This window comes from Homo sapiens, chromosome 5 (genome assembly GCF_000001405.40).
Source record: "Homo sapiens chromosome 5, GRCh38.p14 Primary Assembly".
Taxonomy (NCBI): domain Eukaryota; kingdom Metazoa; phylum Chordata; class Mammalia; order Primates; family Hominidae; genus Homo; species Homo sapiens.
This window is the reverse complement of record NC_000005.10, coordinates 91,592,551-91,664,639: the sequence shown is the minus strand read 5'-3', so window position 1 is coordinate 91,664,639 and position 72,089 is coordinate 91,592,551. Positions and strand designations below refer to the sequence as shown.

The 72,089-nt window shown below is 34.8% G+C and overlaps 1 long non-coding RNA gene across 2 annotated transcripts, besides 1 other annotated feature; it reads right to left on the bottom strand.

Moving 5' to 3' along the window:
* Window positions 31,231-31,845: an enhancer, noted in NCBI's record as "VISTA enhancer hs269". NCBI's record gives its function as "enhancer in: hindbrain (rhombencephalon)[10/12] | midbrain (mesencephalon)[10/12] | forebrain[10/12]" and the evidence as "EXISTENCE:transgenic organism evidence [ECO:0001131][PMID:17130149]".
* Window positions 45,042-59,934, bottom strand: LOC107986434 (uncharacterized). Of its 2 annotated transcripts, XR_001742804.2 has the most exons (3): window positions 56,895-59,934; window positions 53,814-53,943; window positions 45,042-51,368 (listed from the first exon to the last, which is right to left on the bottom strand). It is a non-coding gene; the product is annotated as an uncharacterized LOC107986434 (long non-coding RNA). The 2 variants fall into 2 exon arrangements; XR_007058864.1 differs by having other exon boundaries at window positions 53,814-59,934.
* Window positions 59,935-72,089: the final 12,155 nt, after the last annotated feature.

The following is a 72,089-nucleotide window of genomic DNA, read 5'->3' as shown; positions in this document are numbered from 1 at the left end:
ATGAGGTTAAAGCTTCTATTCTTTCTGAGTGGACATGTTATGTTAATTACACACATGCCAAATATTCAGATACATAAAACTCAGTAAAAATTCTAACAATCTTTCACATGAACAGTCATAGAAAATATAACATTTTTAAGCAACATAAGACATGATTTGCCCCAAAATTTATATTTGTGTTATAGAATGTAAATATACCAGATTAAGCTCAAGTTTAATATTCTTAACTTCATTCACTCAGAGCAGATGAATATTTACCGTGTTCCTACTTGTAAGCAATGATTTTCATTCATTAAGCAGCAAAAGCACTTCTTTCTGCAAGAATGTAGTGAGCCAGAAACAACAGAAATGAGTATTTGTATTATTATGTACATAAACATATTGACTTTGAAAAAATTAACTTGTGGATCAATAAGGGAGAAATTCATTACACCAATCAACCCCAAGTAACTAGAACTAAACAAGATGCATCAGTCTAAGTTGAAGCAGAATTAACTTCAGTACTGCCATAGCCTAAAACAAACCATAAAATGAAATCATCACATTGTACCAGGAAATTTTGCATAAACAAATCTGATAGATTTGAGTATGTTAGGGCTGCATGTATACCAGCTTCTCAGCCATATGAAAAATGTTGAGATCAATGGATGCTGATGAGCAATATTTAAATGAATTTCTAAATGACTATAATAAAAAATTTAGTTGACTCAACCCCTGCTGTTCTGGGCTGTAAAGTTATGAGCTCTATTTACCTGAAAGCATGTATGCCTATTAGACTTGGCAGGAGTTTCTCAACCTTGGTATTAAGTAGAATATCTATTTAAAATGAACCAAGCGTCAGGCTGTATCAAGTCTGTTACTTCAGGCTGAGATAAAGCAGCATGCTTACCTCATGTACATGAATGCAAAGAGCAGGAGAGAATAAATCTTTGTAGCTTTTCTTAATCTTCTTTGTGAGCTAAAACTTTTTATAAAATGTGGCTGACATCAGAAGAATATAGCAAGTTTACTTTCACAGGTATCAACTATAAAATGTCTAAATGAAAAGTGACACAACAAAGAGCTGGATGAATTAAAAGTATATAAATTGAAGAGTTTATTTGTTGGGGGGAGAAGCTGAAACCAGAAGGGAGCACCTTCTTAAACAGGAAGTTACTGCAAAGGGGTATAATCTGTATGAGAAGAAAAAAATGAAGGTAGAATATTGGGATGGGAAAGAGATTTAGCACTCAATATCATCAGATGTAATATACCAACAATAGGTGGAAAACAAGTTGATTAATACTCAAGAGTAGGACCAAATCATACAAATGAGCAGAACTGAAGGCAGGAGAGAATCACAGAGAAATGAGAAGCAGGATGTGGAGCAATGGGGATGACAAGGATTTAATAATAGAGACTAGGCCTGAGTTTGTCTTCTATTGGCACCAGAGGATATTGAAAGTACAAATGTTTATCAGGTTACGATAAAGGCAATATTAGTCCATAATTGGCAATATAAAAAGGGACAAATATTCTTGAAAAAAGAAAAAAATACAAGCAGTAAGTAGAAATGACTGTACCAAAATCCAATATAGCAAAAAGTGGGCTTATAGGCTAAGTCATTTTTGCAACATTAAAGTAATTATCTATTACAAACAGTATAAATCTAAATGGATGTGAAGTATAGTATTTCCAGTGTATCAGAGTACAAATCTGCATTAAAAAATACATCTTTCAAAAAGCTTCCACACCTTTCTGGAGGCCAAGAAAAATCTGTGGAGCTAATTGAAGAAGGAGTGAAATCTGTAAGACATTAGTCTCATATTTATCATCAACAGAAATCAAACCAGGGTAGAAAAAGAATTTGAAAATGATATGAAATACGGCTAAAGAGAATGGTTGATAGTGAACTCAAAGACAAGGGCCGAAAATACAATGAAATGATGTATATTAAGGTGATTTGTAAACTATATAGTATATGCTAATACTAAGCATTTTTTTCCTAAATAGACCAGCAAATAGTGAGAAGAAACAAAAAATAAATAACTCTCAAATGGAGTTTATCCTTCTACTTCTAGTAATAAAATATTAATTTGGAGATCAAAAAAATATGTAGATGCTTTTGTTTTTGCAGAAAATGTAAAAGAAAGTTCCAATGAATGTTCGAAAATAGCAAAACTAGAAGTAAAAAATTGATATCAGAGCACCAATCTGTCAACATGTATTTATGGATTTTTCTCTGTGAACCCTGTACTCTGCTTTGTGATGTGAAAAGTATTATAAAACTCCTTCTGGCAAAAGAAGGGTCAAGTATGGCTGAGCACCACTTCCGATGAGTCACTTGAGAACTGTGGAGATAGCAGTAACTTTGTTAGACCAGATAGATAGGACTGGCCATTTGATCAATCCATGTGAGAGCTAACTAATTTCTAGGAAAAAAAATAGCACCACACAAGTAGAGAGAATAATAAGATTAGAGGACTTATACTCTGCACTCTCTCCAAGTAACTGTGTCCCTCTGCCAGTCACAGCTCCTGTTGGACCACAACTCTTTATCTGGGTTTGGGGAACAACTTCCTCTACCTGTCCCAACAGGCCTAGCATATGGTACTGAACTCCTTTGTTATTAGCCCTAGGATGCAGCAGCATCCCTTAGGCTTCCTTGCCCATACCTTTACAAAAAGACTCTTCAATAAAGTCTCTTAAAATTTTGCAATGTGAGTGGCTGACTGTTTCTGTCCAGAACCCTGACTGATACAGTATTTAACAACTTTTGTTGTCAAGGAGTTTATGATCCTGAGAAAGCAGAAATCACTTCTATAAAATAGTGAGAAAGCAATGTAAGACTTCTGTAATAAAGTCCTATGTGATGTAGCAGAGACTAAATTCTGAGAAGAGAAGTAAGTGTGAACCAAATAGTTACAGAAGCTTTAGGGAGGATTTCTTATTCTTGAAAATTAGCATGAATTTCAAAAGAGAGAGAGAAAAGATAAAAAGAATGAATTCCAAGCTAGAAGAAAAATCACTCAGTGAAAAAAGTTCAGTCCTTGCAGGACTATAAATTGTTATAATTTATAATACATATACCTGTGTACATTATGGAATTATTAAATCAGGCCAATTATCATATGATTCTCTGCAAAATAATGCAGAGATAAATAACTACAGAAATAAAAACAGAGAGAGAATCATAGATTGAAAATTAGGGTAGCCATATATCCAGGTTGTTCAACACAACGCCATTTCTTAATTATTTCCCCAGTATAATTTATTAACGGTTATAATTATATAGTAATGCTTTTGAGTGCTCTCTCTGTCTCTCTCTGTCTCTCTCTCTCCTCTCTTTCTCTCTCTCTGTATATATGTATAAAGTTATTTTGAATTCCTGAACAAAGCATTATGATAAAAGAAATATTTTACCAAGATTCCTTTGGCAATGGAATGCAATCTGGACTTCAGATAGGAAGTTCAGAGAATAATGTAGTTTAAAAAGAGAACAATTTGAGGCCTGGCACGGTGGCCAACACCTGTAATCCCAGCTCTTTGGGAGGCCGAGATGGGCAGGTCGCTTGAGCTCAGGAATTCGAGGCCAGACTGGGAAACATGGAAAAACCCCGTCTCTACTAAAAATACAAAAAATTAGCCAGGTGTGGTGGCACATGCCTGTGGTCCCAGCTACTCAGGAGGCTGAGGTGGAAGGACCACTTGAGCCTGGGAGGCAGACGTTGCAGTGAGCTGAGATAGTACCACTGCACTCCAGCCTGGGTGACAGAGTGAAACCCTGACTCAGAAAAAAGAGAACAATTTGATTAAACTGAGTATACTGTGAATGAAAGGAGAAATGTTAAGAAAAACAAATGGTTTTCATAATAAAATTCTATGCACATTCAAAATACAACCAATGGTACTTTGTAACCTCAATTCTATACTAAATTTCATGCCAAAAAAGTCTTACAAGCTAAAGAATTTAAAAGAAATTAAATATTTATTTTATTTATTTATTTATCTACTTAGCTTATTCTTTTCCCCGTTAAGCAGTCTGTTACCCTTTACAATGAATTTCTATTCTCATTTCCCATATTCCCTCTCAGAGACTCGAAGAATCTTGTCTTCCCTTAGTCTTTTCTTTGCTTCAATTCCAACATCCTTTTGGTTTAAATATGCTTTCAAAATGAAAAGTTTTTAACTTTTTTTTTAAGTGTTCACATCAGAAAGATGTGATGTCTTCAGATGATATTTTAATAAATGTCTTTAAATTGTTATTAAAGTAACATCTGCACAAATAATCAGAGCTTATATGGAAAAGCAGATTTCTCCTACTTTATTTCCTCCTCTTAATCCTCAAATTTCACCTTGCAGAGAAAACCTTTCTAATTGTTTTTGTTTTTAATTCCTCATATGGCTACCTTGTGACTTTAAATGATATGCTTAAGCTGTTATCTTATTTTATTAACATCATGTACTATTTACTGAATTCCTCATATGAAATATAAGGATTGAATACACTAATAATATTCTCAGTTTTCTTCCTCTTGTCCTAAAAATATTTGATAGAAGAAAGATTATCTTTAGTTTTTTTTAATTTAGTTAACTTGGTAAATTTAATAATGAATTTAGAATTTTTAAAAATTCCATTGTTGTTTGACTGCTTACCACATCAGATGAGAATGTACTACTTCAATCCTTCTTCCCCACATTTCACCATAGTTCCTGCTTTCTGTAAGTTATACTTTTACTTTTGACTTTTAAATTATCAAGGTTGTTTGTATTTACATTAAATTTTAAACCATGATGGATTTTCATCAAGCTTTGGCTATAGGTTAATAAAATTCTAAAACCAATAAACTAGATCTAATATAATTTTTGTTTACTATAAGGCCTCATGGCTTGTACACATTGTCTTTTGTTCTCTACGTATGAAATATCAGTCTTGGCCTGATATTGAAGGAGAATTCTCCTAGCAACAATGATAAATAAATGTCCTGTTCTTGCATTTCTCCAAGTGACTAAAATCATGCCATATATTAGTTTACTGTATTTTGAACTATGACTTCATTGCAAAGACAGAATATTTGATTGTGATATATTGTTTTTCCATGGAGAAATTAAGATATCTTTAATAAATGCTCAAGATTATTCAGACTCTCAATATACCATTTCTCACATGGGAACTTATTTTTTCTAAAGACTACTCTCCTCTAGCATATATATGGTTGCCAATAAGGCCTCAGGAAATTACAGATTAGAACACTGAGTTAAGTCAATTCCATCATGCATTTCTTGCCAACCCACTTACATTGAGTTCCTTTTTCAGTTTCTACACATTGTTACTCTGCTGAAAGAAATACTCAAACATCAGATTAAAGATGATACAAACAATATAGTCTTAAAAATTCATATATATATATATGCATACACTAGAAATTATATTTTTACTAGAAAATCACCAAATATTTAGAAATAAAGAAACACACTTCCAAAAAAGATCCTTATGTCAAAGAAGAAATCTCAATGTAAATTTTAAAATTTGTAAGTGAATAATAATGGGGGCCGGCATGTAGAAAAAACAAAATAAAGAGAGAGAGTACTTATGTATTAACAAACCCTAAAACATTCCCTAGTGGGCACAAATTGCCAGCCTGTATACCAGTGCTATACATGCTGATTAACCTAAAATGGATAACATACACACATTTGGGCTCTACAAGCAGAGACTTACTTTAATCTCAGCATATCTAGGGTAGAGCAAAGACTCAGTGCTTCTTAAATTCTCAAGCAATTCTGATATGTTATGTTTTAGAACCACTGGATTGGAGTAACATTACCCAAATTGTGTAGCATAGACCATTGAAAGTTATTGCCAAGTGCTATAAAAAAAAAAAAAAAACTATTGTCTAGGCACTAAAGAAATAAATGTCTTGCAAAAAATTTTGAAATATTTTTAAATGCGTTACTGAATTGACAGTGGGCTTTACCCCAGCCCCCAACAATCAAAAACTAAAACTATTCCTTTTTTCAATTGAAAGTGAACTGAACTGAAAAGCTTACAAATTACTATCTACAACAACTATTTCAAAGATTCAGGAAATTTGTTTACTCTTTTTTTTAGGGGGTACATGTGCAAGTTTGTTACATGAGTATAATAATTGTTAATGGTTTGTTACATGGGTATATGGGTATATATAATGGTTATCGGGGAAACCAGCCCCCAATATTTCAACATATGTTCTATTTTCCCTAGGTGTCAGTCAGTCTGAGAAATAAAAAGAAAGAGTACAAAGAGAGGAATTTTACAGCTGGGCCTCCAGGAGTGACATCACATATCAGTAGGTCTGTGATGTCCGCTTGAGCCACAAAACCAGCAGGTTTTTATTAAGGACTTTAAAAGGGGATGGGGTGTACGAACAGGGATTAGGTCACAAAGACCACATGCTTTAAAGGGCAATAAAGATCACAAGGCAAAGGGCAAAATTAGAATTACTGATGAGGGTCTATGTTCAGCTGTGCACATATTGTCTTGATAAACATCTTTAACAACAGAAAACATGGTTCAATAGCAGAGAACAGGTCTGACCTCGAATTTACCAGGGCAGGATATTTTTCCCAACCCTAATAAGCCTGAGGGTACTGCAGGAGACCAGGGTGTATTTCAGCTCTTATCTCATCTGCATAAGACACACACTCCCAGAGCGGCCGTTTATAGACCTCCCCCCAGGAAGGCATTCCTTCCCCAAGGTATTAATTATTAATATTCCTTGCTGGGAAAAGAATTCAGCAATATCTCTCCTACTTGCATGTCCATTTATAGGCGCTCTGTGAGAAGAAAAATATGGCTCTATTATTCCCGACCCCACAGGCAGTCAGACCTTTAGTTGTCTTCCCTTGTTCCCTAAAATCACTGTTATTCTATTCATTTTCAAGGTGCACTGATTTCATATTGTTCAAACACCCATGTTTTACAATCAGATTTCATATTGTTCAAACACACATGTTCTTCAATCAATTTGTACAATAGTGGTCCTTAGGTGACGTACATTCTCAGCTGACGAAGATAACAGGATTAAGAGATTAAAGTAAAGACAGGCATAAGAAATTATAAGAGTATTATTTGGGAACTGATAAATGTCCATGAAATCTTCACAATTTATATTCGGAGATTGAAGTAAAGACAGGCATAAGAAATTATAAAAGTATTAATTTTGGGAACTGATAAATGTCCATTAAATCTTCACAATTTATGTTCCTCTGCCACGGCTCCAGCTGGTTCCTCCATTCAGGGTCCCTGACTTCCCGCAACAATGGTGAAGTCTGCACTTTTCATGTAACCATAACCCAAATACTGTACATTATACAAGTTAGGTAATCTCTCAACTCTAATCCCTCTCCCATGGCTCCTACCTTTCCAAATCTTTAATGCTACTATTCCACTCTTTGTTTCCATGTGTATACATTAGTTAGCTCTCACTTATATGTGAGACCATGCCATGCAGTATTTGACTGTTTCTGAGTCATTTCACTTAAGATAATGATGCCCCGTTCCATCCATGTTGCTGCAAAAGACATGATGTCATTCTTTCTTATGGCTAAGTAATATTCCATGCTGTATATACACCACATTTTCTTTATCCAGTCCTCCATTGATAGACACATAGGTTGATTCCATATCTTTGCTATTGTGAATAGTGCTGTAGTAAACATATGAGTGCAGGTATATTTTTAATGTAACAATTTCCTTTTTGAGGGAAGTAGATACCCAGCATTAGGATTGATGGGTCAAATTGTAGTTTATTTTTAGTTATTTGAGAAATCTCCATACAGTTTTATATAGGAGTTGTACTAATTTACAGTCCCATCAACAGAATAGAATTCCCTTTTCTCCTCATCCTCACCAACATCTCTGTTAATTTTGACTTTTTAACAATAACCATTCTGACTCATGTAAGGTGGTATCTCATTGTGATTTAATGTACATTTCTTCGATGATAGCGATGGTGACATTTTTTATGATTGTTGGACTTTCATATGTCTTCTTTTGAAAAATGTCTGTTCATGATTTTTTCCCACTTTTAATGATGTTATTTTTTTCTGTTGAATTGTGTGAGTCCTTGTAAATTCCAGATATTAATTATTTTCATTATTATTATTTTTTGAGATGGAGTCTCACTCTGTCACCCAGGCTGGAGTGCAGTGGCATGCTCTCAGCTCACTGCAACCCCTGCCACAGGTTCAAGCGATTGTCATGCCTCAGCCTCCTCTGAGTAGCTGGGATTAGAGGTGTGCACCACCACGCCTGGCAAACTTTTGTATTTTTAGTAGAGACACAGTTTCATCATGTTGCATGTTGGTCAGGCTGGTCTCAAACTCCTGGCCTTAAGCAATCTGCCTGCCTTGGCCTCCCAAAGTGCTGGGATTACAGGTGTGAGCCAACACTCCCAGCCAGGATATTAATTCTTTGTCACATGCAGTTTAGAAATATTTTCTCTCACTCAGTAGATTGTCCATTTTTCACTCTGTTGATTATGTCTTTTGCTGTGCAGAAGCTTTTTAGTTTAATTAAGTCCATTTGTCTATTTTTGGTTTCGTTGCATTTGCTTTTGAAGTCTCAGTCATGAATTTTTTTCCTAGATCAATGTCCAGAGGAGTTTTCCCTATATTTTCTTCTAGAATATTTATTTCAGGTCTTACATTTAAATCATTAATCCACCTGAAGTTAATTTTTGTATCTGGTGAGATATATGGGTCCAGTTTAATTCTGTGTATGGTTATCCAATTTTCACACTACTACTTATTGAATAGAGTACCCTTTCCTCATTGTAAGTTTTTGTCAACTTTGTCAACAATCAGTTGCCTGTAGGTATTTGACTTTATTTCTGGGTTCTCTATTCTGTTCCATTCGTCTATGTGTCTGTTTTTGTTTTAGTACCATGCTGTTTTGGCTACTATATTTTAAGTCAGGTAATGTGATGCTTCCAGCTTTGTTCTTGTGGCTTAGAATTGCTCTGGATATTTGGGTTATTTTTGGTTCCATATGAATTTTAGAATTGCTTTTTCTAATTCCCTAAAAATTGATCTTGTTACTTTGATAGGAATTTCCTTGAATTTGTAGACTGCTTTAGGTAATTTTAACAGTATTGATTCTCCCAATCCATGAGTATGGGATGTTTTTCCATTTATTTCTGTCTTCTACAATTTCTCTCATCAGTGTTGTGTAGTTTTTCTTATAGAGATCTTTCACTTCATTGGTTAGATGTATCCTAGGTGATTTATTTATTCATTTTTTTTTATTTATTTGTAGCTATCTTATATGGGATTGACTTCTTGATTTGGTTCTCAGTTTGATCATTATTGCTGTACAGAAGTGATACTAATTTTTGCATGTTGATTTTGTATCCTGAAACTTTTCCGAATTCGTTTATCAAATCTAGAGACTTTTGGAGGAGTCTTTTGAGTTTTCTAGGTACAAGATAATATTGTCAGCAAACAGACATAATTTGACTTCCTTTTTTCCAATTTGCATGTCTTTGACTTCTTTCTCTTGCCTGAATGATCTCGCTAGGAATTCCAGTACTATGTTGAATAAGAGTGGTGAAAGTGGATATGCTTGTCTCCTTCCAGTTCTTAGGGAAATGCTTTCAGCTTTTCTCCATTCAGTATGAAACTGGCTGTGCATCTGTCATATAGGGCTGGGTTTTATTATTTTGACATATGCTCCTTCTATGCCTAGTTTGTGGAGGGTTTTCATCAGGAGAGATGCTGACTTTTGTCAAATGCCTTGGTTGCATCTATTGAGATTATCATATGGTTTTTGTTTTAGTTATCTTTATGTGGTGAATCACATTTATTGATGTGCATACATTGAAACATTCTTGCATCTCTGGAATAAAACTCACACGATCATGGTGTATTATCTTTTGATGTGGTGTTGGATTTGGTTTGCTAGTATTTTGTTGAGGATTTTTGCACCTATGTTCATCAGGAACATTGGTCTTTAACTTTTGTGAGTGTGTGTGTTCTTGCCTGGCTTTGGTACCAGGGTGATACTAGCTTCATAGGAGTTAGGGAGGATTTCCTCCTTTTCAGTTTTTTGGAACAGTTTCAATAGGATTTGTACCGGTTTTTCCTTGTATATCTGGTATAATTCAGCTGTGAATCCTTCTTGCTACTCCCGCTCATTTTTGATTGCTTGTGGGGAATATCCTTCAGTCTACAGGAGTTTTGCCAGTTAGGTGGGTTTCTTTCTTTTAATCAGCATGTGATTATATTACGTTTTTTTCTCTATCCACTAATCTATATCTTTTAAGTGGAGCAGTTAATCCATTTACATTTAAAATTAATATTGATATGTCAGGTTTTGTTCCTGTCATAATCACAATGTTACCTAGTTTCTTTACCCTCTCATTTGTGTAATTGTTTTTATAAGATCCATGAGTTTTACACTTTCGTGTGTTTTTACCATGGTGAGTATCAATCTTTTGTTTCCATGTTTAGAATTCTCTCGAGCTTTATTGTAGGACCAATCTAGTGGTAATGAATTTCCTCAGCATTTGTTTGTCTGGGAAAGACTTTGTTTCTCCTTCATTTATGAAGCTTATTCTGGCAAAATACAAAATTTGAGATTGTCCTTTTTTTTCCTTTAAGCACCTTGAAGATAGAATAGAATACAAATCTCTTCTGATTTATTGTAAGATTTCTGCTAAGAAGTGTGCTGTGTCCGATGAAGTTTTCTTTATAGATGACTACTTGCTTTTCTCTTGCTGATTTTAGGATATTTTTCTTTCAGATGAACCTTGGACAATCTGATGACTATATAACATGGTGAGGTCCTTCTTGCAATGTATTTCCCTGGAGTCTCTGAGCCTCTTGTATTTGTGTGTAAATCTATTGCTAAACTATGGAAGTTTTCCTCATTTATATCCTCAAATAGGTGTCCCAGACTATTTCTTTCTCTTCTCCCTCAGGAATACCTATAATTTGTGGGTTTGGATGTTTAAAGTAGTCCCATGGTTCTAGAAGACTTTGCTTATTTTTTAAAATTCTTTTTTTTTTTCTGTATGTCCAGTTGAATTAATTCCAAAGACCTTGTTCAAGTTCTTAGATTCTTTCTTCTGCTTGGTGTAGTTTATTGTTGAAGCTTTCAACTGTATTTGTAATTCCTTCAATAAATTCTTTATTTCTCAATGTTCTAATTTTTTTTAAGAGACAGGGTCTCATTCCGTTGAGTTCAGTATCTGGAGTGCAGTAATGCAATGATAGCTCACTACAGCCTCAGTCTCCTAGGCTCAAGGGATAGAACTGCCTCAGCCTCCCAAGAAGCTGGGACTAGAGGCACACCATCATGCCTGGATACTTGTTAACATTTTTGAAGAGCCAGAATCTCATTATGTTGCCTAGGTTGATCTCCCACTCCTGGCCTCAAGCGAGTCTTCTGTCTCAGCCTCCCAAAGTGTTGGGATTACAGGCATGAGCTATCATGCCAAGCTTAGCTATTTTTAAAATATCTATGTTTTTTGGTAAATTTCTTGCTCATATCCTGGATTGATTTTCTGATTTCTTTGTATTGGTTTTAAACTTTCTCATGGGTCTCATTAAGCTTCTTTAAAATCAATATTTTGAATTTTTTATTTGGTATTTCAAAGATTTCAACTTTGTTAAGTTATACTGCTGGAGAGTTAGTGTGATCCTTTGAGAGTGTCATAACACCCTGTCCTTTCATATTTCCAGAACTGTTACACTATTTCTTCTCATCTGCAGAGGTCTCAGATGCTTATTTCTTTCTGGAGTACTGTTCCCTGTGTCAGCAATTTTTGTATTGGGTTGTATATTTTGACCTCCAAGTCAATAGGTGGTGCTAGTATGTAAGAGCCTCCTGTGGGAGTAACAGAATGGTTTATGCTTGATCTTTGTTTACCAGGAGAAACTCTCCTGTGCTTCAGGCAGTGAGCTAATCTGTGGGATTCCTAGTGGCCTAGGCTTGACAGAGCATTGGCTAAGTTGAGCAGAGCTAGACTAGGCAGGGCTGCCCTGGGTCTCCCAATAGCAGGCACAAGCACCAGCCCTGACAGGGGTGGCAGAGGAATGGCACAGACTCTGTAAGATTTCCTTTGTTATAAATAGCCTTAGTGTGGTGGCTTTCTCAAATGCCAGCTGTGGTAGTAATGTACTGGGTGGGTGAGCAGGCTCAGGGCCTCCTGAGTAGCTGGGGTGTTACGGAGGATTGTGGTAGTTAAGGTGGTGAGAAGTTAGTCTCCTACCCACTTGCTGTGCAACTGCAATCAGAAGTTGTAATGGGCTGTGCAGGTTGACCTCCCAGCCAATATGTGGTGCTTGCAGGACTGAGGCAGCTGAGGTGTTGGCAGTGGGATTTATGGTTGGCCTTTGTAAACCAGAAGCACTTGAATTCCTGGGCAATGGGCAGAGTCATGGAATCTCAGGTCACTCCCAGAGATTCCTGTCTGGTGTTTGACCACCAAGGTGGTAGGGGTAATGAAGTCCAACACAGCTTGGCTGGACAAGCCCAAGATCAGGCTTCCCCAAGGTCACTAACTGACAGAGGTTGAGGGCAGCCCTCAGGCCACTGGGGCAATGTTCCAGGGAGGGGCAAGGGGGGCTCTACCTGGCCAAAGGGCCTGCATGGGGGGGAGGGGACAGCCCAGGATCCACAGCCCAGCAGGCAGTAGTGGGAGCCACCTACTTCCCAAACCCTTAACCCAGCAGGTATCCCACTGGTGGCCTGTTGCTGGCAGCAGGCCAGAACTGCCAGCCAAGTCTCAAGCAGTCAATGTTCAGATTGTGAAATTGCCTCAGGTCACAAGACTCCCTGCCTGGAACAGAAGCCACAGCTCCCAGGTCACATCCCTCCTGGTCCAGTCCAGTGAATCAACTCCTGTACTGGCAGCAGAACCTACACCACACTCTCCTTTCTGTTCTGACTATGAGGGCTCCTCCCTCATCCTAGATCAGATGGCAAATCCCAGTTCAAAGCCTCATCCAGCTTGTGACCGCTATGCCCACTGACTGGCAGATTTTTGCACAGTCCCTGTGAGCTAGGATCAGGAATGATCTCCCTCTATGAACACCGTGTCTGGAGCATGCACAAAGCACCTCCCAATGCCATTCCTTCTCACAAATTCTCACCGCTCCCCAAATCATTTCTTGTCCTTGGTGGGGTCCAGGAGCTCCATGAGGATTGCCTGGCTCCTCAGTGGGAAGCATAAAGACAGTCTTTCCCCGTCTCTTGCTCTGGTAACATAGTTTTCCACCCAATCCTCAGCATGGGCTGCTGCCCTCCACACCTCCAAGTAGTCAAAGTATCCAAACAACTTTTATTTATTTACTTATTTTGACCTGTGGTGTTTCTTCTTGGATCCTTCTTGGATAAAAGTTCCCAGTGTGAATATTACACCCTGTTTTGCTATTTCCAAGTGGGTGAGGTGAGCTAACAAAGCCTCTGATCCACTATCTTGGGGGAAAAGAAAACTGTTCGCTTTTATTACGACTTCCAGTTTGCCCATTTCACAAATTAAATCTTTTGTCCTTATTATTGACTGATTGCAAAATTGTTATATTTTAAAAGGGATACAAAGTAAGAAATCTGTATAGTATTAATTTTAGGGGAAATTATTTTTAAATTATAGAAAAAATTAAAAATGAAAAATTTATTAGTTACATTTTGGAGATGCTTTTTGACATTTCGGGGTGTTTCTCCAATTCATCTTATCTACTTTCACAATCTACTTAGGTGAATGTCGACTTTGGAACCATTTTTAAAGCATGAGTACGGAATGGCTAGAATTTGTAAAGTCACAAATTGTTACATATTTATATATTAAGTCAGCATTATACAAAATTTAAGCAAATGTTAGCCTCCTACAAGCAATTTATTATCTAGAAATACATATAAAGATTAATTAAATTCTGCATGTTTAAATTGAACCTGATTTAATTCACAATTCCTTAATACTGAACATTCTAACTTGGGCATACATAAAATTTATGGATTGAAAACTCTTCAGTAACCATGATTATAATGGGTAATCTCTTACACACAGTATCAACATTTGGAAGGGTAGTCAGATATAGTGCATCATCAATGAAAGAAGAAGCTTATGAAAATATTATGAATATGCATGGGGTTTAGAAGACAATTCAACATTGTTTTCATTTACCCTTAACTAGTTACTATTAAGTTTTAGTTTCCCCCAAGGCAGAGTTTAGGATGAGAGTTAGAATACAAGTAGTTTGTTTGGGATATAATCCCAGGAAACACAATGAGAGAATGAGGGACTGAGACTAGGAAGAGAAGACAATAAAGAGTGTGTTGATGTGGTCCTCATGGGAACCTGGGGCGCCATCCTGCAGTGTACCTTCTGAGTGACAATCTGGGGCATGGCATGGATCTATCCCACTGAAGGGAGAACATGGTGTTTATCCATCATCTCCCACTCTTCATTCTGAACTCCTTGGCATTTTCCACCTGCTCAATGCCCAAGCTAAGCATACTCCTTAGGCAAGAAAGTGTCTTCAGGTAGAAAGATTCTGGAAGCCTTGGAGATGGATAGAACCTGTCTGCAGGTGATTTCTTGGGTGGGCAGAGGGGATTTGAGCAGGGAAGTGTTAGCAGTGGCAAATTCATACGGATCTGCACCAACCTCAATTCTTGCCTCCTCATAAGAAAGAATTCGACCAAGGGGGCATAAGGCAGAGCGGGAGACAGAAGAAAGTTTTAGAGCAGGAGTAAAAGTTTATTAACGATTTTAGAGCAGGAACTAAAGAAAGCAAAATATACTTGGAAGAGGGCGAAATGAGTGACTTGACAGATCCAAGTGCATGGTTTGACCTTTGACATGGGGTTTTATACATTGGCATGCTTCCGGGTATTTTGTTTTTTCTCCCCCGATTCTCCCCTGGGATGGGCTGTCTGCATGTGCAGTGACCTGCCAACACTTGGGAGGGGCTACATGCACAGTGTGTTTTCTGAAGTTGTATGCATTCTCACTTGCGGCGTTTTACCCTTACCAGTCGAGTGTTCCTAGAGGAAGGTCATATACCTGTTAAACTGTGCCATTTTGCCTCTTACTCCACGTGCTTGAGCCAACTCGCCCAGCTTCTGAGATCTTATTGGGAAGTGCTGATTACAAGTTTCAGGTGTTTTCTATCGGGAGATGGACTTTCCCTGGCGCTGACTGCAACCAGTTATTATTTTAGATAGTATAACAACCACCTAACCATCATCTGATGATTACCTGACATTCCTGGTTGGGAAGGAGTGGCCTCTCCTGCACTGCTCATGTCTGCCTAACTACCTACTCTAACAGAACTACCATTCTTTTGATGCTGAGTCTGTCCACCTCAGCTGGGCAACCATCAGTCCCTCTTCTCTATGATCTCCACTTTTCTCACAGCACAAGCCATCTTTCCTATCCCTCTCTCCTCTCCCAGTGAGCGCAAAAAGATAAGAAAAGTACTTAGGCATTCTAACATGCACTTTTATTGACCTGAGAGTCTTTTAACAATTCTGATTTTTTTTTTTTGTTTTGAGAGGGAGTCTTGCTCTGTCACCCAGGCTGGAGTGCAGTGGCACGATCTCTGCTCACTGTAAGCTCCGCCTCCCGGGTTCATGCCATTCTCCTGCCTCAGCCTCTCAAGTAGCTGGGATTACAAGCACATGCCACCACGCCCAGCTAATTTTTTGTATTTTTAGTAGAGACAGGGTTTCACCATGTTAGCCAGGATGGTCTTGATCTCCTGACCTTTTGAGCTACCCGGCCTCCCAAAGTGCTGGGATTACAGGTGTGAGCCACCATGCCCGGCCTCTGAGTGATTTTATGATTATGTTTACAACTATTCACTGTAAGGGACTACCAGGGAATGCAAGAAAGCATAAGCAGCATTAGTATAAGTGTATCAGTGTCAGAAACAACCCGATAATTTCTATCTTTCACGATATGCTTCCGCCAATCATTGAGTCATCTTTACATAAATACAGTCACTGTGCTGAAACCCACCTACAAGAATTGCTTTTTTACTTGTTCTTGACCAGATCCCTTATTTTATCCACAGACATCTGTCAACTTAATTGTCCATGCCCTTGGCATATAACAGGTGTAAGGCTGTTCACTAAAACAGAGTATTTCAGTCAAGTTTATATTATTTTCTTCTAGTTGCTTGTTCCAAACCAGACCTCTCTATCTCCTGGAATTCAGACATTTACCTATCCAGACCACAACTGTCAAACTTTGACTTCTTACTTATCAACCTAGGTTTCTGCTCTCCCAGTTCTTCCTGATCTTGGCAATTATATACACTTCCACTCTTCTATTGCCTGTCTAGAGTCTGTTCTCTTAAAACTATCTCAGTATATTGCCCAGTTCTGGCATTCTTGTCCTGATTACTGTTCCACTGGCACCCATGGAACTGCTGTCTATGAATTCAGTCAGTAAGCACTCATTCCATTGTAAGTATTAATCTAATCATTAAGTATTAATTCAGTTTTTGAGAACTTACCATGTGATCTGTTGTAGGAGTTGAAACACAGCAATGAATAAAACAGACCAAGTCCCAGCCCTGAAGGAACTTAATTATCAAGGGGTGACTGGTCAGGGCAAATATTTTGTTAAAATATGTTTACAACAAATATCCAGTTTGAACTGTGGCTTCAGTTCAAATTATTTCCTCAGAACCACCACAACAACTGACCATAATTAGACAGAAATACATGTCATTTAACACGGGAAAAAGCAACTAGAAAGTAATTTGCCACATTTGAAATCTAAGGTGGAGTCTGAAAAATATGCTTTAATTTTTAGGGTATTTCAAAATAACCTTTGCCCCAAATATTTTTGAAACAAAAGAAATTGAGAAAAATATTTGGCCTGTCTGTGGTTGATACATTTTTTATTTGAAAACCATTGTCAAATGCTCTAATTTGTTTTGTGTCTACCCTAATTTTTTTAAGTCTGAAATAGAGTAATTAATTTATTCACTCATTTAGTCATTCAACGCATATATTTTGAATGTCTATTGTGTGTCGGAACAGAGCTAATTCTCCAAGGGGACGAACGTAGACTAAGTAGGCAGTCAAATAATGTATGACAGTGCATATAAGGAAATAACCTGTATACACTGATACAGGGGGTATGGGGGAAGGTTTGGGCGAAGGGAAACTTTTTAGATAAACAGAGAATGCTTGAGACGTTAGGAGTGAGACTGAGACTTTTTTTTGATGTGGAAAGCAAATATAATGTGACTGAAACAGTCTCATATGCATTAAAATGATTGTAACACATCTGCCCTTTATTTATCACTGTTTCCCAAAATGTTCACCTTTGTTCTGAAAATGCGACTAAAATTCCAAAAGTTAAAAGCAAGAGAAAGTTTGGGTGTGAAACAAGGACTTACAATATAATTGCTCTTTCAACACTTAATTACACTGTATATTTTGAGAAGCTATAATCAAGAATTGAAAGTTGCTTTTTGTCTCAGGTTCAAAAATCATGAAGCAACAATTTACACAATGAATGTATCTTTGTAAGAAATTCTGAAACAGAAAACAATGAGTTGGTTACCATTTCCTAAGTGAAAATGAGTCCAGACAAGGGATACTGCCTCTCAGCAATTTTGGGGGTTTATTTTGTGGATGCTTTTTGAGTGGGAATGGGAGGTTATGAGGGCAAATAGAAGAAGACTCAATAATAGAAGCATTTAGCATAAATACATTTTAAAGACACTTTTGAGAAATCAAATATGGCTAGTTTTACACAATAAATTTTAAAGCATGTGAACAAAAAATTGTTGGCCAAGACAATTTTCCAAAACCTCATTTTGTTCTTATGCACAAAATTGTAAATAAACTATCTATTGCTACCTCTGTAAGCCCTATCAATATAATTATATGTTGTTATTACTTGGTTTCATCCTAGTATTAATACATTTTAAAAATAATCATATTCATCTTTTTATTCCCATTTAATGGAAATAATGTCTTAAGCATCTACTGTAGGAATATTATGACTTATGTATTAATATTCAGACACAGGCAAATATTTAATTCTAGTTATGTAAATTTATATAAAATTACCTTGAAAAATTAAGTTCATATTTAATTATTATTATATTTACTTTAAAAACTGTAAAAATAGCATGTTTTTCTAATAAATTATTATTACTATTTTATTCTCAATTCCTTTTTGTCTGATAAAACAATATAATTCCTATAGATGTAAAATAACATCTAGTTGAATCATTCATGATTTATCTGATTTTATGACCACAGAGTAATAAGAAATGGAGGAAGAGGAAGTAGAGTCATGCACCCCATAACAATATTTTGGTCATTGATAGACTATATATGTGATGGTCTCAGTTATCTATCAGATCATAAAACATAATATATATAGGGTTGGTACTATCCACAGTTTTAGGTACCCACAGGGGGTCTTGGAATGTATCCTCCTTGGATAAGGGGGGACTACTGTACTGCATATACTGTCCATGACATTTTTTCTTTTTAATTCAATCTATGTAACTTAGACAGTTTTCATTTCAGTACATATATGTAGTTTGACACAATTTTCAGTGATTGCATAATTCCATTTTTTAAATAATAATTTTATTGTTTCTACAAAAGATACATGCTTTTTCTAAACTATACTCAAAAAGAAAAATACAAAGAAGAAAGCCTCAAATGATTCCATCACCAGATATCATTGACATTCACTGTACAGCACTCCAAGCATCTCCCCAAGCCCGAATAACTCAGGATATTGCTAGATATATAAATGCCTTGCAAGAACAGGGATCATGTCACACATACCACAGCTCTTTTTTAATTTCTTCAGTTCCTGTTTATTAAGTACAAACCATTCTTTTTGTCATTCGCCAAAAAGAAGTAGCAGCAAAACAAGCCTCAAAGATTTCAGGAAATATGAAATTTAAAACTTTGTCCGGAGAAAACTCTATCCATTAGTTGGTTCTTGCAGACAACTGAGAAGCCTACACAGTGATCTGGAGCACTGTGTCTCATAGAGCAGGTGGCCAAACTCCCCTCCAAGCATGGACACCTGCTGAGGTACAGAGCTCTGCAGCAGCCGCGGGTAGGCCTGGGGTCCCTCAGACTAGTGGCGACCTCCTGTTGCTCTAGTGCTGCTCCTAGAGCCAAGCTTGAGAATCTGCTGCTGATGTGTTTTACAACCTGGGAGGTGTCTGTGGTAGGCAGACCAATGTCCCCCAAAACACTCATGTCCTAGTCCCTGGAACCTGTGAACATAGTACCTTATATGGCAAAAGGGACTTTGCAGATGGGATTGAGTTAAGGATCTTGAGATAGAGAATGATCCTGGATGACCTGAGATTCGGGGGAGCCATGTAGTCCTGAAGATCCTTGTAAGAGGGAGGCAGGAGTGCCAGAGTCAGAGAGAGATGTAAGCACAGAAGCAGAGGTCAGAGAGGGCTGTGTTTCCTATCACTGTTCTAACAAATTACAGCAAACCTGATGGCTTAAAGCAACACAAACATATGACCGTTCTGGAGCTCAGAATCTAAAATGGGTCCACAGGGTTGCATTCCCTCAGGAGACTCTGAGAATAATCTGTTTCTTGGCCTTGTCCAGCTTCTAGAGGCCTCCTCATCCCCTGGCTGGGGGTCCTTTCCTCCATCCTCAAGCCAACAGTGTAGCATCTTCAAATTCCTCTCTAATTCCACTTTCTTATTAGGTACTTAGAAGTATAAAAAAGTAGAGGCACCATCTAGAAGATGGTAAGAAAAGAAAACATAATCACAACTGCTAATCAGCATACACACACACACACACACACACACAGAGACACACAGTCTCTGCTGTTGTTGGCTAACGTAATATTTCAGGTGGATGCTCAGTATTTACAGAGGGCCTAAAAGATGCACAGTGCTAGTTAAATAGATAGACAAAGTGCTGAAATGGATATTGCCTTCCTTTTATTCAAGAAAATGCAATGTTTTGTCTGCCAAGAATTTGACATTTTGCTTAAGGGTAAGATGAGAAAATATTTAGGTAGGCATTAAAGGAAAACAGAGAAATTTAAGTAATAGCAAAATGCCAGTAAAACACACACACACACACAGATTAGCCACAGTCCTTTAGGTAAAGGTCAGAAAAGTATAGAATAGGCCTATAAGAAATAATGGTTACACACATACACACACAGACAGAGGCACACACATGTATAACATAAGACAGAAAACTTTTTGTCTATAACTATTCACAGCCAAAATACGCCTGGCTGTAGAAGAGGCTGATGAAAAATTATCAGGTGGGAAAAATATTCGAGCAGGTGATACATGTTAAAGAACAGGCAAATCAACAATTCATCCTTTAATGCTGTCTAAAAACGTAAAGCAGGGTTGGTACAATTTAGTAAATGCCATCCATCCACAAAGCCCATACCAAGCCAATTTCCAACAGCCAACATTTTCCATCTTATTTTCTCTATAATATTTAGCTCTTTGCTTTAATTACACTTGATATTTGTAAAGAGAAAGCTGGCGTTGTAATAATTGGATAGCTTTTTTATCTATGTTGGCAGAAACAGAATTTTCTCTTATATTTGAAGAGCAATACAAAAGCAAAGTCTCCTTTTCTCACAAACTCAATGCCAAAACTATCCTCTGAGTCACACAGTTTCTTTAAATCATGTTGTTCTGAAAGTTGAGATGTGCTATCTTAAAGCTGCTGCCAGGATCACACTGTTCCTAAGCTAGAACCAAAAAACTAGCAATGTCAATCCGTCAAAGTGTATAGACCTCTCCAAGACATTATTTTTCTCCTCTTTTATTCTCTTCTTCCTTCTGACATTCCCACTTTTTTCTTTCCTTCCTCTTATCCTTCTTTCTTTCCTATTTTATGCTTCTTTTCTTCCTTTTTTCCTTCCTTTTTTGTCCTTCTTTCCCCTCTTCCCCCTCCCCATCTCTCACTCTTTCTGTCTCTCTCTCTCATACACACACACACACACACATTGAGGATGCAAGAGAAAGCAAAGTAATGACAACCTTTTAAAATTACAGATCCGAAAGAAACTTGGGAGGTCCTAATATAGCAAGAAAATCCTCTGCTCACCACATTTTTTCTAGAAAAAAATAATTCCAGACTGAGCTGCAGAGTTTCAGAATCTCAGCACAATACCTTCAGCTTTAAAGGAAAAACTGAATCTTCTAATGGAAAAAAATTCCGTGTTGAATTAATTACTTTTAATATCTATACAACATTTTAACTGTTGGGGATAATGTTTTATTTATCATTAATATCAATCAAATATAAATATATTCTTAAAATTTTTTCATCATCAAATAAGTATTTTAAATTGCATTATGAAATCTAGGAAAGGTGTGCTCTTTAATATGTACTAATGACATTGTGAGTTGACTGTCTGTGCAAAATTCAAATATAATCCTGTAGACTTTTGTTAAAAAGCAGGTTTCCTAAGTTCTCATTCTCATAAGTTATTCTTAGCTATTTTAAAATACCAGAAACACTTCTTAAAAATTTTAAATTCACTTTGCAAGCAAAATAGATAACTCTACATGCGCACAACTACCAAAATTTTCATTTATGTATTCAAAATACCTGTTTTGAAAGGACATTTACCTGTTTTCAGTCACAACTTAGGTGTAAATCTCTAAAATTTTAGCTGACAGGTTTTACTATGTAATAAAACATGTCAAATTCAAACTGACAAGTGGATTTCATTTTTGGAGGGTTTTTCCTCACACCTTTTTCCATTATAATACAAGTACTACTTAGCCATATGATTTTCTGCAAAACTTAACGAAAATGTAAAACATAATGCATGTCTCAACATCTTAACACTTACATAGAGCGTTCTGGGGGAAAAGAAGAGTCTTGCTAAATTCAGAAAATTGTGCTGTCTGTAAATGAAGAGGCTGCCAGCTTTCATCTGTTCTCTTTCTCTAGGTACTTGCATGCCTGCCTTCTAAACCTAGAACGAGGACAGTAATTCCATCCTTGTTGCATCTCTGAAATTCTTCAATTACTCAATTTGTGGAATTAGAATACCGCATTGTCCGGCCACATTTGTTCTAAGCAGATGATCTGGACATAGAGAGATGTCAGCCAATGAGCAGAATAACCACTGTATTTGCAGCTTATCTTTTAATGGAGATCTGGAGAGATGTAAAATGCAACCATCCCATTAAGTGTGCATATGCACCACTCGTTTAATCAACCTGGAAATTACGAGATAATGTATTATATTAATTTATTTTAAGCCACAATTAATATTGGAAATAAATACTAATATGACAAGCTATATAAATTGTAAAGCACTTTTATTGTGGGTGCTGACTCCAGCTTGGTGAGTGGTGAGAGACTAAACTATAGTTCACTGAAATTGTGTGTGTGTGTGTGTGTGTTATAGAATTAATCTATTCTATAACTATCATTATTAGCATGAACATTAAGCAATAAGAACTGGTGCTCTAGTTTAGCTACAGCAGGACATCTTAATTTTGAGCTACATGCTTAGATGAAAAGAGACATAAGATTATATTTGCATAAAAACTTTTAATTATTTAACTTTTAACCTAACAATAGATACTTACAATCTTAATTTTTTGTACAAATGCCTCAACATTAAATAGAAAGTGATATTTATTTATTATCAAATGTCATATAACAAAAGAAACGCTAGCTGTTATTAAAAATGGACCACTACTGCCCCCTTCTGGTATAAAAAAGGAAGAAAAATTATTCTTCTCAGGACTTGAAAAGACACTCCCACTAATCCCCTAAACAGCTGTTTCAAGTCAGATTTACGCCAATTCTTTTCTGACTTAGTAATAAATCTTTCATTCTTCACCTAAAATGCTGAATATTCTGATGTTTTACTGTTGTGAGTTACCTTTCTAGGAAACATTACAAAGTCAGGGAATCCTGTTATTTCTTAAATATAATAAAATGGCTTTATGCAAATTGAGCTTTAAAATAAATTCGGGAAATCATCATTTAAAAAATATTTGAAGTTTTATCATCATTGGTTTTACATTCGATTGTGTGAAAGCTAATACACTTGAATCTATATCTGGCTTAATCACATGAAATGTCATGTTGCTGCGGTTTTCACCAAATTCAAGCTGATACTCACAGACACACTCATTCATTACACTCCTTTCTGACATAACATAAAGGGCAAAAGGCAGCATGATAGATTAAAAAGATATTACGGTACAATATTAATTACAGTATCAGCACCTTTTTCTAGCTCAGACTGCATATAAACGTCTATTTTCATTTTTACATTCAGAATATACTTTGAGGGAGAATGAATTTATTGTATAGTGAATGGGAATTTTGGTCAGATATTTTAATGTCAGGATGGCACCAAGTGTGAGCATATTAGAAAATTTGGAATTTCTGTCTTTAACCCAATTTGGATTTTTGCACGATTATTGTAAGAATGTAAGATTGAGGGAGATTATACAAATCATCACGTATGTAACCAGATAAAACAAAACAGAAACACTTAATTTAAAAATTATACTCTATGAAACTGTAAGCCAAAAAAAATTACCTTTTTCTCCAAAGAATTTTAGAAAAGTATAACAAAACATTCATTTTCAGAAGTGAAATATTAAAATAAATGGTACTGCATTCTTAAATTATAATAATGTCTCCTAGTGTTGGGCATATTACATTAATTTATGAAATCTTCCATTAGTAAAATTACCCACAAATCAATAACTTTTACTACTGTTTAAATACATCAAAATAAAAATATTCAGTATTTCTAACATATCTCATCAAAATATGGATCTATAAACAAGATCAACCTCAGAAAAAAAAATCATCCTCAACCAGCAATGTCATATTGAACTTCCAAATAAGCTTGCTAAACGCCTCTGTTACCTGACTAGGCTCAATTCATATTTTACTCCTAAAGTACCATTATTCCATGTCATTATTACTCATATCTCATTCCAGAATGATTTTGTTTTCTGAAAAATATGTGGCTGTATTTTTTTTTAGTCTTTCCTGCTACCCACTTCAGGGTGTGTGTCTTTTCTACTGAGGCAGTTTAACTTTCACACATTGAAAATGACAACCAGCTCAATTTGATGATGCAGAAGAACTAAATACATCAGGAATAATGGGACCTAATGAGATGTTTGTGTTATACTATATTTCAAATGAAGAAGTGCTGCTCTGTGAAAGTATGAAGAACCCAGGAAGTAGCACCAGAGGGATGATTTCTGAATGGGTGTTTTTACCTATCAAATTTGTGACTCTCCTACAGCTTATCCCTTTGACCAGGAGTAACAGTAGGATGAAACATGCTGACTTTGCTAACTATTCTGTCCTGAGACTCTCTGACATAATCCACTTATAGTTTCTAAAATTCTGTGGTGTGATCCAGATGTTTCTATTCCAACTTTCTCTTCAGATTTTCAAAAATATACAAAGGAATCCCTCTATATAGAGAATAATAAATCAAATGAGGAAACAATTTAAATTATTATTTTTAAGCAGTAATAGTGATTGTATTGTATCACAGGAAAACTAAAACGTATTTGATTTCTAGTTTTAACTCTTTGACTGCATTTAATTATGGTCCTCATTTATTATCACTACCAACAAGGATATGGAGGGCACTTTTCAATACATTCCCTCTGACACTCAGAGGCCAATTCTCTCTGAATGCAAACCACACATGGTACAGCTGCGGAGTGCTGATGCTGGTATGCAGACACTATAGATATGCAACTGTCACTAGGTGAAACCGCATTAATAAATACCCACCTCAAAGAAGAGGGAGGTGTTAAGGCTTTTAAGCCACATTATACATTATATTCAGAAATCTCTGAGTTGCTTGTTGCAGTTCAGAAGGAAGAGGACCCAGAATATTTTAGGTATATATGAAACATTAATATTATATATAATACAGTGCTACTATAATCAAAAGGACAGCCAAAGAAAAACCAAATATGATCTATGTACATTGGAGGAAAATCAACTGTATGAAGACTAAAAAATTTAGATCCAAATTCTAATTTTTTAATTCATATGTGCCAGTTATCCAAATGTTTTAAATATTTGGGAAAATAAAGGCTTTTCCATGTATGCAAATATTTATAGCATTTGTATACATAACAGTTTTCCCAGTTTTAGCATATCTTATGTAACATATATTCTAAACTTGGTAGATCTGTGTACTAATTATGAGAATCATAAAATTATGTTTCAACAGAAAAGAAAAATGTAAGAGAGAAAAAAGTGCTTCAAAAAAAAAGCAACTAAAGCTGTTTAACTATTAATGATGATTTCCAACTATTAGGTAAAGATTTTTTTCCTAGGTAGATCGTGGGAGTTCGTGATAACTATAGGTATGATCAAGGCTTATTTCAATGCTTTGAAATGTCAAATGAGTAATTTTATTCTCTTTTATTTTTAAACTATTTGCAGAGACAACACACAATTATATAATGTTACATTTATTTTAACCTACACTTCTTCCTTCATAAGGTTACTTGTCTAAACATTTCACTAACATTGTGCAATTTTAAACTGAGAAAAAGAACAAAGTTACAAGTGTGACAATTTATCAGGAATAGATTAAGTGACAGCTGTAACTAGAATCAGAATTAGTAGATTATTTTAATAGTTCCAGGAAGAGTATAATTTACAAAAGTACATTTGAACGATGTTAGGAAGATATCAGGAAGAATTATTTGCTTAGTACAGGATGATTTCTTTAAGTTAAACTTCAGTACTATTCTTTCCATTTGAAATGTTTTAAGTATAGAGATGTGTCTCTTGATTCAGCAATTCAACAATTGATTCATTGACATGAGAGAAAAGTGAGCATTTCCCAAAGATTTTGCTGAAGTCATGGAATCTTTTTGTAAATTTATGATTTTTAAAAAATATCTTTTGATAGATTGTCCTTCCTGTGATTGTAATTCTAAGAAAATAATATATGCATTCAAATTTTTTTATATACTAAATTAACTGCAATTCATCTTTCTTACAATTGAATTACTAAGAAAGAATTTATTTAGGCAAAGTTTCATTATATTCTATTTCTCAACTCCCTAATATCTAGAAATCTGTTTTTTTCCCTGTATCTAGAAATCCTTCCTTTTTTCCTGAAACACTGCTCCTCCAGAAATCTTGACTATTTAAGAGGTATTAATCCAAATTTTCCTAAAGCCTAATATATTAACAGTCGATACTATTCTTTTACCAACATAACCCACTTGACTTTAATGCAAATATATATGTGAGACATGTTTTTGTGAAGCATCTTTCATTATGTCCATCAGTATGTTCTTTCATAAGTCTTATCCATTTCAATATCATTTCTTCAGGTGAAAAAAGAAAAAAAAAAGCTTCAAGAGGAACCATTTATCCCTTACACAGTGATGTGTATATTTGGGTATTTCTTAGATTGATGATGATGATGATGATGAGATGATGATAATGATGATGATGATGATTTAAAATATTATATTTTTGTAAATATTGCTTGAAAAGAAGAACTTCAACTTGGGAATTATGCCAGATACAAATACACCTTTCAACTTTAAATTTTGTAATTTTAAAATTTCCCTTTCCAAAAGTTCCTTCGGATAACTTATTATCCTGCTTGAGTTTTTATAAATTGTATGCGTTGCAAGGCAGAATATATTTTGCATTTCTGTCAAAGGTTCAATACCCGTTATAAGTAGAGTTGTGACTATACAAGGACTATAACAAAAGAAATTGCATGATATCCTTACCCTCACAGTGATTACATTCTCTTTCAAAGCAAAATAACTTTAACATAGAGCACAGTCTCTCCTACATTATGGAATGTTAAACTTTCACTCACAAAAAGCTATGCGTTCAGCATATTTACTATAAAAAAGTAGATTTTATTTCACCTATTAACTGATACAAAAGTGTTTTCTCCTTAGAGCCAAGGAGGAAAAAAAGCAAGTGGGTTATAAACACACACATTACAGATAGGTAAATAGATACAAGATAGAAATTCAAACTAATATAAAGATTTGAGCTGCCTTACATTATCGATTTTGGTTAAATGGAAGAAAGAAAGAACATTTTTAGTATAGAAATATGCATATTTATGACATACCTAATTCAGTGTCCAGTTTGTTTTATGATTTTTGTTTACTAAAGAGAAAGAAAAAGAGCTCTCTATACTTTCTGGACAGAAACATCCTGGACTTAACACTAGCCAGCCAAATGTGACCTAACTTTAAACTGCAATTGAAGAGTTAGGTCCTATCAAAACTGCCTACTCATAGGACTCAAAAAATGACCACGTATAAACCCAGTAAATGACCATGCGAATAGACAAGCGAATAAAAGGAAAACTGAAGATCAATCTATAAACTAAGGAACAGAGAATAATTTATTTATGATTGAAAAATAAAAATAAAATATAAGTTTAAAATGTGAATATAAATTTTCATGTGAAGATTGAAGCCATGGTTCTATAAATCTAAATATTCCCTGTACTAAAGTAGTTATAAACAGAAATTAACATTTTATCATTATAGTTTCACCTGGGAAGAAAATTCTGAATTTTACCTATGTCTAAGCAATGCTTTTCTAAATGGATTTTGAGTAAACTCAGAAATGACATCACAAAACAATTAGCCAAGTTCATTAAGGATATTCATTCCAAGTATATTGAGGCTTTAGCCAAGTAGATTGAGGAAAGTAATGACAAATTTTTAATGGCAGCTCATCTCCTTAAAATGAATTTTCTCAAATCTCTTCTGTTGGAACTTGTACAGTTGGAAGCATGCAGTTGATCGTTCCTAACATTTGCATGAATGTGTATGTGCTTGTGAGTGGCCACTATGTGTGAAGTCTAAGGGGACTGCTCCATGTTAATGAGAAACCAAGGAATTTCTCTAGCAGCATCTGGCGTAAGTGTGAATCACATAATTTAAAGTTGCCTTGGACAGCTTTTACTTACATGTCTTGTTTCAAATTTTAGATCTTCTTTCTTAAAAAGCACTTTAGTCTTTATAATATTAAAAGGGGAAAAGTGTTCTACCCTGTGCTTCAAGAAGCAGTTATGGATTGAGCATACGACCACCCCACGCACTCTGGTGGTACAGAATGAACATCACAAGCTCATACTGCTGTTTTCAGGAAACTTGAAAAGGCAGCCAGATGCAACCCAATCTGACAGTAAGCCTCTCATAAGCACAAGTCTGCAATCCATAAGCAGAATTATGAGTCAACTCAATTCACTCTAACAGAATTAGAATCCGAACCGTTTGAATGTAAAAGTCCACCTTGTCTTATCAGATTCCAAGCCTTTTTATTTTTTACATCATCCTTTGTAAAGGTTATAATGTAGATGCTCAGCAAAACTTTCATTAAGAATGTGTCATTTGTAATTTTCACAAGACTTAAAAAAGGAATAATGATATGGAATTTGAAATCAAAGTTGCTTTTATTTGAATTAAATAAAAAATAACTGACAGTAATGAAAGCTACACATTCTATATAGTTTAATGATGTCATTAAATTAAACCCACATCAAACCTTCATTAGAATAACTGCATGATTTTTAAATCAAATTCAACTCTACAATATTGAAGACATATTTTCAGAGAAAAGTAACTTGGCATTAACTTTTTTAAAAAAATGATTTAATTGACTTTCTTCTTGTGCTCCAATTCTTAACAGAAGTGACTTCTAGTTTTTTAAATTCTATTTTTGTTTAAGATATATTACAGAAATGCCAGGGTATAGATGAATTAAAATAGGAATAAGTTGAATGTCTCAAGTATCTCAAATATATACTCTTGTACAGTCTATACCAAATTGATACATAAACTAGAAAACTTATGAAATGACCAAAAATTAGGAGTTCTCACTTGAAGGATTACCTTATATGATTTTACCAAAAATACAGTGTGGCATGCAAACTTGAAGAACTTTGGAAAACAATATGCTTAATTAATCTCAGATAGCAAAAGTATATACAAACAATTTGTCAGCAATGTGATTTATGTGGAAAAATTTAGTTAATCTATAGTTTTATAAGTACTATAATGAGCTACAGCACAAATTATATTTTTCTAATTCAAATAGCAAAAGTTTTACATCGAGATTGAGATCATCATTCTTAAAACATTGTTTTGAGGCTCAAGTTTTTATGACTCAAGTTTCATCAAGAATCTTCATATTTGAATATTCTTTTTGCAACTGTTCTTTGCTTCACTTTTAAACAAGTCTCAGCGTAGCAAGGATGTCTCTGAAAATGAACCTTCTTAGTGCTTATTGAAAAGAAGGTAAGAACAGAAACATGAATTTTTCTTCTAATAGTGACTCCCCCTGAAAATAATAATTAGCTGGTGAAAGGCAATACTGGCTCAGCTGTCAACAGCTCTAAAATCAGAGTCTCCAGTTTAATCATATCCTTAGTATAATATGCAAAGATCTCTTTAGGAACCCAGAGCTAGCACTAATAAACAGCGCCAAGTCATTTCATTTTCTAGAAAAAAAATCAGTATCTGAAAAACTCGGAAAGAAATTGGCATTTTCTTTTTCTTTTTAAAATTGTGATTAATATTTTGTTAATGAGAACTTTTTAAAATTTTATTATTGTTTTTTAAAATGTTTATGAGTACATAGTAGGTGCATATATTTATGAGGTACATAAGATGTTTTGATACAGGCATGCAATGTGAAATAGGCAGGCACATCATGGAGAATGGCGTATCCATCCCCTCAAGCATTTATCCTTTGACCTTCAAACAATCCAATTAAACTCTTTAAGTTATTTTAAAATACCCAATTAAGTTATTATTGACAATAGTGTCGCTATTGTGCTATCAAATATTAGTCTTATTCATTCTTTCTAATTTTTTTATACCCACTAAGCATCCTCACCTCCCCTCCAAGCCCCCACTACCCTTGCCAGACTCTTTTCTTTAAAGCTGTAATTTGCACTCAAAACTAAGGAATTTTATTGAAATGTTCAATTTTTTCCCCATAACAGATCTACAGATAATTCTTATTTTGAAACTAAAGAAAAGGTCCTACAATGTGTTCATTTGTATTTGAAATATAAAAGATAATAATTCCCAAAGAAATCGCATACTGTATAATTGCTCCTTTACAGTAACAAATGGAAAAGGTCAAATAGTCCAACGATATTGATAAATCTAGGTGTGGTGAGATATTCTGAATAAAGGAAAGCCAGTTCATCCATTCAGTTAGACTTTGCTCTCAGATGCTATGATGGAATCCAGAGCACTAAAGCTGAGGGCTTATTTATGCTTCCTCTTTAAAAGAAATTACATATTATCTAGAAGAATTCTTTAAACATAAGAAATGTTCTTTCTAGTTTTCCTTTTTGATGTGTAATCAATAGAAAAAGTTATCAATATAAGTGTATTTAAATTTAGCCAAATTTACCTCAAACTTTAGCAGCCAAAAACAGCTCTCTGAGTTACAAGTCCCTATTTGATCTGGCTTCACTTTCCCCAATAGATTTTTGTTTTGTTTTGTTTTGTATTAGCTTTTGATTTTGCTCTGTAATCAAACGAAGCAAATATGAAGCAAAGAAAACGTGCTCTCAGGCCAACAAATCAAGAAAAAAATAATATAAATTAGAGTCCTAGATGCTTAGTACTTTTACCTCAAGAAAAACACATTTAAATAAAAAATTTAAATTCAGCACAGTTATTTGACCCTACATTTGCTGATTGTATTTCCATTTTAATTTATGCAGTTGTAATTAATATATCCAATTATAAATATATAAAATTGCACATATCAGATGTAATATTACCCAATTTCAGTGGGTTAAAGAATATATTTAAAATATTATTACATATTTAGAATGATCAAAATTTGAGAAAATCAAGTTTCAGTAAACAAATTAATTTTTTCTCTTCAAACTAAAGCACATGAGCTAAAATATAGTTCTAAAATTATCATAAAGGCAAATACTTTGTTTTATGACAAGTGTTTTACTTTATTAGAAAATTTATATCTAAAGAAAAAATATTTTTGCAATAATAAATATGATGCTTGCTGTTTTAAATTAAACAGTAAAGTTAAAGGATTGTTTTTAAAAATTGAACTCGATCTTTCTTGTAATAATCTTAAAACATGTCAAGTTATTCCTACAACAATTATTCCTATTTAATTTGGGTAAATTTTTTCTTGAAAGCAGTTTCAAAATATAATATTCTTACAAGGTCTTGTGATTTTGAAATGTGGCATATTATTCAGCTTTGGGTCTTTGATGTGTGTTTTCCCCTCAATCCATGCTCCAACAATTCTGTCATACAGAGAACTGAAAATTAAGTTATTCTCACCAGCAATACTCCCCCACAAAGAATCTATCAAACCATAGATATAAACCTCAGAACAATTCCTGCCAGGTTTCTCATGCAAATGCTGCAGAAAAACTTACAAGAGCACTTTAAGATATTGAGAACCCTTCAATACAACCCAGTATAATAACTTTTACTTGCTAATTTCTATGGGTCAGTTGCAAAGGAATAGACCTGTCAATCAGTTTCAGATGTAGCAGAATTTGTCTGTCTACAAACAGGGATACTTTGTCGTTGCCATAGAGACTAATCCTCCACTTTCCTTCTGTTGACACAGCTAGTCACAGTCTAAACTACCTGATCACACTTTTAATAGGCAGCTGACTGGAGTACCATAAAATGCTCAAATCAAGTTTGCAACACTTGAGGCACACACTGTTGCTTTTTAAAAATATTATAATTTAAACCTTGTAATATATTGAGTCCTATTTGTTCCATTACTTAAGCAGAATATAGAGAAATATTTATTACTTTGTTAAATGCCAAAATAAATACTGAATTCCAATAAAATAGACAAGAAATAAATATTGATATATTTGATAAGGGTTAGCATTTTTTCACTCTACACAGCTTAATAAATAGAATAAAATAGATTTCTTTGTTCTTTAGTATTATCTTTCAAACATATATTCATGTCATCTGGCAGTTCAGCAATCTTAAACATTAAAATAAAAAACATAAATCTTTGAAATTATTACCAGGAATATATTCAAGTTTGAAAAATTCAAAATTGACATTGATGTAAATTTTATGCAATATTTTATATTTATATACATTAAGTTAAATATATCTTTACTTTTCAGCTAATCTGACCATATTCTTTATTTCAGCTTAATTAGTATCAAAATATTTAACATTATTCTGAGTAAACTGTTTCATTTTCAGACACTGTAAATAGTTAATCCTTAGTTTCTGGCCAAGTGTAGCTTGACTCTTAAACTACTTAAGACAGTTGTTCAAATCTCTATAAAATCTCTCCCAGCATTTTCAATATGTTGCTTATATTTTTCCTCGTGAAGCATTACTTTCATTGAAAGTTGTTAAATTATAAAGTTCCACTTAAGGTTTCCAAAGGTTGTTGAACTACAACAGCCTGCCCTTTCAACATATTTAATAAGAAGTTTGTAGTGATTCCTTCAATTAAGAAGGAAAATTGATGTGTATCATTAATTATGTCAGTAGAAATCATAAATCATCACTGAGTGCTGCAATTAATTATTTTTAAATCATGTGAAGAAAAATGACAGACACAAGATAAATCCATAGGCTCTTCAGATGAGAGGGATGTGGGAGGAAAAATATGAAGAAGAAAGGATACTATAAATTAAAAGCAATTCATAAATAAATAGCCACCTTATTTTTCTACTGTAGATCAATTTGAAAAATGATATTGGGACTACTTAAAACATGAACATTATACATCTTTGTTAGTTCAGTAACATTTGAGTTTCGAGAATGGATTATTTATCCACTTTATTAATTCACATCACACTGACACAAAGCAAAATAAAACTTCTCAGTCCAGATGCAATTTTTTTTAGAATAACAGTGAGAAATGGTTAAGCATGTGTTTCATTTAAGTGAATACTTTTTCACCAGTTTTTGTCCTTGTACTATTTAATTCAAAAACATACATTCTTAACATACACACAACTTGTTGAAAAGCCTTTCAGTTTTAAAAATAACTTTAATGAATAGAAACTGCATTACTAATTTTCAGAGTTACTGGTTTAGTAAGTAATTCACTAGTTTTTACTTTATATATACTTAATGCATCCCACTCTAAATCCCTTTGATTTCTGGACTTTTGTGTTGCCAAACACTTCTTCTATATGACATCATAAACTGCTCAATCTACAGATTTTTTTGTCTATGTTAGGATAAAAAAGACAACACATTGAGATGGAAATTGCTTCTGAACAACTGTTTTTTAAAGTTTTATCATTAATTTAAATATTTCTAATAACTGACATTTAGACCTAAACGTTACGTAGTGTAATTGGGAGCAGTTCTTATACTCAATGCTCCCCCATTTCCCCCTGCTCCTACCCCTCCTCTATTATATCCTTTGGGCAATTTCATAGCCTCAATTATCACCTGTAACGTTTAATTCATGAATATGTAGCCCAGCTCCAAGCTTTCTCTAGAGCTCTAGTCTCAATTTCTCACTCCCTCCAGAGCAAAACATTCTGGATGCTTTACTAGAACTCCAAAAGACATTATGTCCAGAAAAGAACTCATTAACTATACAAGCCTAGTTCTCCTCTTGTATCCTTAATTGTAGTCATGCTATTAATAGCCTCCTAGTAATAGGCTCAAAACCCTTAATATATCAGAGACCACCCTTTTCTTTATCTATGACATTTGGTCCTCATCAAGTTTGGTCACATTCATTCCTTCCTCTTTACTCCCCAAATCTCTTTGCTTATGCAATCCATTATTTTCTTTTGTCTGTTTTACTTCAGTTGCTCCCGAACAGGTCCCTTACCTCCCAGGTTTCCGTCCTACTATTTAACCTTCACATTTCTGCCCAACAAATTTGTTTACAGTCCAGCCCCAAACTTTATTCACTGCTCAAAAAACTTTCAAAGACCTATGTTAACAATTTAATAAACTCCTACTAAAATATTTTAAGAGGTAAGATAGAAATAAATAAAAGGAAAAAATATTGAATGATGTCTCAGTTCCTCAGCCTGACTTGATCTTCAAATCTCCCCACATTCCCACCTCTGGCCACAACATCATTTTTTATTATGATTTTTATCACCCCCACAATCCCCCACCCTGGCTAGCCCCTCTAATAAATGTGATGTAGTAGACATAGTATGATGAGAGAGTGTCTTAGTCTATTTTATGCTACATAACAGAATACCACAGAATCGGTAATTTATAATGAAGAGAAATGTATTGGCTCACAGTATCAGAGGCTGGGAAGTCTAAGGTCAAGGTGCCACCAGGTTTGGAGTCTGGTGAGGCCATTCTCTTCTTCCAAGATAGTGCCTTGCATGCTGAATCCTCTGGAGGGGAGCAAGGCTGGATCCTCACATGGCAGAGGGTGAAAGGGACAAACTGGAGAGCCCACTCCCTAAAGCTCTTTTTATCTTTTTATAATGACATGAGGGCTCTGCTCTCAGGACCTAACCATCTTCCATTGGGCCCCGCCTACCAATATTGTTACAATGGCAAGTAAATTTCAGCATGCATTTTGGATGGGGACAAACATTCAAACCATAGCAGGGAGTAACATTGGAAGAAAAACAGTCTTTTGTTAATGTTGTTCATTGATGCAATCCTAGGCCTAGAACATAAGAATTCTCAAAAACTACTTGCTTGGTATTTCAACTGAAACATTTTTCATCTGAAAGGGGAGATTTGATTTGATTTACAGACCACTAGTGGGCTTGACAAAATAAGTGATGGCATAATTTTTTAGACCAGATCCAGTTTTTATTCTTTTGAGATAAGCAATGAGACAGGAATTTAGGAACTGAGATGTAACAAAGTAAAAAGATTCTTCATTAGCTTTATATATTCTCCTTCTAGAAAAGAGTGTTTTGACCACCTTTACAGTTTCCATCAGAACAAAAATGACTGGTGACTGTAATATCTAAGAGGCAAAACAAAAGGTCATGTCCTTCTTTCTTCTTTAATGGTGATACTAAAAAAAAAAAGCTGGTGCAATATTGGGAATAATTTTATACAGGAATGTATAAACAATTCATATCCTATGTGTTGCAGTATATTCAAAATGTTCTTCTGAGAAAGGTTCACAGAGTCCTAAGCATGATTTATTTCAGCACAATAGACATGATTCATGTTGTTCCTCCCATTTTTGGCTCACAGATAAAAAAATTACTAATTATATTGTGAGCATATAGTATATGCAAAAATTATAGGTGAATTAAGACTATAAAAGAGAATTTATTTGACCAGTAAGCTGTACCATTATTCATTATCATTATTAGTTGTATGATCGTTATATAAATCACATACACACATACACACACAGACAATAGTCTTCTATTTTATCTTTTAATACTACCAAATTTGAAGAACTCTTCTTACTATTAAAAGAGTTGATTTTGAAGAGTGTATTTCTTAACACATTGTAGATGTTCAATAGAAGTTTACTCCTTTTCTCCTTTCTATTCAGTCCATTCTCTACCTACATTAAACTTGCCTCTTGTCTGAATACACTTTGCTTATATAAATGGCTCTGCCTATCATGCCCTTTCCTCTGTTCCAGCCTGTCCAAATCCTACCTACTCTTCAAGCATGAATTCAAATGACACCTTTTCCATAGTTGCTAGTTCCTACATCTTTGGGGATTTATCACTTTGGGGATTTACCTCATCTCCATTGTTATGGTCTAAGATTGATGATAAAATTATATCTGACTTATTTTTTTAATGACTCCCCTCTCCTTAACATCTAATTCACTGCCCTACAACCAAGCATGAAAATCCTTAGCGAACAAATAAATATTATCTGAACATAACTTATTGCCATCAAGCAAAATGAGAGAGAAGTTAATTAAAAGTCACAAGTCCAGCAGTTCCCATAGAGTAGCAACAGACTCCAGCCCTCTTTTCCTGAATCCTAGGACTTTTGAATCTACATTATGTTACCCATTTATGAAGGAAAAATGAGATTTGCCATTCTTAATTTGAAATATATATCCAGTTCTTAAAACAGACAAATTGGTCAGGTCTACACTGTAAATTAAAGTGGAAAATTATTTCAACTGTCTGTGTAATTAAAGTTCAATCAAGCAACGAAAGAAGTATTTTTACCTTGAATAATCCTGCAATTACCTTAATTATCCATATTCTTTTGCACTTTCTATAACAAAAAATATCCAAAACAATAAATTCTATATCTGATTATCTTTAATAAAATGAATTAAATATGCTTCTGTTTAAAAAAAAAACTATGATAATCCCTTTGCTGAATATACTGAATCTGAAGAGGTAGAGTCACTTGTCCATTGGAAACACTAAAAAAAGTAAAGAGAAATATTCAAAATGCATTACAAAATGCCAATACCACACATGTAACTTGTTAATACTTTTTTCTGTCATGTTCACATTATGTTTCTGAACATAAGATGGCTTTGGCTCCTTTAAGAGCCCAATTGTTAGACTGGAAAAATGTCTCTGCAGCCTTGAAAGTTCGCTGAGTCTCCTTCAGTAAAGAAATAGAACTTCTTTACTAAAAATTAATAATCTTTTATTGTGGTTTATTAAATCATTTTTATCAGAAATAGAAATCTAAAATAACAAGAGTGTCTTAGTCAGTTTGGACTGCTATAACAAAATATCATAGGCTGGATGGCTTAAACAACAGAAATTTATTTTCTCATAGTTCAATAGGCTAGAATTTTACTGTCAGAGTGCCAGCATTATGGGGTTCTGGTGAGGTATCTCTTCCTGCCTTATAGATGGCAGCCATCTTGCTCGGTGCTCACATCCTCATCTTTGTGCATGCCTGAGGAGAGAGATGTCTCTTCTGATAAGGATGCTAATTCCATCATGAGGGCCCTACACTCATAACCTCATCCAAACTTAATTACCTCCGAAAAAGCTCATCTCCCAATACCATCACATGGGGATTAAGGTTCAACCTATAAACTTCGAGGCAACACAAGTCAATCCATAGCAAAAGGTATATAATTATTGTATAATTAATTTAGAATTTAATCAATGACTGAAACCCGATTAGAAATTAAGACATGGGGATTTAAAAAGAAATGCAGGAGCTATTCTGTAGAGTATTTCCTTTTCTTAGTCTCTCATTTACTTCTACATTTTCTCTTAACATTAACATGGAAAAAGTCATCAAGAAAAATGAGAAGAATTGCAAAATATTGGAACTATGGAGTCAAAAAGTTGCAAGGATGGATCTAGGTTCCTAGATTCAAACAAATCTGCAAGAGTTTTTGTGGTGAATTCAAGGGTATGCTAGTAAATACTTAACAATTGGATATTTTATTTTTTTAAAAAAAGTCCCAATTTGTAGTATTGCTGATTTCCTTAGCTAAATATTCTCACCATGGCCAAATTCTAGCTACCAATGTTACGTCGCTGAATGAAAAGTTAGGAAAAGATGCACACAATTGACTTTTACAATCCAGTGAGAGTTGGCTTCACCATAGCACTGAGTGAAGAGATTTAAAATCTTCAAGTCCAATACAATGTATAATGTCGTCTATTAATATAAATACTGAATTTTAAAAAATGTTTTCAAGGGCTGCAAATGAAGACAATAAATATAAGTTTTTTAGTAAGACAGTATTTTTTCCTGAATAATAATATTTCTTTAAATCTTGTCTCAAATGTTGCATCCTTTATTGGTTTGTCCTTTATGGAAATGATTCATTGCATAGTATTAAAGTCCATTATTGAAAAATTATAACTAGATCGTTATTGTGATCAGATCACTTACATATTTCAATCCCAGACCAAGCAATTTATAGCTATAAAGTGATGGTGGAGACCACTCTTACTCAAACTTTGTTCAATTTCATAGAAGCTTGAAAATATGAAAACAGAGTTTTTCCAAGTTAAAATAATATCAGAATATACCAGGGCATCCATTAATGCAGTATGGGGCTTAACAGAGCTACATTTAGTTAATCTGCATTAGAGTGATCTGCACTAGAGTGTACCTTTGTAATTTATCACATTGAATTAACTGAAAGTAGTTACAAGATAATGTATAATGTCTAAAAATAACAACCCACTTTTAGAAAGTAATAATGTAAAACCTATCTAAATAAGCCCTACATCAATAAATATAATAAACTCTTACAAATACAATAAACTCCTGGAATATTTGTAAAGAACTAGACTTTACTCAACATCTTTTCTCTCCTTCTTCCTTATTAACAAAATCTGCATTTGTTGGGAGTGGAAACATGGTCAACTTTGTTGCCATTCCCAACAAATTATGAAGTTCCTCAGAGTCCTTGACTCTTATCTCTACATTTCTCAGCAACAGAGCAAAATAAACTCATATCTTACTCAAATCCAGCTTAAGATAATTTCCTCTGGTATCTGTTACATGCAGCCAAAATCAATCTGTAATTGATATACATACACCTTGATGCTTAGAAGTGGTAGGCTGCAAGTAAAAAACTCTAAAACAAGAAAATAAAATGTAGATACAAGGACTCAGATATGGCACATGACCCTTGATGTGTGGTAGCAAAAAAAGTTTTGTCAAGTTAACAGCTCCTGTACCTTAAAATCAGTCTACATACAAACCAATTATGCAGAGAAAGAGGAAATGGTGGGGAAATTTTAGAATGTTAGTACATGCAAGCACATTCTTGCAGCTCTTCACAAAGTCCTGTAAGAGAGAACCAAAGGAGCTAATCAGTCTGCAAGCAGAGATGTTAAGATATACCATTTTGCTAAGAAAACTGCTGTCTTAGTCTAGTCAGGCTGCTGTAACAAAAGACCATAAGCTGAGTAGTTTTTATAAAAGCAGAAAATTATTTCTCACAATTCTAGAGGCTGGGAATCCCAAGATAAGAGCATCAATAGACTTAGTGTCTGGTGAGGGCCTGTTCCTAGTTTATAGATGGCTCCTTCTCACATGTGAAAGGGTGTGGGGTCTTTCCTGGCCTCTTTTATAAAGACATCAATCCCATTCGTGAGGGCTCTACCTATATAACCTAATCACCTTCCAAAAGCCCCACCTCCTAATACTGTCACCTTGGGGGTTAGAATGTCAACATATAAATTTGAGGGGGACACAAACATTCAGACCATAGCAACTGCCCTCCTAGAAAATCTACATAAACTGAAGTTTTTCTTACTTTGGAGATGTACAAGATCACAAAAGCAGTTGTTCCTGTACTCCAAATAGAATGACTTAAAAATATCAGGCTTAGACTTCCAGTCAGTGACTTCTTAGACCTACCAGAGAACAGTTACAGGAAAAACTGCCACTCCAAATTCGGAGAGACAAGAGATTCCAGAAAGTTACACAAGATCTGGAGCAGAAGTCACTGGAGTATAAGCTGGTAGGAAACTTAAGTGGCAATTTTGATGAATTGAGGGATTTTGAGTGTGAATTAACACGCGAGTCAGGAAAACTCTGAGAGTTTCCTGGGTTTTATTTCCAGGAATCTTACTGGATTCTCAAGGTAAAAATTTTGAAAAAAATTTCACATGGCTCTGGCAGGAGGAAGGAATGAGTAATTATTTTGAAATATGGCTGAGGCATTCTGCATTACCAATACCTACTTTCCCAGGGAAAAGACTACCTGAGCCTTATCACAGCTGGAAGGAAGGCCATTTCTCCCATTCCAGCCCTGCTAGCCTCCCTACTTTACCTAAGAGTAAAAATACTCTTATAGAAAGTATTATAGAAATATAGTAGAAAGCTATACCTCATGATAAAAAGAAAACCCTTAGCAAACTAAGAACAGAGTGAGACTTCCGCATCTTGATAAAGAATATCTGGGAAAAGCCTGTAGCTAACATCATATCTAATGGTGAAAAACTAGATGTTTTCCCACTAAGGTCAGAAACAAAGCAAAGATGCTGCTCTCACCATTCCTATTCAATATCATACTCAAAGTCCTAGCTAATGTAGTAAGACAAGAAAAGGAAATAAAAGGCATACAGATTGAGAAGGAAGAAATAAACCTGTCTTTGTTCACAGACAAAATTATTTTCTACGTAGAAAATTCCAAAAAATATCAACAGACTCTTGGAACTAATAAGTGATTATAGTAAGATTGCAGGATACAAGTTGAGTACATGAAAGTCAAAAGCTTTATTTTATGCCAGTAATAAACAATTGGAATATAAAATGTAAAACACAATACCATTACATTTGCACTAAAAAAAGAGAAATACTTAGGTATAAATCTACTAAAGTATGTACAATATGTATATGAGGAAAATACAAAACACTGATAAAAGAAATTAAAGATCTAAATAAAGAGATAGTCTGTGTTCATGGATAGGAAGGCTTCATATTATCAAGATGTCAATTTTTATTTCTTTCTAACTTTTGTTTTAGGTTCAGGGGGTATATATGCATGTTTGTTACATGAGTAAACTGCATGTTATGGAGGTTTGGTGTACAGATTATTTCATCAGTTAGATACTAAGTGTAGTATCCAATAGGTAGTTTTTTGATCCTCTCCCTCTTCCTTCCTTCTTCCCTCAAGTAGTCCCTGGTTTCTGTTGTTTTCTTCTTTGTGTCCATGTGTACTTGAAGTTTAGCTCCAATTTATAAGTGAGAACATGCAGTATTTAGTTTTCTGTTCCTGCATTAATTTGCTAGGATAATGACCTCCAGCCCCATCCATGTTGCTGCAAAGGACATAATCTCATTCTTTTTTATAGCTGCATAGTATTTCATGGTGTATATGTACTACATTTTCTTTATCTAGTTCACCATTGATAGTCATATAGGTTGATTCTATGTCTTTGATACTGTGAATAGTGCTGCAATGAACATCCATGTGCATGTGTCTTTGTGGTAAAATAATTTATATTCCTTTGGGTATATACCCAGTAATGGTAGTTCTGTTTCAAGTCCCTTGAGAAATCTCTAACTGTTTTCCATACTCACTGAACTAATTTACATTCCCACCAGCAGTATGTAAATATTCCCTTTTCTCTGCAACTTTGCCAGCATCTATTAATTTTTGACTTTTTAATAATAGCCAAGATGTCAATTTTTTATAAGTTGGTCTATAGGCTCAACACAATTCAAATCAAAATACAAGCACATTATTTTGTGAACATTGACAAATTGATTCTAAAGTTTATATGGAAAGGCAATAGATCTAGATTAGACAACATAATACTGAAGAAGAACAAAGATAAAAGACTCACACACCTTATTTCAAGACTTACTAAGGTCACAATAACTAGGATACAGTGACATAGTTGAAAAAATAGACACAAACATTAAGAGAACAGAATAGAGAGTCCAGAAATAGATAAACACAAGTGTAGTCAACTGATATTTGACAAAGAAGCAAAGACAATTCTATGGAGAAAGGATAGTCTTTTCAACAAATGGTGCTAAAAAATAGATGTACATATGCAAAAATAAATAAATAAATAACCCTAGACACAAATCTTCCACCTAACACAAAAATGCATTTTAAAAAGGTTTACACAGCTAAATTTTAAATGAAAATTATAAACTTCCAGAAGATAACATAGGAGAAAATCTATGTGATCATGGGTTTGGTAGTGAGTTTTTAGATATGACACCAAAAACACAATTTATAAAAGAAAAATTGATAAATGTAGCTTTATTAAAATTAAATACTTGTGCTCTGCAAAAGACACTGTTAAGAAAATGGAAAGACAAGCAACAAACTAGGAGAGAATATTTTTGAAACATGTCGGATAAAGAACTTGTGTTCAAAATACGAAATAATCTTTTAAAACTCAACAAAAATGAAACAACCCTATTTAAAAATGGTGAAAAGATCTGAATAGACACACATCTCACCACAGGAGATAAACAGATAATAAACAAACTTATGAAAATTTCTCACCATAATTTGTCATCAGAGAGAATTACAAATTAATATAATGAGATACCACTACACAGTTTTAGAATGCCTAAAATCCAAAAATCTGACAATATCAGTGGCTGATGAGGAGCCACAAGACCTCTCATTCCCTGCTGGCAAATATGCATAATGGTAAAGCCACTTTAGAAGGCAGTTTGGCAATTTCTTACAACGTTAAAAAGAGTCTTACCATACAATCTAGCAATTGAAATATTTACCCAAATAATTTGAAAATTTATGTCCACAAAAACCAGCACACAAACATATATAGCAACTCTATTCATAATTGCCAAAACCTGAAAGCAACTAATATGTCCTTCAATAGGCAAATGGATAAACAATGGTACATAAATAAAATAGAATATTAATCAGTAAAAAAAAAAATGAGCTTTTTTATTTTTAACTTTTATGTTCAGGGGTACATGTGCAGGCTGTGCAGGTTTGTTACACTGGCGAACATGTGTCATGGGGGTTGGTTATACAGATTATTTCATCACCCAGGTATCAAGCCTAGTACTTATTAGCTGCATTTCCTGTTTCTTTCCCTCCTTGTAGTGTCCACCCTCTCGTGGGCCCCAGTGTGTGTTGTTCCCCTCTATGTGTCCATGTGTTCTCACCATTTAGCTCCCACTTATAAGTGAGAACATGCAGTATTTGGTTTTCTGTTCCTGCATTAATTTGCTAAGGATAATGGCCTCCAGCTCCATCCACATTCCTGCAAAGGACATGATCTCATTCTTTTTTTTTTGTGGCTGCATAGTATTCCATGGTGTATATGTACCACATTTTCTTTATCCACTTTATCATTGATAGGCAACAAATCAGCTTTTAAGTCACTAAAAGATATAGATGAATCTGAAACACATATTACTAGTGAAAGAAAAAAGCCAAAAAAAAAACAGTCTGATATTACATGGCATTCGGAAATAGCAAGGCTATAAAGTCAGTAAAAAGATCAGTAATTTCCAAAGGTTTGAGGAGAGGGGGTTGAATAGGTGAAGCACAGGAGATATTTTAGGGCAGTAAAATTAATCTGTATGTCACCATAGGGGTGGATACATGACACTATCCACTTGTCCAAACCATAAAATGTATAACACAAACCTAATATATGGAGTTTTGAACCCTAACATATGAGTATTTTTAAAAAATGTTAAGAATTCAAGGGACCCAAGAATGGAATGCAGAATGTACAAACGGAATGCAGAATGTACTACAAATGTATGAAACTACCTCACTGAAGAATTTGGGGGAAAGGATCCTGATCTAAGTGACTTTGGAAATGAGTGGTATCTATAAGACTAAAGATAAACAGAAATAATACATAAGCACCACAATATAGTTGGTAAGGTTTTTCCTAAGGGGATACATGTTTACAGCTCAGATATCACAATACCTGTATAGTGGAAATCAATAATTAATTAACTAAATGAATGGCAGATGAGGGGATCTAGGCTTCTCATTGTAGTAGTGGGAGGTTTCAGAGAAGACAGGGCTAAAATGACCCAGATTGTAATGGATTAAAGTTACAGACATCAGTATGAACTCATGTTTAACTAAATACAGATACAGAGGGTTACATATAGAAATGTTCATAGATAGTGTATACATGATTAGTGTACACACATGTATTTCCTTGCTTTGTCAAGAAAGAGGATCTGGAAGCAAGAACAGATCAGTAGCAATGAGCATACCTATTGCCAAGGTCTTAGTTTCTACTATCATCTTCCACTAAAAGGAACCAGGGCTCCTTGGAAACATAGCTGTTTCCATGACAGGCCAAGAAATAGATGAGTGTGGAGCATCTTGTAGTACCAGAAAGTAAAAAAGTGTTCAAAAAGAAAATCCCACGATGATTCAGGTATCTCAAAGGGACACAAGAGCCAACTGAAAGAGCTTCCAAAGCCAAAGCTGGAGCAATTCAAGTACTATAATAAATAAAGTAGTACTGGATTATAACACAAAATGTAAAATAAATATACTGATATAAATGATTCAATAAATAGATTAAACAAATTTCCCATGCAGAATAATTCCAAATAACTCATGTAGATACTTTTATAAGGGTGAAGCATAACTCCCCATTGCTATATATATATATATATATATATATATATATATATATATATATACTTTAAGTTCTAGGGTACATGTGCACAACGTGCAGGTTACATATGTGTACATGTGCCATGTTGGTTTGCTGCACCCATTAACTCGTCATTTACATTAGGTATTTCTCCTAATGCTATCCCTCCCCCAGCCCCTCATCCCACGACAGGCCCCAGTGTGTGATGTACCCACCGTGTGTCCAGGTGTTCTCATTGTTCAATTCCCACCTATAAGTGAGAACATGCGGTGTTTGGTTTTCTGTCCTTGTGATAGTTTGCTCAGAATGATGGTTTCCGGCTTCATCCATGTCCCTACAAAGGACATGAACTCATCCTTTTTTATGGCTGCATAGTATTCCATAGTGTATATGTGCCACATTTTCTTAATCCAGTCTATTATTGATGGACATTTGGGTTGGTGCAAGCCTTTGCTATTGTGAATAGTGCCACAATAAACATACGTGTGCATGTGTCTTTATAGTAGCATGATTTATAATCCTTTGGATATATACCCAGTAATGGGATGGCTGGGTCAAAAGGTATTTCTAGTTCCAGATCCTTGAGGAATTGCCACACTGTCTTCCACAATGGTTGAACTAGTTTACACTCCCACCAACAGTGTAAAAGCGTTCTTATTTCTCCACATCCTCTCCAGCACCTGTTGTTTCCTGACTTTTTAATGATCATCATTCTAACTGGTGTGAGATGGTATGTCATTGTAGTTTTGATTTGCATTTCTCTGATGACAAGTGATGATGAGCATTTTTTCATGTGTCTGTTGGCTGCATAAATGTCTTCTTTTGAAAAGTGTCTGTTCATATCCTTTGCCCACTTTTTGATGCTCCCCATTCCTTAAATGTGAGCTGTGCATAATAACTTTCTTCCAAAGGATGCAGTTAAAAAAAAAAAAAAAAGCAAGTGGACAGTAGAGTAACTTTACAGTGAAGAAATAAGACAAACACCACCTCAACCAGGTGACTAAGGTGAACTTCAACAGTGATAACTCATATTGATAACATTAAAAGATAAACTCAGGCACATTAAAATGTCAATGAGTTTATTTGAACATTCAGTGATTCACGAATCAGGCAGCACCAGGCCATAGGCAGTTCTATGCTCCACTTGGAGGAGAGGGAAGCAAGAGACAGAAAAATTTTACAAGGTATAATCAAGACAAAGAAATTTGACTGGTTAAAGTGGGATGTCCCTAGTTAGAAGATAGTTGGTAGTTTCTGATTGGTAAAATTTAAGTTTGGTTTTACTGTTTACACTGGGCTTACATTTGCTTACCTAAGAATTCAAGGTGGTGGAGCTGGCCTCCCAATGAAAACTTTTTTTAACAATTGTACATACTCTTGATGTGATATGATGTAATGTAACTGGGACTTTACCTTTCTGATCTGCCTCCCAAAAACATATATCATCAGCTTAATCATGAAAAAAAAATCAGAATTCTCAGGTGAGGGACATGCTACAAAATACCTGACCAGTATTCCTCAAAACTGTTATGGACATCAAAAGCCAGAAAAGTCTTAGAGAGTGTCACAGCCATAAGGAGCCCAAGGAGACACGATGACTAAACATATTGTGACACCCTGAATTACAGCTGGAACAGAAAGAGGAAATTTGAATACAATATAGACTTTAGTTAATAACATCATATAGATATTTGTTCATTAACTGTAACAAATGTACCATGCTAATGTAAGAATTTAATAATAAAGAAAACTGGGCACGGGATATATGGGAACTCTGTGCTATCTCCATAATTTTTCTGCAAATATAAAACTATTATAAAATTTTAAAATTGTTATTTTAAAAAAGGCACGCTTAGCAGTAGGTAAGACTAACTATGCCCTAAGTGTTATCAAACACATTCTTTTAAAAGCACTCTGCTGAACAACGGGAGCAAGCCCAGCCCAGCAAAGATTAGGTGAGGGTCTTGCCACAACATCCTATTGTCCCAATTGGCTTCAAGGTTGTGGCTCCTTAAAAAAGGGAGAAAAGAAGGTCAGAGCATAGAAGCCAACTCCCGAGAGCCAAATTTATCAGGTTTAAAACAACATCCAAACAAGATCTTTAGCTTTGTGTCCTAACAGGTAGAAACATACTGATTTCTTATTCAAGTTTGTAGGGAACTGAACTACTAAACAAACAAGATAGCAAAGAACTGCTTGCAACTGTGCACTCTGTAAAGGAATCCACAGGCCTCCAGATCTGCAGCAGTAGGAAGTGGGATGAAAGATGCACAACCACCCAGGGGACACACTCTCCAAAACTCAGATGTGGCCATCATAAGCATCAAGCTCCTCACACAAAGCAGGACCTACTAGAACAAGAAGCCTCCCTGCTCTTTTCCAAGCACTTTTAAAGGAATGTGCTTGACAATGCATAGGGCATAGTTTCATCTACTGCCAAGCCTTCTTTTTTTTAACAATTTTAAAATTTTACAATAGTTTTATATTTACAACCTCTTCTATATTTACCATCTTGATTTTTGTTACGAACCAGTGACTGCTGTGTGTTTCCCTTGTCTCCTTTTGAATTGGGACTTTTTTAATGTAGTAATTGTGCACTGACTTAAGCCAATGTGGTCATTCACAATTGTTAGATTCTTTTTGTTAAGTTTCTTTGGCCTCCATTGGCTATAAGTACATAAGAACTAAATGTTCATCTCTCACAACTGTGCAAGACTGAGATCAAATTCTGCCAAACATGTATTTTAGTATGTACTTTTTTTTTTTTTTACAACCGTTTCTGTAAAGGCAATGAAGTTTTCGTTCTCATTCCTTTTAGATGTTCTGGCCAAACCATGCATGAAAGGATCAATGGAAATAAATAAATAAATATTCTAGCAGAAATAAATGAATAAATATTCTAGGATTCTGTATACTGCTAGTTGGATTAAGTCAATGAGCTCCACCATGTATGTCTAAACATAGGACTATACAGAATCCAGGGCTTACAATGCCATTCTGAAGGGAAGTGGAAACAAATTAAAAGGAATATACTACTGAGGCCACTAGATTCTTAGACCCTGTTCATGCAAGGCCAGAGGTGAGTGTGTAACATTTCTCGAAAGTGCACATATCTTAAACATCACTTATTTCACGAATGAATAATCATTTCTAAAGTCGATTATCTTAATTAATACATCCTTTGTTGGTGGTGAGATAAAGATAATTGAAGGGCTTATCATAGCTGCAGGAGTGGGAGTGAGTTCTAGCAGAGACAATGCCAAATAGAGTGCTTCAAATGTTAACCGATTACCATAAAATATATATTAAAACTGACATACATATATATATCACCATGCTTTAAATAAAGAATTTTCAGTCAAATTGTATATCTGATTTGTCTTTACCACTGTGTATCGGGCATGTAGGGAACAGATCAGTTTTGGTTTTAGGTAGATCAGTCATGGGGAAAAAAATTTGAAGAAAAGTATTCATCACCTAGAAATCCTAGGCTTAAAATTTGATGCGATAAGAAGAGATTTAGGGACTGTCTCCTTTGGAGAAAAGAGGGGTTCTCTAGTCTCCCAGCATTATTCATTTCTTTAATAGGAGAATAAACCTATAGATAGGGATTCTGTCTTATATCTCAACATTCTGTAGCCAATAAGTGGAATACTACTTTTAGCCAAGGATATTACTTTTCCTAAATGACTTGAGCAGTTGCTTCAGAAGTCTTCTGGCATTCATAAAGGAATAATAGAGCCTAAAGGACAATACACACACAGTCTTGTTGAAACAATTATTAAAATTGGGCTACTAGAAAGACACTTTAACACTAATGTCAATATAATAGCTACATAATGCCAAATACATAACTGCATAAAGGATATTTTATATGTAATTTTAGAAAGTTGTGATTTGCTACCTCACTTCATCCAGGTCTCTACTCAAATGACATCATCTCATTAGGCCTTCCTTGGCCACCTTATCTAAAACATACTGTCCCCAATATTCTCTTTGCCCCTTTTCTACATTATTATTTTCTTAGCACTTATTACTATGTATTACACCATATCACCATATTTTTTAGTTATCAATCTTGTTTATTGTCATATAACTTCCTTGAGAGCAGGACTCTTTGTCTATTGGGTTCACTATTATATTCACAGGGCCATATCAGTGCCTGACACATAGTAGTAGCTACTCAGATATTGAATGAATTAATTACTGTTCATTAAAATTTCACAATATTTTTCTCTTGTGGGTGAAATGATAGAACATCATTGTGACATTATTTATTTCAGTAGAATAAACAGAAAAAATACAAGGATATTTTTAAATTAGAAAAGTCAATATCGTGAAAATTTGCCTAATGGACAAATGGTGATAGACAAGAAAATAAAGATCTGGAGAAAGTATGTTCAGGTATAAAAGTAATGGTGTTACTAACAATAGATTTGTTATTTTTCTCATTTTTCTCTTAAAACAGATATCATTACTCAAATCAAATTAGCTCAATGGTGTACCTTTTATACTAAGAATTGATTTTTTTAATTAAAGAAAATCAAAATAAATCTTAATATATATTAGCTTTATACAATAATTTTTCTTCAATTACATAGGAGTACATTATTAAAAGGGTGCTAATAATTATTCATTTAGCTACTCTCTGTAATAACAAGATACAGACTCAAAGCTCAGAATGCTACAGAAAGGACATTTTTAATAAAATAAGAAAAGAAGATGATATGGTTTGGCTGTGTCCGCACCCAAATCTCATCTCAAATTGTAGTTCCCATAATCCCCACATGTTGTGGGAGGAACCCAGTGGGAAGTAACTGAATCATGGGGGCGGTTTCCCCCATGCTACTCTTGTAATAGTGAGTAAGTTCTCACATGATCTGATGGTTTTATAAGGGGCTTCCCCCTTCACTTGGCTCTCATTCTTCTCCTTCCTCCCACCATGTGAAGAAGGACATGTTTGCTTCCCCTTTTGCCATGATTATAAGTTTCCTGAGCCCTCTCCAGCGCTATGGAACTGGGAGTCACTTAAACCTCTTTTCTTTATAAATTACCTAGTCTCAGGTATGTCCTTATAGCAGCATGAGAACATACTAATACAGATGATAAACTATGGTTTGACCAAAGGCCTAAGTAAACAACATGTTCCAACTCGAGAAATTAAAAAACATTTCTTCTCTCTGTTTCCCACTAATACTCTTATTACTATATGCAGAGTAAGAAAATGTCAACATAAAACATAAACATAGACTCTACTTATGAAACAAACATTTATCTTGATGATAAAAACTGAGAGGGAGGCAATGTAATGTAACTAAGAGTGGAATTACTTTGAAATTATAATGTCAGTTTGTCACTCATTAGCTTCGTAATCTTGGGAATTTTACTTTACATCTTTGAATTAGAGTCTCAGTTTAGTCCTCTGCAAATGGAGAGAAGAGTTTGGATATCATATTTGGCTCTGCAGCTTATTATAAGGACTAATGATATAATGTCCAACAAGTGCTGGGCATGGTGTCTATATACATTATTTCATTAACAAACTGTATCTCTATTTAATCAGTCTGCATCTAAAACACAAATCCTCAAACAAATGCATATCCTTTGCTGTACTGAAGGCATAGGTTAATGAGAAAGTGCTAGAGTTATAGTCAAAAGACTTTCATATTGGTAAATTCTATTACGTGAATAAGATACTTTATGAAAACTTTATTCAACCTATCTATAATAAATCAAGAATGTTCCCTTAATAGCTAGTGGCTTATCCCCAAGGAAAGAAAGAAGTTTATTTTAAAGATAAGAAAATAGAAATGAAAAAATATTTAGAATGCAATAAATTATAGATTGCATAGAAAACAGAAAATAAAAGGTGAGTATCTGTAAAACATGTAGGGACCCTTAAAATGAAACAAAACACAAATACTAGGATCGAGCATTAGTATGCATTCATTTTCTTGGAGGTAGACCTATATAGAGCTATCCTTGTAAAAGTTATCTGACCCCTTTTTATGCAACCTAGAGTCTATATCAAATTTCTCATTCATATTTATTCATTCTTCTTTTTGAAATGTGTCTGATGTGTCTGATATCATATATCATACTGGAAGATTTAATCCCTGATATGGTTTGGATTTGTGTCCTCACCCTCATCTGATGTCATCCCCAGTGTTGGAGGAAAGGCCTGGTGGGCGGTGATTGGATCACGGAGGCAGACTTCCCCCTTGCTGTTCTCATGATAGGGAGTGAGTTCTCATGAGATCTGGTTCTTTAAAAGTGTCTGACGCTTCCCTCTTTGCTCTCTTCCTCCTGCTCCGGCCATATATGTGTTTGCTTCCCCTTCCATTATGATTGAAAGTTTCCTGAGGCCTCCCCAGCCATGTTTCCTGTACAGCCTGCAGAAGCATGAGCTAATTAAACCTCTTTTCTTTACAAATTACCCAGTTTCAGGTATTTCTTTATAGCAGTGCCAGAATGGACTAATACAATACCCAACTAAATAATCCATTTTTGTAGGTAGAATCCTAGGGGCAATTATAACAACATTTTGGTCATGTAAGACTGAACTCATTAAAGGGACACTTTTGTTTTATGTTGTTTTGCTTCTGTTTTTAATGCTTTAACATACAGAGCCCTGTCTACACTACCCTGCAACTATTAAATCTTTATAATAGAGATGCTTCTGCTTTTTTAAAAAAATTCAGACTTTACCTATACAGCAACATTGACTGATGAGATATCTACTTTTTTCTTGTTCCAAGTTCTTTGTATTCTTTCTTACAGATGGAAAGTGTTCCTTGTGCCAGTTGCCACTTGCAAAAAAGAAAAAGGATTCTTAGATCAAAAGCTATTGATCACAATTCCAAAGTCAATGTCACATTTCTCATCCCCTGCACCAAAGAACACTGGCTAATTTGCAAGCAAGTAAACCGGACTCCAAGGCCAAGCTATTATCACAATCAAAAACTGTGTTTAGCATCAACAATAATTCACAAAAGATTTCTTAGTACTGATGATAAATCAGCTCATTTTGGGCAAACACTGTTAATGCCTTAAGGAACACAACTTAACTGACAATTGTAGTTTATGATAATAAATTCCATTATAGCCAAGTACATTTTTAACTTGTGGTGTTTTTTCTTAGTACTAAGCCATTATTCCTTCAGCAAATGTCTTTGAAAAAGGGATTTTAATATGGCTGAGACTTAAGGCTCAAGGACTCTATAAAAGTAGTTAAGAATCATGAGAGGTATTTTAGAAAGGAAAGAAAGTCTCAATCCTACCTCTGCACATTTAAAACAGGTCTAAAGTTCAGGGCTCCCTTTCCCCAATTTGATTGAAGTTTCAGTGCCCCTTCAAAGATGCTGAGAGGTATATACAAGCATCCAATTTCTGAGAGTGAGATTAAAAGTAATGTCAGACTTACTTCTCTTTCCTTTCAACTTTTCTGCTTTCATTGAGTCACAGCCCAGTGGAAGACACAGAAAGCAGTTATAATAAAGTGCTATACGAGCTAAGATGTGGACTACATATCTGGTATAGGGCCCCCTTCAGCGGATAAATCTCAAAGGAGACGAGAATGCCATTTGAGGGTGAGGTTAAAATTTTCTTTCAACATATGGGCTTTCCAAACCCATCTCAAAGGCTGTCTCTCACATAAAATCCCAAGGCTTTTTTTTCTACCTAAAGTTCCTTATAGCATGTTGATAAGCATCAGATAGTTCTTTATTTTGAATATATTGTGGTAACTTCTTTGCCAGGAACCACTTCATTTCCCTTTTCTCTTATGCTCATAACAATAATATATCCCAGAAGTGAATCCTAGAATAGATACCATAAATTAGGAAGGACATTACCTCACATTAATTCTAAATAGATAGCGTTATTGTCCAATTTAATAAAATTTGGTAACCTGATTTGAGAATCATGACCATTCTAAAAATCATAAAAGGAAACTTTTTACCAAACCAGAAAATAAGTGGAATCAAATGACATTAAATACGGTAGCTTGAACAGTGCGGGGACCTCAGTTCTTTGGTGATCAATCACCAGGTCATTTTTCCAGGGAAGACTTTAAGACGATACATTCTCAAGGCTCTTTATTTCACTCTTTTCTGGGTATCAGAAGTCAATCCTCGCATTATGAAATAAAACTTGTTTCCTTAGCTAGAGCCACAGTTGATTGTTGCATAACAGACTAATCTGCTGCTAAAAAATTCATTTGGGCTGATGTATTAGAGCCACTGTTTTGATTCCTGCATAATCTCTAACCTATTTATTGAACTCACCTAGGATAATGGCAAAGTGACTCATCTGCCTTTACTTACACGCAACCAGACCATTTTTATAACCAACAGGCAGTATTTCTTTATATAACAACCTTTATAAACAAGGTTGAATGTTAGAAAGGAAGGATCTGGAGAAAAATGGGAAAGGAATCAAGATTTTTAAAATATTTATTTAACCACACTATTTTATTGTTACTAATTTTAGAATTAGATTAACACGTGAAAGGAAATCATTATGGTCAATGTTAATTCTTATCCACAGCTACCCTGTTGATTAAAGCTGCCATTATGGGTGTGTGTGTTTTCACATAAAAGATGTGTAATGTGAAAAATGGAAAATATTTCATAGTGTTGCTGGACAGATGGATGTGCTAATAATTCGGGTCAGCACACATGCCCTCGTTCAGCAGCTCTGGGTGCACTGTGATGTTTAGGAATGCTGTTTTGAAAGGTGGGGCAAGAGGTCTGCCCTTGCATACATAAAAGTACAGTACCAAGCAACTAAATGATAATTACCCCTTTCCATTCCCATTCCTTATAAAAGAATAAGCTATTTGTTGTAGAAAAATTACCTACATGCATGGAATGTGCAGGGAGAAATGAGTGAGGACCATAAATATTACTAAGTACTTATACTACCCTAGTGTCATAAAATTATAGACATGTATAGTAAAGGCTTAGCATCTGAAACCAGTGCTGCCCACATAAAAGACACCTAACATGGTTTTTGTTTCTATGCATTTGTATAACTTGTTACCTGCATATTGTGTGTAAAGCTTAACTTCATATATACCTGCTCAACAGAGTCTAAGTGATTTGGGAGCATGATGAGATGGAAAGTAAGAGCTGGTAACACTCTATACTAGATCTCATGCCCATACCTTGCTAGTATTCTTGCTGGTTTTTCTGACCAATTTTTAATGTCCTTATGGCCTCTTGTTTCCTATTCTTTTTATTTACCTATCCTAGTTCTATATCTCAGGCAGAAAGTGACATGTTTGTTTTCTAAAAAACAAAAATATTTAAGAGGCTCTCTATAAATACGTGTGTAGCATAGTTGAAAAATTGCATCAATAAATTAAAATGCACTCTTATGAAATTCTTATATTCAAAAAAGAATAAACTTGGGAAAAATAAAAGAGAAAGTCATTTTCAAACTGTTGAGATGTTCTAAAAAAAATTTCTAAAGGTCAACATTGCCGACTCAGTGCATGCTGTCGTTATTTTCTTTTATCTTGCTCTGTGGTAGTTGAGGGTACACATTTTTCTTTCCTTCTTTTAAAGACATTTAAAAAGCAGTGTTCCAGTTTCACAGCCAGCATCTTCACACCATTCAAAAGACATACAGTCAATCATAACCCCAAACAGGAAGGAGAGGGTTAGTTTTCACTTAAGTAAAGTTTAGTGAAAAGCCAACAGATCAGTGTGATTATGGCTAGATCAATGATGCATAGTTCTGAAAGGTTTTACACAAGCAGCAGTCTTAGGATGTAGCTCTAAGGAGCAGGTAGGTCAGGAAAAACATAAACGCAATGCCCCGAGTATGTACCTCCCATTGGGTCCATAAAGAATCTGGCCAGATTGTCTGAAGGGAAGCCATTCTTGCCACAGGGGCAGAGTTGAAGTGTTTCCATTTCCGCTGACTGCATTTCAGCCTTGAGTATGTCAGCCAAGGTTTTCTGCTGGTCAAAGTCACAAAAAGTCTGGTCGATATCTTTTATGAGGAATGACAAATGTAAAAAGATAAACTCTACTGTGTCAGATAAACTATATAGGTTTTTACTAGATCCCAAGCAAGGATTTAACAATGTGTAGTCAATTTCAAAGTCTTCTGCTAATTCAAGGAAACAAAAGTCTCTCCCCAAAAAGGTTCCTTCCAGGCTGGAGTCTGTTATGTTCAGGCTATGGAAACCTTGAAAGCTGTCCTTTTTAGATATAAACTGTTTAAAAAGAAGTTTCTGGTGACTTGTCAGATAAATGGGAACCATGTCAAAGCATTGCTCAGAAAAGTTCAATTTTAAATAATCTACTTATGGCAGAATAATTGTGGAGCTTTTCTTATTGACTTTCCAAAAACCCACCACTTTTTGGAAAGGGAGCTTTGTTTTTAATACAGCAACAATACCAGTTTCAAGAGTAAACTCTAGTGGATCTCATCTGTAATTAGTAGAAAAATTCACTGTTCACTTTACCTTGGTGTGTTCCAAACTATCTCTGGATGGGGGTATTTATTCTAGCAGAAATTTGAATGAGAATCTACTTACTTTGTTTGAACATTAAAAAAATTACAAATTCCCCACCCATGTTAGCAATAAACAACTATTTTTGCATATGTCTTAATTGAGGTTCTTATTTGGTCTTTTCCTTAAAGAGCTATAGTACTGAGCAAAGTGTTTTGTTTTGTTTTGTTTTGTTTTCTCTCTTTTTCTTCTTTCTTTTCCTCTTCTTCTTCCTCTCCTTCCCTTCCTTCTTTCAATACTGAATTTGGAGTTTCAATATTTCTGTTTTCAATAAATTATAATTTCATTGTATTTTGATCACCAACCTCATTTTAAAATAATTTCCATTTGGAATCTACATAAAGACATCAAAAAGATTATGAAAGGGTCTCCAGTACATGCTGCATGAATTCAAATCACAGCTATGTCACTAACTTACTATGTGACCTTACACAGTCACTTCTCTACCGAGTTTGGTTACATCTAAAATACCACAAAAATAACTTGTTTGCTAGTATGAACTGCAGAATAAGTAATAGTTACATTTAGTTGGTACTCAAAGAAACAAATTCTCGTTAAATTTTTTTATTAAGCATAACCTTAGAATATCAGTATTTGTAAGCTGATTATCTTTCTTTTGTTTGGCCTGCACAAAACTAGTTTGTACTGTATTATGTGAGTTAAATAAATTGTACATTGGTACCCCCAAGTGCCAAAGTAAACTTCAAGGTTCTTGTGCATATATAGCCTGCCTGTGCTCAAGATAACAGTAAAACAAAAAATGGCTGCTATACAGGTGTCCTTAGTAATAAAGAAAAAGAAATATGTGATACAAAACCAAAGTAGTCTTTTAAAAGAATGTTTTCCATATTTTCCAAGCTTCAGCAGCTTTCACAGAAAGATTTCAGGGGCTACACACCCCGTAGAATGCATCAAATCAAAAGGATTGACCATTAAGTTTAGCAGCATGATTCATTTTATCAACTTCCCTCAGCCTTCTAATATTCCTTTTCAAAAATTGTGCAAAGTGTGTGAGACTGTGTGGATGTTACTGTATTAAATTACACCATTATACCTTAGAAGGAAGGTTTTCTGTTATTCAAGCAAGGAATCATCTTTGCTCAACCGTGATGGATTCACAACTAGCTAATCTAGAATTCTAAGATTAAACATAAGCCAGTCAAAACCTTTAGTGATGAAAAAATTACGAAGAGTTTTACTGATGTAATATCCTGAGCCCAGAATAATATGAAATTTTGGAAAGAAAAGAAAGACCTTGTAGCTATTTATGTAGTTTCTTGCAATAAAATAATTGCAGTAATATAAAGTTAAGCACATAGAAGCCACTGAAATTTAAAACAAAGACGATTTTCTAATTTGTGGCTAAAATTTTAAAATTTAGCTCTTGTTCCATGAATTAAATTAATTTTAATTATACTCCTGGATAAAGTAGGTCTATAAAGAAGCTGTCAAACTATTGTCAATAGTTTAGGTACATGCAGTAGATCAGAAGATAATCAGCTTAGGACTTCTTATAAAATATTTTAATTTTTATTGTCTTTATGCTCACATGTACTGCTATACTCTCTTCCAAAGCTTTTCCCTTTTATAAAATTGAGAAATTTATTTAGCTGTAATGTTTTTCTTTCCCAAGTAACATAACTCACATATCCTAAGATTGTCTTTTACTGTGATTTCTTCCAATAATGTCGAGTAAAAATTCAACATCGGCAAAAAGAATGGTTAAGTCAAAGAATCCTAGAAAAATCAGATATTTTACTACTGCAGACAAATCAATTGCCAAAATAATGATTCATAAACAAGAAATAATATAAAACAAATTGCTTTTTCAAATAGATATTGAAGTCAGGAAACAATTCATGCTTAGAACTTAGAAATATTAGTCACAACACTGTGACCTCTCACCTTAAGTGATAAAATATACAGGTCAGAATAGACAATATATACTCATGTCTGATCATGGGTGCTATTTATTGATCAAAGGAGGGAAAAAAAAGTACTTTCTAGGAAAAACATTGCTCTGAATTACAAACATCCATTCTCTTGAGACTCAGCAACTCTCTGGGTTTCTCCCTCTGGAACTAGAAGCAAGAAGTGAGTTCAGCCAGCATTTAATATCAAGTGAATGTGTTTAATCAATAGTCTTCTGCTTTGTTCCTCATTGTGGAAAGCAGTGTCTATTCATTCAGCAAAGGTTAATGCCAAGGGTCAAGTGATTTCACACTCTCAGTAGGATCCACAACATTTCAGTAGTTCAGATGCCTTAGACAATGATGACTCAGTTGGACTGATTTATTGCCACTCTAAGGCCCTGCTTAATACTAAAGTGCTCTCTTATGATAATACCTCAGAAAATAGCACTGATAAAAGAGGAGGCAATAATTACCTACATTTTGAGGTAATGTCTTCATTTCTAACATCCTATAAAGATGTAAGGTCCATTTAAAATGATCTGCTTCTTGTATTAGCAAGCCATTTAAACAAGATCTTATCAGCATCTTCTCCTTTATGAAATACACTATGGAAGAAATTTAGTAGCCCTATGAAACAGATGTAAATTATAAGTAATACATGATTTAACATATGTTTTAGATAATACTTTTTAAATATTTCCTTATTGCAGTATTTTTAATATCAGACAAGAAAAAGAAAATAATATTTGCAGATGGGAGGGAAAATATGACTTACTATCGTCATCTCAAACAAGGAAGACACAGTTTACAATTTCATTTCTCTCTCTTTGACCAATTCTAGCACAAGACAGGCAGGCTAAAAAGACATGCCTATATATTCTTTCTAAATGTGATTCACTTAAAGCAGAATTAGTTGAGGTCATTGTTTTAAACCAGAACATATTTGACTATGTCAGGGGTCCAATCTTTAACATGTTCGCATCCATGTTTATTATTCAGCAATGTATCATTCCAGATGTGTTTTATATAATGAAAGAAGTTCAAATGTCACCAGGAAAACAGTGTGAGAAGAATTAATTGGAAAGCTTATCATAGGAAAGTCATTTAGAATCCAGCTTTCACTAATATATCTGTGGATGATGAATATACCAATCAATTAGTAAAATAAAATAAATTCTGTAAATTTATCTAAAGACATCCTATCATAACAACTAGAAGGATATTTAAAACAGTTTATTACATTCCATCCTAGATAATATGTAAAACACTCTAATATGAATTTTCTGCCTTTCACTCCCTTTTTTCACAGTAGGTACAGTATTCAGGAATCTTAATTCAAACTATTTAAAACTGACTAGAATTTTTACTTCACACTATTTTAAACAAACTATTTTAAGCGATCATCAAGGTATATGTAAAATGTTATAGGGGAGTTAACAAGAAACTTTTTTATGTTTATAAAACTCAAAAACTTATTTTTAATTTTCAATGATGAGTTTGCCTTAATAAATAGAATGGGTAACAATCAGTAATTTTGATGTGAACATCAGTTTCATTGCTCAGTGATCACCTATATGATGTCCAAAGGCTTAAATTTACCTTTTAACTATACTTATCTTCAAAAGATAATGACTTTTCTGCAATTCTTTCCCAATGAGAATGATTTTATAGGCTACATATTTTATGACCTATAATTTAAAAGAAGGAAATATAATAACAAAGCTTTTGAAAAAAGGAGCAATTAAACAAACCAAATACATTGGCTTATTCTTAACAAAAATGGTATTCGTGACCTAACTAAAGACAAAATTCTATGAGTTTAGAAGACTGAAAGTTTCAAGAATCTTCCGAAAGTGTTTTTCACAATAACTTTCTCATACAGTCTTTGTCAGTCTACAGATATTTACTGGGAAGTGCAGTTTAATTAATTCAGATGTGGATAAAACAAGTAGCCTAAAATGAAAGTATGTGCATGTCTAATTTTGCACTTCAAAAACTATTAAATAAATTACAACTAATGTGATTTTGAATAACCCATAAAATATTTGCATACCTTGAGTTTTGCAACTGTGTTTAACATGCATATAATGGCCAGAACAAATGTGTTACATTGTTATTTTGTCTGTAATTATAAGGCATAAAATATAGGCAAATATTCAAACATCACTATGACTGAGAAATAATATATTTGAGTTTATTTCTTCCTTCAACAGTAATTATGTCTGCAAATCATGCCAAAGTATAAATAGACAATGTGCATGGTCATTTTTTCGACTCTTCTCCTATGTGTTCATATGTATAGAGAAATAAAAAGAAGATATATATAAATTTCTGTTAATGTAGCTCTTATCTTAGAAATTTAAACACTATTCAGAACTTAAAAAAAAATTAATGTCTTCTTTCAGACTTGCATGCTCATCAGCTGTAATTCAAAATCCTTTAATGCTGATTTCAGTGCCTTATATGGGAATTATCTTGAGTACTGTACTTCTTTCAATAGAAATATCATGTAGGTCAGGATGGCAAGCTTAATGGACTGATTTTTTTTCATAATTGTTGTGGAACATGTCTAACTCCCTTCAATATATCTATTTCAAAATATCTAAATAGAAAAAAGGGAAAAGGACCATCTTTTTCTTCACATTTTTCATGAAATCTTTATTCGAGGACCCAAACCATCATTGTAATGACATTGCCAGATATTCTGATGAAATGAATTTTCTGTGACAAGGGTGACTAAAGAGTCACAAGATGATAAAAAAAGTTTAAGACTTTTTATTCAATACAAAGACACCACAGGTTCACTTTAAAAATTTTTTTTAAATCAGATAAGCAAAAAAGAAAACTAAAAGACATTTCATCTTACTATTTATCCATGCATCCAGTCTTTTATACATGTGTGTAGTCAGCGACAGACATATACATCCTACATATATGTATATGTAGATATATACTAGTATCTAATGTGTTCATAGTGAGGTAAGAGTGGTACATATTATTTTATAATTTAGTTTTTACAATATGCTAGGAATATCTTTACATATTCTTATTTATTATTCTGTATTACATTAATGATTATATCAAATTTCATTTTATTTATCCACCATGGTAATTTAGCCATTTTTCCTCCTAACAACCATTTTTTCTTTTATTACTTTTATAAATTAGCCTTTGGTAAACATGTTTCAACACAATTTATATAGTATATCAAAGAACTCAAAAGTGAAATTTGACAGAATTTACTGTGAAGTAAATTTTATTTATATCCCAACATAATGTTGGTTCATGAGTTTTATTTGCTTTGTTTTAAATCAATAATTATCCAAGCTATATCTAGATATAGCTTAAAAGACTACTGAATTGACCTAACTAAAAGAAAAATAAGATTTATTATGTTTATCTTTAACCTGGTATTACAAATTAGATATTCCATTTACATAGTTGAGTAAATAAAAATGTTTGGGGGTTTAGGAAGAAGCCTAGGCTTTTTAAAAAATAATTTCAACTTTTATTTTAGATTCAGGGGGTACATGTACAGCTTTCTTACACGGGTCAAATTAATGCAGGAACAGAAAAACAAATACCGTATGTCCTCATGTACAAGCAGGAGCTAACCATTGGGTACACATGGATAAAGATGGCATAGGCTTTTAACAGGTAGGATTTTTTTTGGTTCATTAAAAATAAAATGTTGTCACAGCATGGTTTGTCAGGGGCTCTCAGGCCTTTATCTCATAGGCTACGTTTTTTATATATAATCTAAGAATCACAACACAGTGGAATATCCCACCAAAACTGCTTTTAATGCAGCTAAAATGTTTTGACATATACATTTTAAATGATCTTCTTTATCTTATTTTACAGGTATTGCATTCAAAGTAAAACATACATCATTTTGATGACTATATATTAGCGTGGAAAGAAACCCCAAGACACTAAAGAAAAAATACTAAAACTAATCAGAAAACTTGGAGGATATATAGACACCAGAAAATATATGTTTAAAAAGATTTTCTGCTTTACTTAAATTTGGGAATGTGGAAAATGATTTATATAATGCAATATAACTATAAAATTGTCAGAAAAAAATTCACAAGAAAGATGCAAAGACCTATTTGAAGAACACTATGATAGTATATATTATATATTTATGTATTTATTTACTGTTAATTGACAAGTAATTGTATATATAAATGGGGTATAAGTTTTAATATATGCATACATGTGAAATAATTAAATCATGCTGATTAATATATCTATCACCTCACCTATACTTTAGGTTTTTGTGGTAAAAACATTTAAAATCTATTCTTTTAGCCATTTTGAAATATGCAACACAGTATTATCAGATATGATCACCACTGTGATCACTAAACTTACTCTTCCTAACTAAAATCTTGTACCCTTGACCAACATCTCCCATTTCCCCATTGAAAACATAAAATTGATAATGATTGTATAAATTAGGATAAGCAAGTGTGATGGTTAATATTGAGTGTCAACTTGATTGGATTGAAGGATGCAAAGTATTGTTCCTGAGTGTGTCTGTAACAATGTTGCCAAAGGAGATTAACATTTGAGTCAGTGGACTGGGAGAGGCTGACCCACCCTCAGTCTGTGGGGGTACCATCTAATCAGCTGCCAGTGCAGCTAGAATAAAGCAGTCAGGAGAAGACCGAAAAGCAGACTGGCTGAATCTTCCAGCTTTCATCTTTCTCCCATGCTGATGCTTCCTTGGACTCCAAGTTCTTCAGCTTTTGTACTCTTGGACTTACACCAGTGGTTTGCCAGGGGATCTCAGGCCTTCAGCCACAGATTGAAGGCTGCACTGTCGGCTTCCTTACTTTTGAGGTGTTGGAACTCGGACTAGATTCCTTGCTCATCAGCTTGCAGACAGCCTATTGTGGGACTTCATCTTGTGATTGTGTGAGTTGATACTCCTTAATAAACTCCCCTTTATATATACATCTATCCTAGAAATTTCATCTCTCTAGAGAAAGTTGACTAATAAAGCAAGATTATATGTGGGTATATAGAAATAAATAATACCCACATATTAATGGCTTAATAGAACAAAAATTTATTTCTAGCTTACATTACCTGGTCAACAGTGGATAAGATAAGAATTTCTATCATTGTAGAGACCCAAAAATCAGGCTGATGAAAATTATCTGAACACAGGTTTCCAGGATCAGCAGGGCAGAGAGAACAGAATGACAAATCACACACTTCTTTTTACAACGCCCTTGCCAAAGCTGTACTCTACATGCCTAATTTTAAGGGGGCATGAAATAACTGGAAATATTGAGTGACTTGCACTAATTCTACCACAAAAAAAAGCAAGCTTAATAGATGACAAAATACATTTTATCATAATTATCATATCATTATTGGATAAACAATGCCAATAAAAAAGCAATGCATAACAAAAATAGGAAAATCATAAAAATCTCTCAGTATATTTGTATTATTGAGTTATTGGCATATAATAGGCCCTTCTTAAATGGTGAAAAATTAATGAATGAGTGAAAGAATGAGTTTGTTAGCAGGTAAATAATTACAAATCTTTCTCACTGAGAAAAAGACAACGGCATCATGAAAGTAATTCTACTATTGTATGAAAAATTGGCGGGGCAGGAAAATTAATGGAAGATACAAAATTATATATTTACTCACAACAAATTACTTGTTGGCATTATACGGATTAAACTCGGGGGAAAAAGTACTTGCCTAACTCTGTCCTTTTAAGATTATCATGCATTCAATTAAACAAGTTTTCCCTTAGTGCCACTAAACGTGTTATACCATTCTTGATTCTGCAGGGAATTTTTTTTTAAGTATAATGCATATTTAGATATGGCCAGCACTAAGGACCTTTCAGTCAGGATAGTAGAAAAGCTTGAAAACATCCAATCGTAATATGGAGCAAAATGAGATAAATGCAATTACACAGATCTGAATTGTCCCCAAAACATAAATATCTTGTGCCACAGGCATTCTATTTCAGCAGTTGTTCACAGTAAAACTTACATGTTGTGTTAGTCGAAATGAACTGCTGTAAGAAAACATCTTAGACTGGGTTATTTATGAAACAACAGAAATTTATTGCTTATAATTCTGGAGGCTAGGAAGTCCAAGATCAAGATGCCAGAAGATTCGGTGAGGGGTAAAGGCTTATTCTGTACTTCAAAGATGACACTTTCTTATTGTGTTCTTATGTGGCAGAAAAGGGTAAAGGCAACTTCCTTCAACCTCTTTTCAAAGTTTCCAAAGCTCCCACCTCTTAATACTATCATATTAAGATTCCAACATGCAAATTTGGAGAGAACACCAGCATTCAGACCATAGCACATATTTTAGTGAAAACACTGCAGGCCAAGTGTGGTGGCTCATGCCTGTAATCCTAGTAATTTGGCCAAGGTGGGATAATTGCTTGAGCCCAGGAGTTCAAGACTAGCTTGGGCAACATAGGGAGACTCTGTTTCCACAGAAAATTTGAAAATTAGCCAGGTAAGATGGCACATGCACATGGTGCCAGCTACTTGCGGGACTGAGGTGGAAGGATTGCTTGAGCCTGGGAGGTCGAGGCTGCAGTGACCTGTAATCATGCCACTGCACTCCGATCTGGGCAACAGAGTGAGATCCTGTCTCAAAAGAAAGAAAGGAAAAGAAAATAGTGCAGCTGGAATATTTTTTCTGATTATAGAAGGAAAAGTAATCCCAAGTGGTACCCTTTAAAATGCAGCCTTACCATTCCCTATGTAAACCTGAGGAAAATTTTAATTGTTTATAAGAAAAAAATCAGAGATGTTGGCATAGCTTTATGATTATGTTAGTTGGTCTTTCTAAGAGCCTTCAAAGTATATATATATTATATTATATATATAAAAGGTATATATATTATATTATATATAAAAGGTATGTATATTATATTATATATATAAAAGGTATATATAATATATATGTGTGTGTGCATTTGTGTGTGTACACACATAATTAACTTCTTGGACATTTGACAATTTATATAGGGACTAATTTCACTAATTTAAATGTGACTGACACAGGAAAATACGATAATTCCTCCATGTGGCAAATGGACGGTATCAGTTGTTCAGTTATCCTATTCTCAAAGCAATTTCACATTCAGGTTTCTAGTTTTCCTATCTGCATTAACTAAAAAAGAAAAACCATTTAATGTTCTCATTTGCGCATGTAAACTGTAATGACTTATTCTAAAGAACACATTTGTTAATCACCTCATAACTATAAACAACCAGTTCACAAAACAGTGTGAATCATCCTTAAGCATTTTAAGAAAAAAACATTAGGGTAAGGGCTGCTTCCAACACCCAGCTCTTTGAATGTTCCTTAAACCACTTTAAGGAAGGCCTATGTGCCCTTCCAAATATCCTGGCAGGGCAGCTGAAATCTCATTCTGTATATTTCACAGGGCTCCTTTCAACTCTAACATTCCATGGTACTATACCGAATACTGCAGGGATAAAGCTATTCTCTGCCTTAGGCAATTGCAAGCAAGGATTATATAAAAAAGAAAGATAGAATGCTGAAAATACAATATAATATTTAATATTAGGAGAAGGAGACTAGCTGAACTTTGAGTGATATAGAGATCTATATGAAGACTTATTTCTGAGGTCATGCTAAAAACTATCAGCTTAAATTCATATACAGGTTTGAACCGGGTTCAAAATTCAGTAATGAAGCTCTTATTGATTCTGTGGAACATGACTTAAAATCTCAGCAAATACTGAACAAACTATGAGGAGCTCTTAAACTCTGAACATATGTACCTAGACATCTCAATTTAACAACCAGACATACATTAAACAGCATTAATAGCCAGGTACTTAATGGATCAATTCCCACTGTTTGTGTAATGTGGAAATAAAAAAGGCTTATTAAATGACAAGCTTTCCCTGGTTTGTGCTAATTAATTATACACTGCATCTGACTGCTAATTTAGTGGGCAAATGCAGCCCCAAACCATGGTTTCAGCTTGAACTTTGCCTCACCATCACCCAGTTCAGCACAGAGTGCCGCTGCAGCCCGCCTCTGAACGACACCAGTATTAAATTAGAGCACAAGGCCATCAATTTAATAAGCACTGTAGCAGGTAATTTGAATAAGGACATATTAGTATTCTACCAGTGCACAACTAAAAGCAGCTGACCTTTCAGACCAAAGAAGATCCTTGAACACATCCAGCTGAATCTGAGAACACAGTAATAATCTGACAGTGTTAAGAGTGCCAAGAGAGACGTTTACAATCCTGGAGCCATTACTATACATCAGGCTCTCTATAGTATTATACGAACAGTTTATATACCTCTGCCTCTCATTTCGCTCTTGCTCCCTGCCATGAAAGAAAATAGGAATAAAGCTTTTTGAAAAGTATGTTTTCAATGACAGGTTTTGAAACTCTTTTTGTTACTCTGATTTATGGTACAAAGAACACAAAACTAATCAATGCACATGTAAATTAGATGATAAAATCCACATAAGAAATCACCGAATTCCTAAAATAAGGCAAATTTAACATTAAAAAAAACCTTGCATGTATCAAAGCAAAAACCCCTGTGAAACGATTAAGAAACACAGCACATTATTGTGGATAAGAGTTTGGACACAGGACTGAGAACAAAACTGGGTTTGAATTCAGGCTCTGCCATGTGCTCACCGTGGAATCTGCAAGAACCAAATTCACTGAGTTCAGTTCAACAGACATTTATCAGTTCTATCAGGTATTATCAGTGTGGTAAGCCCTAAGGTGATAAAGATGAAAAAGATTTGATCCCTGTTTTCAAGGCAATCAAAATCTCACAATGGTGACAGAAACACACACTATTAATCACAATACAGAGTGAAAAGTGCTTTCAAGTACAGAGAATAGTGATCAATTCTGCCTGGTGGTTTCCAGGAAAGGTTCTCAGACATGGCAATAGCTGTACTGGATGTTGTGAACAGTTCACCAGCAGAGAAGATGGAATGCTATCTGATCGGAAGCATTAATCAAATGGAAAACCTATTGTATTGAAAGAGGAAGATACACTGGGTAAGTTAATAAATACATCAGATGTATTTCGTTGAAGGGTCTGCAAAGTTATAATTATGTGTTCTGCATGCCTGAAAATGTTTTCTATTTGAATAAAAGTAGAATTTATTAGCGGATATAAGAGAAAGATGTCTTGATCAGTAAAATTAGGAGCCTAAATTAGGAAGAACAGGCTAGAGTGTGTTTTCCCAGTCTTAGAAGAATGAGGTGGGCTAAAAGCCCACCTGGGTTTTACCAAATGGAAGAAAATGTGCAACTAAGTCTAGACTGTGCAATCACCATGCTTGCACACTCCCCAGGCTCTCCCTTGAACCCACTTATGTTTTTAATTTGTAAATTTTGACACATTACTTACATTACTTATAAAATATTTGTTCCACATTCCGTAGCCAGCACCAATATTTACACAGTATGCACTGGTGCTGCCTTACTGGTTGTTTACAGCTACAACCTTTCCAATTAGTTGCTGCCCATGCCTTACAGGTTATTGAATATTTTGAGTATCCCCTACACTAGTCATAGTCCCAACAGAAAACAGAGGACATACTCAGATGAAGGAGTTGGGGAGAGGAAATATTTAGAAAACGCAGGTAGGAGTAAAAGAAAAGGGCAACATATAGTGTAGTGCTTGGGGCTAGTAATTGTGTGTCTGCAACCATGCTTCACAATGAAGAGGCAAAAAGAGAAGCCATAGGAGAGGAGCAGAGCCAATGCTTTGGCAATCTGCCAGGACAAAGCCTGGTGAATAAATACCCTGATCTCACTGTACTGTTACCTGTTCATCCTTTGCCTGTCTCTCATTGGCCATGCCCAATCAGAAGCTAAAGAAGAGGAACCCATTGATGTGGAACTAGAGGTTATTTGTGCCTACAGTGCACAGAGCATGGAGACGAGAAATGGAGAGTAGCTCTGAAAGAACAAAGGAAAAATATCCAGCACATTACTTCTGCTTATACTGACTGAGTTATGCCAGCATGTTGCAGTTCACAATGGGGAACTTCTTCCCAAGTCCAAATCAGTTTCTTAGGTGTCTAGGGTCCCATACAGTTAATGTTCTAGAAATCCCATTTCTAATCTGACTTCTCCTGGAAATAGTCCATTCTCAACAGCTTTCTGAAAACCTGAGGTACCTATTAAAACCTTCTATCCCTCTAGGCTACCCTCTCTGTAAATGACAGCTAAAACTAAAAGTGTTCTTTTAAATCAATATCTGTTGATAAATTTATCTGTGCTCTTTTCAGTTAACTTTTGAAAACTGCCTTCTTTGTGATGCAAAGCTGAACCAAAAAAAATGTCAGTAATGAGAGCCTTTTTCAAACCTACAAAATCAGGTAGCAGCTTTCTACTGTAACAAATAAAAGTAAAATGAGCAGCAATGGGAAGTTTGGACTAGGGAAGTGGACTTGGGAGATGATTTGGAGGAAATAACAGATTCACAGATAGGACATCATGACAGTTGAGTTTAGAGGATGTGATAGGGTGATGAGTAACTGGTTTGAGTGACTGACTTGTTGCATGAAAACTCAGTTAACCAAAACCAAGATTAAGGGGAGATGTGTAGCCTTCATACATTTTATGAAGCTTTCAAGAGAAATTCTGGCTCTTACCAAGATTATTCTTTACTTATCCACTAAAAGTCAACAATCAGAAAACAATTAAGTTTTCAGTGATTTTTTTAGTAGTGCATTTTAGCAGAATTGCAAGAGCTAAGCAAAGGACACTTGGGTATCTCTCAAGGAAATGGTATCTTTTGAGTAACGTAAGAACTAAAGACTCTTCAAGATTATTTTCCATATGAGGTATCAGAGTACAAATATCAGGAATCTTAACTGCTATTATCATCCTTAGTTATAAGTTACAAGGTGAGGAAGAAAAGTAAACTCAACTGAGTATTAATTTTCAGTAAGATGCAGAGAAATTAAGGACAAAACAAAAACATTGTTGCAGTAGCATAGATAACAAATATATTCAATGTTATATTTATTTATTTTTAAGCATATCTTGTAACACTTAATATATTATTAAAGTACTTAATTATAGGCAGGAGAAACCAATTGGTTACTTAGGGCAGAGAATAAAATTATTGAAATGATATCAGAGTATAGGGCTGTATTAGTTCGTTTTCACACTGCTATAAAGAACTACCCAAAACTGGGTAATTTATAAAGGAAAGAGGTTAAATTGACTACAGTTCAGCATGGCTGGGGAAGCCTCAGGAAACTTACAATCATGGCAGAACATGAAGGGGAAGAAAGGCACCTTCCTCACAAGGCAGCAGGGAGAAGAATGAATGCAGGAGGAACTACCAAACACGTATAAAACCATCAGCTCTCATGAGAATTCACTATCACAAGAATGGTATGGGAGAAACCTGCCCCCATGATTCAATTACCTCCACCTGGTCTCTCCCTAGACACGTGGGGATTATGGGGATTATGAGGATTACAATTCAATATGAGATTTTGGGTGGGGACACAGCCAAACCATATCAATGGCATAGAACAGAGAGCTCTGCAAGAGCCTCCAGATTGTAACAACAGCAACCACTCCTGAGGGAATGGGGAGTAAAAACAGGTGAGTCTGAGTGTTGCAGCTTGTCATGAGAGGCAGCCCCTAAGGCAGAAGACACCAGAACCATTCCATCATTCCTGCTCTTCTTTGTTCTCTGTGACAGCATTGGTCTCTGTTAGCAGAGAGCTCCAACGTGGGCTATAAAACAAAAAAAGTAGAGACTTGAAAGGGAATGTCATTTATATCCTAACAACAAAAACAAGTGAGATTATCTACAAGATCATAGATCTTTAATGGCCATAAGTGTGCTGAAGATGAAAAGAAGCCAAATGAGTTAAAGTCTAGAAAGCAATGACTCCTCATTAGTGGCTTGAGTCTTTGGTGGAGAAGTGGGAATAGGAGAAAGTCACTTTAGACATAGGTAAGAAGAAAATAGCTAAAATTTTAACTAAGTTTTAAGCACCAACTTGGGGATGGCATGAGACTTTAGAATCCCCAGTGGGACTTAAAAAAAGGTGAGTCTGCACATCTGTTACCTCTTCCACAGGCCTTTATCAAGTGTTAGGGAAGAATATAAAGAGCAGAAGAAGTGAGAAAGACCCACCTCACTCTGAAGCACAGGTGTGCTGGGCCTGCAGAAGGTTGGGGGAGGGCAGGGAAAAGAACTAGAGAAATGCTCTAGGCCCTCTGGGCCCTACATTCATTAACATTGGAATTGAAGCAGAGATATTATAGATCGTAGTGACAGTAAAAGGATAATAATGAGATATGAACAATTTTATGCAAATAAATGTGATAACTTACATAAAATGAATAAATTCTTTGAAAGAAAACTTACATAACGACACAAGAAATAGAAAATCTGAATAGCATTATATCTATTTTAAAAAATGAATTCATCATTCAAAAGTGTTCTATAAGATTTCCATTTCAAACTATCGTAGAATAACAAGGACTATTCCCCACCCCATCCCCAGAAGAGTAGGTGGAATAATTCTCACAGATTGCACAAGGCTGTGAATTGTTCATGTTCCAACCAGTCAAAGCGGAAAGACCTCATAATCCATGGTGTATTGAGTAGCTGCTCAGAATCCTCCTAGAAATAGAACTAAATCAGCCCTAGACTGAAAGGTACTCTGGATCCTCACTAACTATACATAAAAGCAACCCTCAAAAAGAATAAACTGATCCCAAAGAACATGGCTGCATTCCAGAAATTAAAAAAAAAGCTGTTTAAAGGAATGTAACAAAATTCCACACCCTACAACATAAAATTCATAATGTCTAGCATTCACAACTGCATTCCAGAAATTTTTGAAAAACACTATTTAAAGGAATGTAACTAAATTTCACACCCTACAACATTGAATTCATAATGTCTGGCATTCAGTCAAAAATTATCAGTTATATATAAAGAAGATGGAAAATATAACCCAGAACCAAGAGAAACAGATCAATAGAAACAGATCACAAAATAGGAGAGATAATAGAATTGGCAAACAAAGACCTTAAAATAGCTATTGTAAATATCCTCAACCTGTTAAAAAAATGTAGAGAAAAATCTGAGCATGATGAGGAGGGACACAAAAGATACTATCTAACCAAAAAGAAAACAAAACAAACAAAAAACAAATGGAACTCCTGGAGATTAAAACTATAATGTCTGAAATTTTAAAAAATATACAAGATGGGGCTAATAACAGATTGTACACTTCAGAATAAAAAAAATTAGTGAACTTGAAAACATAGCAATAGAAACTATCACATATACAGCACACTATAAAAGCAAACTAAATATGGCCTGGAAAGGGCTTCATACTTCTATGTTTGAGTCCTTGTGGATGAACTGTAACCTAACTTAATAGGTAGACAATATTGAAAACCTAACTTAAGAGTATGCACCTATAACAATAGCTGAGTCTTGGCCAATTGCAGCAGCCATACTTCAACCACTGTTACAGTGCTGAATGCTTGAACTGTGTTCAAATAAGGCAAAGGCCAAGCTGTAAACAATCCAATTGTTTCTGTACCTCACTTCCGACTTATGTAGCTCATTTCCCTTTTGTTGTCTATAAATCATCTTCCACCACGTGGCTGTGGGGGAATCTCTCTGAATCTGTTGTGATTCTGGGGGCTGTCTGATTTGTAAATCATTCATTGCTCAATTAAACTTTAAATTTAATTCAGCTGGAGTTTTTCTTTAACATATGGTGTCAGAAGTGGGACCCAAACTAGAGCTTCTAACGAGCCCCAGGAGCACTGAGTGAACAATCAAGGCACCTGCCAGAACCACTTGTGTCCTTTGATTTCTCAGAGTAACTGGGGATTGTGGATAAGTTCTCTCTCGGATTTCAGAGCTCCACGGATTTGTGTTGTGAGCTCTCTGAGTTTCTTCAAGCAAATTTCTGATCCAAACTGGGTTTGGAAGTCATGACAGGAACTGGACTAGATCCAGGATCAGGTTTGATCTGGTAATTAACTGGCTTGGATCCAGTTAGAGGCCTCATATCTGACTGGGTCAGAAAGAAACTGGTAGTAAACGGTAATATTGCAGGGGTTGTAAAACTTGGCTTTTAAAAATTCACAGGGATTTTCTGTGTTCTGCTCCTTTGTTTCGTTTTTCTTGCATGCTTAGGTAGGAAAAATCATTGGCTAAGTTCAAGGGAACCTAAGAGCAAAGCCAATATTTCAGGTAAAAACGGGATCCTTAATTTCTGGAAAACTGAGTTCCTTTGGCTTATACATTAGGCCCAGGAAGTAGTAAAGTCTTAAAGAAATGACAAAATCTTACTAAAGATAAATTACAGTGGAACATTCTGAATGAACAATGCATGGAAGTGCATTTAGACTCATCCAAGGATGCCTATTAATAAGCAGAAACTTCTAAAAAGGTTTCAATATTTTTACTTAAAGACTTTATGAAATGCAAAAAAAACCTTAAGCGACTGATTTAAAAAATTAAATCTGCTATTTTTAGCTTAGTTACTATCCCAATCCAAAGGAAGTAGACTGCAGCACCAATTGGCTGACTTTGGATAAGTAACGGGGTACATTTTACCTGAGTAAAGCATAGGATTGGGTTAGAGGCCCTTTCCTCAGTAAAGTTCCTTTTGGTTAGAAATGGATTAAAGATGATGAGGCCCAACGGGGGCAAGTTTAAGGCTTGCTGGTTTGATATCAGGTGCCAGGCAGAGTGGCTAATGTCTATGTTTTGTCACACATATTTTGCTCTGGCCAGAATGGAAAATGTTAATTTGGTTACCCCATGCAAACCCTTATTCAGCATCTTGCAAAACTGAGAGGATTTTGCCTGCAGTTCCATGATTTTCCTTACTAATGTAGCTTGGGCCCTGGAGCTATGGTGTGGTGCGCAGGATCACTAGTGCCACTCAGGGAAAGGGAACCCAGAAATCTGACATGCCAGCAAAAGGATAAAACATTCTTACAAGTCAGATTTCTGGCCTCTCTCTCTCTCTGTGTAAACCGGCTGAATGAATGGTAAAAATCAACATTTATCTCTTCTGTAAAGTTTTAACTAATGGGGAAAAAGGATTCGTGAGGCTAGTCTTAAGCTATAGTGACTCTGATGGGCTTTGTGTTATTATTTTGTCATAAAGAGGGGTACTTTAGGATATAATGCAGGCCTAGTAACCCTCTAAGCCCACTGTTCAAGATGGCCCAGCAAACTGGTCAGTAACAAACTTTGCTGCAGGTCTCTGAAACAACAACAAAAACTGCATAAAGTTTCCTTCTCATCTTGTTTCATGTCCTTGGGAGCTTGATCTTGTAACTATGTGGCAGTACTTTCTCTTGGTCTCTATCATCACAATGGCAGCCCTGGTTCAGGGTTCAATTCCTGGCTTAGGGAATGAGTCCTTCCTGGTTTGACATCTGTGTGACCTTTACCATTTGTTGATTCTCTTCCCCTCCATGAAGCATCTTACATTTTCCTTTCTCTGAGCACAGAAATATGGGCTGTTTGGCCTGGCTTAAGTCAGATAATAAAAGATGTAAAAGAACTTTTCTTTCTTTAAAGAGCACTGTGGTTAAAAGTCAGCTTAATTAAAAGTGGGTATTCAAGCTCTAAA